This window comes from Euphorbia lathyris, chromosome 5, assembly GCF_963576675.1.
Source record: "Euphorbia lathyris chromosome 5, ddEupLath1.1, whole genome shotgun sequence".
Lineage (NCBI taxonomy): Eukaryota > Viridiplantae > Streptophyta > Magnoliopsida > Malpighiales > Euphorbiaceae > Euphorbia > Euphorbia lathyris.
Window position 1 is genome coordinate 42884332 of NC_088914.1, and position 72089 is coordinate 42956420.

At 37.6% G+C, this 72089-nt stretch overlaps 1 protein-coding gene across 1 annotated transcript; it reads right to left on the bottom strand.

Moving 5' to 3' along the window:
* Nucleotides 1-20426: 20426 nt before the first annotated feature.
* LOC136231336 (uncharacterized) lies at nt 20427-45255 on the bottom strand. The gene is made up of 8 exons (XM_066020684.1): nt 44883-45255; nt 44339-44474; nt 44111-44180; nt 43876-43969; nt 27189-27402; nt 23830-23971; nt 21216-21386; nt 20427-20957 (listed from the first exon to the last, which is right to left on the bottom strand). The coding sequence occupies exons 1-8, from the start codon at nt 45199-45201 to the stop codon at nt 20766-20768; spliced, it is 1338 nt and encodes a 445-aa protein (XP_065876756.1). The 5' UTR covers nt 45202-45255; the 3' UTR covers nt 20427-20765.
* Between the last annotated feature and the right edge of the window lie 26834 nt (nt 45256-72089).

Sequence of the window (72089 nt, forward strand, 5' to 3'; positions counted from 1 at the left end):
AATAGGTTAAAAATTTTATATTTCCGCTGCTATACCTTAGCCTAATTTCCAACAGTGGTATCAGAGCCATCGTTAAATCCGTTATTTCATATATGAAAATTTAGAAGTTTTTCAATAGGATTGAATAAATATTTATAGTTAGAATTAATTAACAAATTGTTTTGATTAATTGATTCTAAAGATAAATAAGTTTTAATTAATTGTTAATTAAAATAGATTATGCGTATGTTCCTAATTATTTTGGTTGGTAATCATGATAACGAAATCTATTAGTTTTATAGTTAGATTGATAAAATCAGTTTTATTAATTCTAAAGATAAAACGAAAATCTATAGTAGTTTTTCCTATTTTCTGAAAATCGTTTTAAAACCGTTTTAGAACTGATATATATATATTTAAAATCGTTTTTATATTTAAATATATATGTTTCAGAAATTGATAGTTTTCTATTTTGATTATCGAATGAAAATTTGTTTAAAAGTTTGGTTTACCAATTTGTAAATCAAAATGTTAAATGAATTAAAATCAAAATAATTGGGACGTGCATAATTAAAGTTTTGTATAGTTATATTAATCTAAAAATTAATATAAAAGATACGAAACTATTAGAAGTAAAATTGGATGAAAGTTAATTTGATATGTTAATGTGATTAACATAAATATTACATAAGATAGTTATGTAATCAACCAATTAAATTTATTTAATTGAGTCTATGCATGTTTGGAGTTATGGACATATTTGGACCCTCTTTAGTCTTTTGGTATTTTTGAAATAGGGCATGCGAGTCCTGCCTTTCTACTATCTATTGTAATTTCTCATCTCATCTGATTCCCTTCAATTCAATCGAAGTTTTCTTTAGTAGTATAGATATTAATATGTAATTTCAAGGCGCCGTGGAGAAGACGGAGGACCTAAAGAGAAATATGTAATAGTTAGTATTTCCTTAGGTTTGCCCTTTTATTCCGTCTCTGGCTCGACGGAATAATTTAGATGATATGTCCATAACGCCAATGTATGTGAATGTATGTGTCTGATGTATGCTAAAGCAAATCAAGACTAAGTTAGATTATGAGACCTAAAATAAAATCCCTCATTAAAAAGTTAAGTAAATAACCAAGTTATTAAAATCGGTTGCCCCTCCCTAATATTATAATTCAGCCGGCAGTGCTGAGGGCCTTTGGGTTGTTGAGTAAAGTCAAGCTCGGGGTCCTTTCGGTAACACCTGAATTATCGAAAATCATTTTTCATGAATATGGGGTAATACTTAAATTAGATTATGATAATTGGATTAGTAAACTCATGTTGTCATAAACTAATGGGCAAGACGGTTGGGATTAATATGAATAGCATATTAGTTACTAATGTGGTTAGTAACCCAATAACCTAGGAATCACATTAAAGATGTGATTGATTACATGAATCTACCTAATGAATGAGACTAGCTTGTTGAGTAAACTCAAGGCGAAATCTCAGGAGTTAGGATCCTAGCTCACTAAAGGATTTGTGAAATTCTTCGAATTAATATGGAGGGCTATTAATTTGGCAAAATAGTGGAAGCAATCTAAAATAAACTAAAAGGCCTATAATTTTAGATTGATATACTTTAAGCAAATGAATGACATACGTTTACTCTTTCTCACTCTCAGGTTTAATTAAACCCACTCTTATAATCATGACTGACACCGATCTGCGAAACATTATTACCGATAACAAATTGAATGGTTCAAACTTCACCGACTGGTATCGCAACCTCAAAATTGTTTTGAAGTTCGAGAGGAAAGGGTATGTACTTGATACACTGATACCCCTTACCCAACGGATGATGCTCCCTACCAAGAATTTTATGCTTACTTGAAACATAAATCTGATGACGATCAAACGGGAGACATCATATTTGCATCTTTGACACCGGAAGTAAAAAGGCAACTACATTCAGATATGGATGCCTATTCCATGGTCAAGCACCTAAAAGAGTTATTTATGAATGAAACTGGGTGCGAGCGCTTCGAAATAACCAAGGAGTTATATAAAAGCAAGATGCAGGTGGGCACATCTGTAATGGCACATTGTGCAAAGATGATCAGCCATATCACCAAGTTTTCTAGTATTGGAGATGCGATGGACCATGAACTAAGTGAAAACTTACTTCTTCAGTCCCTCCCCGAGAGTTACTCACAGTTCATCATGAACTACCAAATGAGTGGCTTGCAAACCTCTCTTGTAGAGCTTGCGCATATGCTCGAGTCAGTCGAGCCCATTATAAAAGAAAACGAGGAGATACTGGCCCTTGCTATTGAAGGATCGAGAAAAAGGAAAGGGATCTCTCCCAATCCAAACCATCTTGATAAAGGCAAGGGGGCTGAGCTCACCGAAACGAAGGGAAAGGAATTAAAGAGGCCCAAAGGAAAGTGCTACTATTGTGGTGACTTGGGGCATTGGAAAAGAAACTGTTGGTGTACCTAGCCTTCCTCAAAAGGGGAAGAAGCTGGGACTTCAACATCTGGTATGTTTTATATTGAAATTTCACAGTCTGAATCTTTTGGTACTTGATATCAGATGCAGCCTGAGGATATTCCAGGAATATCTAGAAATATTATTTCTATTAGCCGCCTTGATGACGACGGCTTTTCATATTTCAATAAAAGACAAACGTTGCGATTTTTTATAGAGATTCGATCTTCTATTTTTCAGGAATATCACAAAATGGGATTTATGTGACAAAATTTCTGTTTTCGCAATTGATACCAAAAGACATAAGCTAAATAATTCAACTTACTTGTGGCATTGTCGTTTAGGCCATATAAACAAAAGACGCATGCTTAAGCTACATCAAGATGGGCTTATAAATTTAATTGATCCTGAATCATTGGAAACATGTGAATCATGTTTAAAAGGTAAAATGACAAAGACACCATTTAGCAATAAAGGTGAGCGTGTATCAGACACTCTAGGACTCATTCATTCAGATGTATGTGGTCCTATGTCAGTCCAAGCAAGAGGAGGATTCAGATTCTTCATAAGCTTCATAGATGACCATACCCGATATGGTTACATCTACTTGATGAAGAATAAGTCAGAAGCTTTTGAGAAATTCAAATGCTTCAAGAATGAAGTAGAAAATCAATTAGGAAAGAAAATAAAGACGCTTCGATCTGATCGAGGTGGCGAATATCTTTCAAATGATTTTCTGAATTATCTAACTGAATGTGGGATATGCTCACAATGGACACCTCCCTATACACCACAACACAATGGTGTGTCCGAGAGGAGAAACCGTACCCTATTAGATATGGTACGATCCATGATGAGCATGGCCTTACTTCCAAAGATGTTCTGGGGCTATGCCTTAGAAACTGCCCTCTTCACCCTAAATCGAGTACCTAAATCCGCTAGTTCCACACCATATAAATTGTTCGTTGGTAGGAAACCCGTGTTTTCATTTATGAGAGTATGGGGTTGTTCAGCTTTTGTCAAACACATTGTGTCCGACAAATTAGATTCGAAATCTGATAAATGTTTCTTCATTGGATACCCTAAGGAAACTATGGGATATTACTTCTATCATCCAGATGATCAGAAAGTAATCGTATCCAAGCACGCAACCTTCTTAGAGAAAGAGTTTCTCGAAGAAACACAAAAGGGAAGCATGATTGAACTTGACGAAGTTCAAGAAGAAGAAACACCGACTGAAACAACAGAGGCGGTTGAGGTACCCGAAGGAGTCCCATTAGATGAGACTCCAGTGCCACCTATTCGTAGATCACAAAGAGTTCGTGAACTCCCAGTTAGATATGGTTTTCTAGTGGGAGATGATAATGAGGTTCCCGTGTTAGACGACGAACCCGAAAACTACGAAGAGGCTCTTACTAGTCCAGATTCTAAAGCATGGCTTGAGGCCATGGATTCTGAAATGGATTCCATGTATACTAACCAAGTGTGGACTTTGGTTGATCCACCCGAAGGGATAATACCCATCGGGTGCAGGTGGATCTTCAAAAAGAAGACAGACATAGATGGAAAGGTTAGCACCTACAAAGCTAGGTTAGTAGCGAAAGTATATCGTCAGAAGCAAGGAATTGATAATGACGAAACTTTCTCTCTTGTGGCTATGTCCAAATCAATCAGAATCATGCTTGCAATTGCCGCTCATTTCGATTATGAGATTTGGCAAATGGATGTGAAAACAGCTTTCCTAAATGGAAACCTGCTTGAGGATGTATATATGATGCAGCCTGAAGGTTTCATATCGAAGGATGCAAATAAAGTTTGCAAACTTCAGAGATCCATTTATGGACTCAAGCAAGCATCTAGAAGCTGGAATAAGGGTTTTGACGAAACCATAAAACAATTTGGTTTTGAACAAAATTGCGAAGAAGCTTGCATTTACAAGAAAGCAAGTGGGAGCTCTATAGCATTTCTCATACTATATGTGGACGATATATTATTAATGGGAAATGACGTTGCTCTCTTACAGTCAGTGAAAGTATGGTTATCTGGTAACTTCTCAATGAAAGACCTTGGTGAAGCAGCTTATACTTGGTATAAAGATCTATAGAGATAGATCGAGAAGACTGATTGGTCTTTCACATGCTACATACATTGAAAAGGTGCTAGATCGGTTTAGCATGCTTGAATCGAAACGAGGTAACTTACCCATGTTACATGGAGTAAAGTTAAACAATCATCAATGTCCTAAAACCGATGATGATAAACGACGCATGGCTGTAGTCCCGTACGCCAGCGCAATCGGTTCGATTATGTATGCTATGCTATGCACTAGACCTGACGTAGCGTTCGCGTTATCTGTAACGAGTCGTTAATAAGGGAATCCGGGAGACGAGCATTGGATTGTCGTCAAGAACATTCTTAAGTACTTGAGAAGAACTAAAGATATGTTCCTAGTGTACGGAGAAGGTGATCTGAAAATAGAAGGATTTTCAGATGCAAGTCATCTCACAGATGAGAATGATTATAAATCCCAATCAGGATACCTGTTTATCTTGAATGGGGGCGCGGTCAGTTGGAAGAGTTCCAAGCAGGGAAGCGTAGCTTTCTCTGTGACCGAGTCAGAGTATATCGCAGCTGCGGAAGCAGCAAAGGAAGCAGTTTGGATTAGAAAGTTCATTATAGAACTAGGTGTGGTGCCTGACATTGTCAATCTCATTACACTGTACTGTGATAACAATGGAGCCATTGCGCAAGCAAAGGAACCACGGTCTCATAATGCATCCAAGGGTTACCTTAAGCGATACCACATCATTAGAGAGATTGTGGCTAGAGGAGATTTGAGAATAGAAAGAGTACCTACAGAGGACAACGTTGCAGATCCGTTGACAAAGCCTTTAACCCAGAGAATACATGATCGTCATTTAACTTCTACTGGGATAAGTTTTAGAAACAATTGGCTTTAGTCCAAGTGGGAGTATGTTGGGGTTTAGTGTCCTATAGACAATTGTTCTAGGATACAAACTTAATGTAAATGAATTGTTCTTTATATCATTTGTTTAATGAGATATATGTTTTATAACTATATAAAGGCAATCCCTTTTAAGCACTAAATAAAGTCTAATAAAAGGAAATCCGTAAGTTTATTTAAAGTGATTATAAAGTGTTCATACAAGCATGAAGTGAGACAAAACTTTATAGTAAACGGATAAACTTAAAACCACCCCAAGTCAAGTGATATGTTTGGGATTGACATATCACTGTTGAGACTTGTATGTAACAATGTCTTCTGTCCGACAGAAAGCTGATCTCACAAGCTTCATATATACAGATATCTGGACAGTTACATAGATCCGATGAAACGTTGTTCATTAGGATTGGGGATCCGATTTGAGATAACAGGATGGGTAGATTCATCCTTGTCATCCGTTTATCTCATTGGTATTAATAGGTATAACTAATCCTCAGACTCAAAGGAATATTAATTGGTATTCTGGATTACGGAATGTGATGCTTTGACTCTGGTGTAACACGATCCTTAACAGAGATGACTCTAGGGTGTGAACAGTAGACGTTGGGTATCACAGGAAGTAATTACGGAGTCGTTATATATTGGATTGAGCATTTATTACTCCCGATAAATGGGAGATACATCCATGGATCGCTTGTGGAAGACTCGACTCTAAATCCTTGCAAGGTGATAGCTTAAGAGTAAGAAATACAGATTTCACTTAACCTATCTTTTTGAGTTGACTTGGCCTGTACAAGTAAAACAAACGTCTCGCTATATGTGACTTGACATCACCCATAGTCATAAGATTCAGTTCAAGGATGTAGTTGATAAAGGATCGAATTATACTGTAACTAATATGGAAAGGTTAACGACAGAATCAACCTGTCTTCTTATAGCTCTGGGGGAATGATTACGGACTTGCTAATCACATACTCTGTACATCATTCCGTTATGCAAAGATTAAATATAATTCTTTGAAAATTAATTTAATAACCTTGCATACGGCTAGAAGCAATAAGAACCTAATGGATCACACATAAGACTTGGAACCTAAAAGAGAGATAGATGTTAATTAATTGATAGAAGCCCAATTGAGCCCAATAAGGCCCATGGACATAAGGGGGTCGAAATTCATGTAGTAATATACATGAATAATTAATTTGATTTTGTTAATCCTAATCAGATTAGGAATATGAATTAAATTAATTAAGAGATTATTAAGTTAGGAGTTTTAATTAGATTAATATACTCCTATTATTATCCAATAAGGTTATTATTATTATTATCCTTAATATATTAGATATATAGTGAGATAATAATTAGGAATTCTATTCTGAATGGAATTCCTATTCAGTAACCTAATTCTATCTAACTAGGGATTAGATACAAGAGATTATAAATACCCCTTCCCTTGAGATTTTCGAAATCCAAGAAAGCCATACCCTACTTGTGATTTTCGAAATTCACCTAGTCCAAGAGAGAGAAAATTCGACACCCCTAGTTCGAGGACGAGATTTCTCTACGGCTTCGTTTGATCAATTGATTTTCATCTATTTCTTTTATCCTTGATCTTGGGTTGATTAGTTAGAGGCAATCTACTTTGGTTGCTATTCAACGGTTGATTCCAAATTAATCCTTCCCGTGTTTTATTTCGTGTTTGGGAACTCGAAGAAGAAAAACAAACAAAAGGGAGAAATTCGTTTTACTACTCCTACATCAGGTCAGTTGACGATTTCGCGGATTCTCGGAGATTGAACCGTCGGATCGTCGCGATTTTTGGACAGGAGCTTCTAGACATATTCTTCCACGTTTCCACCGAAGGGATTGTCGTTCGGAGGTCTGGAAGGTCTGTTTAGGATAGGGGAAGATTGGTAGACAGTTTCTATCTCTTTTGAAGTTGTGGGCACTTCGTTTGCAACGGTAGATAGAACTTCTAAAAGGTATTTCTTCTTATCCTTCTTCATATGAAATAACGGTTAACGGATCTTGTGGTTAAATGGAAATAGGTTAAAAATTTTATATTTTCGCTGCTATACCTTAGCCTAATTTCCAACAGTAAGAACATGCATAAACTTGTTAACACACATAAATCAGTTCATATCTTTGTAAATACACTCATGATATTACTATTGTTCACAAGTCATATTCAGGACCAAAACTTACCATCCTAATATCGGTCCCTTGGGGCATGTTTCTATGCCCCAGCTACTTGATCGCCATGCCCATAGTATTGCCACGGTAAGATGTAAATCTATGTATTTTTTACCCGTAAATTTATCTATTCATGTTTGGGGTCTAGTTTATCTACTCATGTTTGGGGTCTAATTTAATTTATCTATGCATTTTATAGATGCTGTGGAATATTTATGGACTGCTGGTAGAGCCCTTCATTGAGGGGCCATTTCCTGGCCGAGAGCGAATTGCTGAACGATACATCAGCAACAGGGTAGGTTACGTAGCAACTGCCAGGATATGGACTGAAGAGCATGTAGTGGATATATGATGTGCAAATAGCAAGCAATGGGGGCATTATGATGTGATGTTCGAATAGCATACAAGGGGGGGGGGAGTGATGTGTGAATAGCAAGGAAATTTGGATGCTGGGCAACCATTGAGTTAGATGGTGTGGACTACTGGATGGGCATAAAGCCAATCTTGAAGAACAGAATGATTACTGATTACTAATTGATGAACGTCCGGTAGAGCTCTAAATATATATTATGATAAGGACGTTACGACTATGGATGTGATCTTCCTAAATGCTCTATCTCTACTAGACGCTACTACTTAGGGGCAAGTGTACCCCGTCGTATCAAGTAATAATCCGGTTAAGACCGGGTATCAAATCCACGGGATTTATAACCACAAGTATTAAACGACTCAGTTTTATATGTTATCTAAGCGGTGAATACTTTGGGTTGATTTGGGAAACAACTACAAGCTACTCCTAACTATGGGTGAGACAGATTTATATAACGAAAACTCTACGAAGTGATATGGATAGCGATAAGTTATAAGTATGATAAACAATGACTCTGAATATATACGGTTAATGATTTACTCTTGCAATGACGACTACGTGTAGTTTGACCGACCCGTGAAGTACTTAGACTACGTGGTTCCTAGTCAAGGCGTGTCCAATGCTGGGGATTAGAAACTAGGGCCCGTAAGTTCCGTGGCTTGTCAATTCCTACGGTTTTCAGTGCATCACTTCCGGTAAGGCAACACCTATATGAATCCCTAAAGATAGCCCGAATGGCGTCGGAAATCGTGCTCCCCTACACAATAATCAATTACAAATATCAAAACAAGTAGCAAGCATCAACACGTATAGAGAAATAGAGATTGTAAATCATAAATTATAAATAAGGAAAGCGTAAATACGGAATACAACCAAGCCTGGTACATAGGAAGAGTACAAGCTGATTAGCAAGTGAAAAGTGAAGAATCAGCCCTCGGAACTAGCTAACCGGACTCAAGGCCGTCTCTTAGGTCTTGGAGGTGGAACTCTCGAGTTTGGTGAACGAGGATGGAACGGAACTTTCACCGAGTAACGGAATACACGAACAAGTTCTCAAGGTAATAAAGTTTTGCTATGTAAAATTTGAATATCTAAATGAGTGCTAATCACTCTTATTTATACACATCAAGCTAGGGGTAAAATTGTAAATTTACAAGATACAAGCATGGAGATACATTCTTTCTGCAGTTGCACCATGATACGCCACGCGTAGGGTTGAGGACACCCCACGTATTGACCCATTCCGTTAATAATCTCTTGCATGTGGGCCAAATTCGGATTTTGTTGTCTCAACCACGCCCCACGTAGACTGGGGTACGCACTGCGTGATTGAGCTCCTGAGATTTAATAGCTTGAATCATGTCTTTTACGCCACGCGTAGCCTAGAGAATGCCCCACGTATATGAGTCCCTGGATCTTTAGATTGAAGAATTTCCATACACGCCCCGCATGTAAGGTGGGACGCCCCGCGTAGAACCTGTTGACTTGGAAGACCATGCAGTCTGACCTTCATGATTGAGACTATTATTGCTTCTACGCTCCGCGTGGTGGTTCATACGCCTCGCGTATCAGTGGGTAAGCCCTACGTGGTGCCTATGGACTGAGTAATCAGTTCTGACTAGATATCACGCCCCGCGTGGAGGTTTATACGCCCCGCGTATGTCGGTGGGATTTTGCTCCTTACTTGTACCTGAAATACAATTCTCGAGAGCCGAGTTAGCTTGACGTTTTAGTTTCTAAATTTAATAAAAAATGAAGTCAATTAACTGAAAGTACGAATTTTATTTTTATTTCGTTATTTTATTAAAAACTCCTTATTTTTGTAACTAAACTTGTTTATTTAGTCTTAAATTAAACCGTAAACCACGCTAAAAGATAGGGACGAAACGCCCCTATCACTAATGTACTTGGTAATCAATCTGATCTTCAATGTTGGCTCCATGTCCCTCCAGTATTCGACACCATTTATTCTAATGGTTCCCCATCATCCCGATATCCTTGTTTACCATCTGCACATTCTTGAAGAAAGGAGATTTGGATGCTAAAGAAACACTGAGCTGGATGGTGTGGACTACTGGATGGGCATAAAGCCATTCTTGAAGAACATAATGATTACTGATTACAAATGTACTTGGTAATCAATCTGATCTTCAATGTTGGCTCCATGCCCCTCTAGTACTCCACTCCATCCATCCAGCTCCAGTGTTTCTTTAGCATCAAAATCGTCTTTCTAATCGCGCACCACACCCCCCCTTGTACGCTATTCGCACGTCACATCATAATGCCCCCCTTGCACGCTATCCTTTTTTGATAGGCAATACAAAGTAGACAACTTATTCAAGTAGACATATATATGTATATTCAAGTGGATCATAACATGCTATAACAAAGTAGTCAACTTATTCATTTATTCTATTAAATTGAATCAGTTCTACTTCCTAACACATAACATGCTAAATTGATATGAAACATATGTGTTGGTCCCGTGTGATTAGTTCCAAGGGGGGGTTAGGAACTAATATAACTTTTTCCTTTTTAATTAAGCTGACTTAATATATTTTCTTGAGTTTGTTAACTCAGCTTTGGTCGGCACGGCCAATTGTAGCGCAAGATAGCTTTCGATGTTGACTAGAACTATTTTACATATGAGTTGGGAATTAACACTTTTATGGTTAGCTTCCAACTCAGCACTCTTATTTACTCAGTGTCAATTTAAACAATTTATATGCCGAGTAAATATAACAAGCAACACATACAGATATATATATATATATATATTGAGAGAGTTAGAGATTACTCAGTACGACTTATCCTGGTTCGGCCTCTCCACCTACGTCCAGTCCCCAGGATCCCTCCGGGCTTTTTAAATCCAATATTGAGCTCTTTAAAGGTAGAGCACAAACCGTTTACAAGGCAGTTGAATATGCAAGAGTACCGTCCTCTATTTGTCTACTCAACTCCTACTAAGTGCTATAACCAAACACCTAGATTTCTCTACCACTAAGCACTTAACATCAAGTACTCAGCACAACACTCTCAATTTTACAATTGATATAAATTGCTCTTTTCGGATGAAGAACACTTTAGATGATTACAGAAAATCAATCTAGCTTTTACACAAGAATAGAAATTTGGTGTAAGATCTCTTTTGGTTTTTTTTGTGCTTTGTATATATGCTATTTTTCTCTTGTTGTATTCGGCTGATGATCCAAGAATGATCATGTCCTTTTATAGTTGAGGTCTGAAGCATAAATGATTTGAATCTTGGATTTGTCCGTTGATCCAAACGGCTCCTTTTTGAGACAAAGCCCTGGTCAGCTTCAGGTTTGCAGGCCAATCATGTCGTCTGAATTTCCACAGTCGCCAGGCTTGTCTTCTTCTTGCAGGTTTCGTCTTCTTGTGCCAGTTTGTCTTTTAGCTAACGAACAGTTGACCCATGCATCTCGAAATTGGCTTTTGCATAATTCCAAGGTTCTGGATTGGTGCAGACAATTATCGGATCTTGTCTTTTAGCAAACGGGTCATTCATGTTGTCCTGAAGATCACTCAGCTTGATTTTGATAGTCGTTGTCTCTGATTGTTGTCAATTCATATACTGAGTTCTCTTTTACCCAGCTTCCATGGCCAGCTTCGTTCTGCAAGACATAGTTCTCAAGAAGACTTTTCTACTTTTGATACTGAGTTTCGTTCCACTCAGCTTCGTTGATTAGCTTGATCTTTAAGCTTCTGTTCTAAAGATAACTTATCTTCTTTCATGCTGAGTTCCACTCTACTCAGCTTGTGCTGTGATCTTATGTTGACTTCGTCCCGTCCTATCTTACTTTTTATTTCTATTTGTATTTATATTTATACTCAACATTGAACAAACATATTAGTACAATTAAATCAAAGCACTTAAATTTAATTGTCCCTTAATCATGGATTAACTTAAATAATTTTGTCAAATCAAAAGCATGTGAAAAGGTGTTTCAACAAACTCCCCCATTTTGATGTTGGCAAAATATTTAATTGATGGAACTCATCATTGAGATTCCCCATGATTGAAATTCTTTTTAAGCTTCTGAAATCACTCCCCCGTAAGGGTTGCATCTATTGACTTAACTTAACTCTAAACCTTCTAAGATTCAATTGAGTAAAATTAAGGCATGCTTATACTGACTTAGTTCATTTCAAGATCTAATTCAGATGAGCCCAGTTCAGCTTTTCAGAAGAGGTCAATGTGTGTAATATGTTTTCACTCGGTTTTGATACATGGTTAGTTTGATATCAGAGTTATGGGAAACCTTTTTCAGAGCAAATTTATCAAGTCTAATGTGTACTGAGTATATTCCTTTTTCTTTTGTTTGTTTGTTCAATTAAGACAGATCAACATAAAGCATAATATGTAAGTAAGCATCACATAAGATTAATCAATTTTGAATGCATAATTTTATAGATAGTCAGCAAGAAAAAATACGCCAGATAAGGAAAACAATAAAAATACAAGTCAAGAATAAAAACTAGCAATTCTAGCTAGACTATTTCTTCCTATTGACTTGGGCAGAATTGACTTTGCCTTTTCCCTTTTACTGCTGACTACCAGATGCTTCTCCTATGTGCTGAGTTCTATCAACTTGTTCTTTCTCCCCCGTTTTTCCAGCATCGGGCGGAGGAGGAACGAAGGTGTCGTTGAGAGCAGCACGAGTTAATCTTACGAAATAAGCCTTAAGCCGTTTCATGCTTTCCCTTAGACCATCAAAAACCGGAACACCATCGTCCAAGGTAGCACCAGGAATTCGGATAGAGGCACTAAGCATACTCAATATATATTCTTGAGATTTTCCCACCCATGTGATAGTGTCAGTCAGCATAGCATAAGCTTGATGGTACATCTTAAGCAAAGCCGAATCATAGAACTGACGTTGAGGATTCGTGTGGCGCACATGTTTGTAGGTGGCTCGGGAGTATTGCAATAGTTCGTTCATCTTGAGTTGGTCAGTTTCCATTTCTTCCTTACTCAAGTTGAGTAGGCGGACAACTTCACTAATTTGTTCGACTGAACATTGAGAAGTTGAGGAGATTAGCTCGCGAGTGCCGGTCAGCTCAGAGTTCAACTTGGTAAAGTTTTGATTCAACTCAGCAGAGATAGCATAGCCCGTGTTGACTGCAGAAAGAGCATTAATTTGGCCTTGAAGGGAATCCATATGATTCACCATCATTAACTGCAGTTCGGCCAGCTTGACGATGGATTCTTGCTTGGGTTGTTGTGTTTAGACCGTTGTCATGACACTTACTAGATCTTTGACACCCTTGATCTCATTTAGGAGCTGAGTGGCAGACGATATTTGTGGTGACTCAATATTTGCAGACCCAGCAGCATCGGCATGAGTAGTGTTTAAATCCTGGAGAATAGTTTGAGCGGAGTCAATAATTCGACGCCCAGACTCAGTAGCATGAAGATAAGCATATTGTGCCTCAGGATTTTGCTCAGTTGCCGGAATTCGAGTGGAACTAGAGGGGCCAGCTTGGTCAACAGCTGGGCTTTTATTTAGATCAGCTGCAGGAACTGACTTCTCAACATTCTGCGATATCAGAGTGGAAGGAGGTGGATCAGCAGAGATATTGACCTACTCAATGTTGGTTTGAGTTGGTGCAGGAGGAGTCAACTTAGTTTGAGTAGGATTTTCCATTGCATGCTTTTCACTTTGAGCAGCTTGGACTTCGAGCTCTTGCTCGGTAGGGATTGGATTTTCTAGAGTCTTGGCTTGTTCCTCAGGATGAATAACAGAGGCTTGCTTTTTCTGAAGTTCCTTTGGAGAAGGCTCAGTGGGATTGGAGAAGAATTTGAACTGCATGTCCGAGAGATCAGTGATGGGATCCCGTAGAGGAGAATCACCCAAAAGGTCAATAACTGGAGATCTATGAGCCTTTTTCTTGAGTCTCCTTAATTTCTTAGCCTTTGGAGGAGAGGGGCCAGCTTGAATAGAATCAAGAGATTCATAAGGTGAATTTACCCTTAGGTCAGTATTGAGTTCTTCCCCAGCTATGTCTTGCTCTGTGAACTCAACATCAACTGTCTTTCTTGGCATAGTTGGATTCTCAACCTGCCCAATATCCGCTGTTTGTTCTTGCACAGCATTGTCTTCCTAACATGGCTCAACATCATCACGCTGACCTTCATCGTTTCTTAGTTCTTCTGCTTCTTGATCAGCAGTGATTTTCTCAAGGTCAATTTCTTGACTTCTGGCGAAATGCGAATCATCGAAGATTACGAAATCAAGAGGAGCAGCATTAATAGGACTTAACTCCGAAGATTTCTTTTTCTTTTTCTGCAATGGTTGCTCTGGAGTTTCCTCACTCTCTTCTTCAGGCTCAACTTGCCTTTTTCGTTTCTCTGCTGACTTAGGTGTGTCCTGAGTTTGTTCAGCATCAACTTTCTTTCCCTTTGATACAAACCGGATTTTCTTTGGGGCAGCATTAACATCTTTAGAAGAAGTTTGGATAGCTTTCCTCTTCTTTTCTTTCTTGGTTTGCACCTCCTGTGCAACATCAGCTTATTCCTCAAGTTCCTCAATGACCCCTTTTCCTTTCTTAGACTTGAGGGGTTGGTTGTATACTAACCCAAACACCAGAGCCGCTGTGATTTCAGTTCCCCAAGTCTCAGTTTCATTAATTATGTCTATTTGATGATCTTCAAGGATTCTTGTAATGAGGGACCCCATCCTGAGTTTCCCAGTACTTCGTTGAAGTGCACCGATAAGGAACACCGACATGTTAAGTGGTTGATAGGTCAGCATGTGCCAGATGAAGCACTGCTCGAAGTTTGAAGCTGATGATGCTGAGTTGATTTTAGGGAAGATAAAGTTAGTCAGGATGTAGTGAGCCATCTTTTGATTCTGACCCATACATGTACTAGCTATTTCCCCTTTGTGGTCCTCCGGCTTACAGAACGTCACGGTGTGGTCAAGTTTCTCCTTTGTAGTCCTGAATTCTTTCCCTTTGGCTGGTAGTTTTAGCAAGGTTGCTAGATAAGATGGGGTAATCATTATTTTTTTGGCTTTTGACATGGGTTACCAGATGGTCAGCATCTTCTTCGTCAACACAGAGGTTGGAGTAGAATTCCCTTACCAACCTAGGGTAGGCTTTACCAGGAAGGGAGAAGAGTCCAGCCCATCCATTTTTCGAGATCCACTCACAAAATGGTTGCTCAGCCGTTACGAAGCTCGGAGAGAACCACCGACAGCGAAGTACCTCATGGTTCTTAACACTTTTATAGACTTTAAGGAAAAACTTTTCTTTGGGCTGATTGTCCTTCTTTTTCTTCTTCTTTTTCGAAGAGGTTGCGAGGTCAGCTTGAGGGCTCTTGCTTGGAGTTTGGTCATGCTGACCTTCTCCTTGAGACTTGGTGGGAGTCTCGACGTACTCCTGTTGAGCAGGAGATGGAGGATTTTCATCGGAGTGATTTCTATCGTAATCACCACCGGAGAGATTTTGGGAATTCGACATGATTAGAGGTTTTGAGATTTAGAGAGAGAGAGCGATGAAAATCAATTTGCCAAGGATTTCGAGTGTAAAGAGGGATAAGTGGGATTTCTTCCACTATTTATAGAGGTTCGAATTGATCCTATACGTTGAACTAGCTGTTTTACCTCGAGATGATCAATCGACAAAGATCCTGGCATTTATGACGTGTTCGGCGCATTTGTTTTCTTAATTATTGTGATTACGTTACCCTAGGTGGCTATTTATGGCACGTGTGCAAGCTTTTAATGTTCAAGTGAATTTTTACTCAGCATTAAGAATATCAAACGTTTAAGATTTTAGGTGCTCAGCTTTTATGTAGAGAAAGTTTTATAAGTAAAGTAACTTAACCCAATAGTAATCACTCAGTGTGTATGTCTGGTCAGCATAAAGTGATTTTTTGCGTTATTCATCTTAGCTCAGTTTGGGTAAGTCACTTAGCATACAATAGCTACACAGCATATAGTATAATCACTCAATATTCAATTAAGCACATGGTATTATTGGAGAGGATTAGACATACCGATAGCTTCCCTTAATATGCTGAATTCCTCACGAGCCAAAGGCTTAGTGAAGATATCCGCAAGCTGGTCATCTGTAGGTACGTAGGTCAGCTTGATCTCACCCTTGAGTACATGATCTCTAATAAAGTGATGCCTTATGCTGACATGCCTCATCCTGTTGTGTTGGATTGGATTTTTGGATAGGTCAATAGCGCTTTTGTTATCGCATTTGACTTCAATTGCGTCTGTTTTGACTCCGTAATCCTCAAGTTGTTGCTTAATCCATAGGACTTAAGCCACACAGCTTCCAGCAACAATGTACTTAGCTTCAGTTGTAGACAGGGCAACTGATGACTGCTTCTTGTTGAACCAAGATACTAGACAACTTCCAAGGAAGTGACATCCTCCTGAAGTACTCTTACGCTCTAGCTTATCTCGTCCATAGTCAGCATTAGTGTATCCAATGAGTGTGAAGTCATTTGAATTTGGATACCATAAACCTGCATTAACTGAGCTCTGCAAATATCTAAAAATTCATTTTACAGCTACAAGGTGAGATTCCTTGGGGTCAGCTTGATATCTAGCGCAATAGCATACTGAGTACTGAATATCAGGTCTACTAGCAGTAAGATAGAGTAAAGAGCCAATCGTACCTCGATATAGCTTACTATCTACTGACTTACCTTTCTCATCCGTGCATAGGACAATGGCAGTACCCATTGGGGTTGATATGGGTTTACAATCTTCCATATCGAACTTTTTGAGCATTTCCTTGGCGTACTTGGACTGACTAATAAAGATGCCATTCTTACCTTGCTTGATTTGTAGTCCAAGGAAGAAGTTGAGTTCGCCCATCATAGACATCTCGAACTCAGTTTGCATCTGTTTACTAAATTCTTTGCACATAGATTCGTCAGTAGCACCAAAGATTATATCATATACGTAAATTTGTGGTAGTAAGGTATTTTTACCCTTTTTCTTAATGAACAAGGTTATGTCAGCTTTGCCTCTCACATAATTCCTGGTCAGCAGGAAATTGGTCAACCTCTCATACCAAGCACGTGGTGCTTGCTTTAGGCCATACAGGGCCTTCTTGAGTTTATAAATGTGGTTTGGAAATTTTGGATCTTCAAACCCTGGAGGCTGACTAACATATACCTCTTCGTTTATAAAGCCATTAAGAAAAACACTTTTAACATCCATTTGATATAGTTTAAAGTTCATATAGCTAGTATATGCACACAATATACATATAGCCTCTAACCTAGCAACAGGAGCAAAGGTCTCACCATAGTCAATGCCCTCTTGCTGACTATACCCTTGGGCTACAAGTCGGGCTTTGTTTCTGACTACGTTGCCTTGCTCATCTAGTTTATTTCTAAAGACCCACTTAGTTCCTATGGTCTTTTGATTCCTAGGTTTTGGTACTAAATCCCATACCTCATTTCTTGTGAATTGATCAAGCTCTTCTTGCATAGCATTGATCCAATATTCATCGTGCTCTGCATCGGCGAAGTTCTTTGGCTCATTTACTGAGACGAATGCAACATTCCCGAGATACTTTCTAAGCTGATCTCTTGTCATCAGCTTGTTGTCAGCGGCATCAAGAATGGACTTCTCCAAATGTCCTCTTGGAATTTTTATTTCTTTAGGTAATGTTGAGTTGTCTGGAATAGGTGTTTCTACAATATCTGCAGGAATAGATTGGTCAACAAAGGTAATTTCGGGTTCGTGTTTACCTTTGGTCAGCCCTTGTACTTATGACTCAGTAGCTCCTGTTTGGTCAGCGGGAGCTGAGCTCGGTTCATCTTCGGCGGACTGAGTTGTCTTTCCTGCAGGGTCAGTTTCATCGAACTCTATATGGACAGACTCTTCAACAACTTGAGTTCGATTCGTCAGCTTTAGCATCAAATTTTGCAAGGTTATCTTTTGTATTGAGTATAAAACATTTACACCCAAAGGCACGAAAGTAGACAATGTTGGGCTTTCGTCCTTTCCAAAGTTCGTATGGGGTTTTCTTAAGAATAGGTCTAACTAAAGCCCTATTGAGTATGTAGCATGTTGTGTGGACAGCTTCACCCCAGAAATACTTTGGAAGCCTATTTTCGCTCAGCATTGTCCTAGCAATTTCGACAATTGTTTTGTTCTTCCTTTCAACCACCCCATTTTTTTCAGGCGTTCTAGGAGCAGAGAAATTATGGTCAATACCACCAGCTTCACAGAATTCATCAAACTGTTGGTTTTTGAATTCTCCGCCATTGTCACTTCTAATATGAGCTACTTTTAGGTTTTTGTCATTTTCAAGCTTTTTAATCAATGTTGTGAACATATCAAAAGTTTCATCCTTGCTACTCAGCAAGATGATCCAAGTATATCGAGAGAAATTGTCTACAATGACTAAGGAGAATTTCTTACCGCCCAAGCTGAGTGGCTGGACAGGTCCAAAAAGGTCCAAATGTAGTAATTCCAATGGTCTCTTGGTTGACAAGCATTGCATAATTGATCTTTGGTTTGTTTACCTTGCTGACAAGCATTGCATAATTGATCTTTTTCAAATTTTAATTTGGGCAATCCCTCAACTAGTTGCTTTCTAGCTAATTTGGCTAGGAGGTCCATGCTTACATGACCAAGTCTCTTATGCCATAGCCAGGAGTTATCCTCTTTAGACACTAAGTATATATTTTTGGAAAACTGTTTTTCTAAACTCAACATATATACATTGTCAATACGAGGGGCAGTTAAAATCAATTTGTTTGTTTTTCCCTCGAGTATTTGACACTGAGTAGCATCAAATACAACCTGTCTGCCGCTGTCACACAGTCGAGCTACGCTTAATAGATTGTATTTGAGACCCTTAACTAAGGAGACTGACTCAATAGTGTGATTACCTCCGATAGTACCTGATCCTACTATCTTTCCCTTTTTATTGTCTTCAAAGCTTACGTTTCCACCTCGTTTAAGCTCAAGTGTGATGAACTGAGTTTCATCACCAGTCATATGCCTCGAGCATACGCTGTCAATATACCAAAGCTTTGACTTCTCCACACACCTCAGGCTCACCTGCATTTTGAATCATTCATCTTTAGGTACCCAATTCTTTTTGGGTCCTCGTTTGTTAGCATAAACAGGTGCAAAGTCATGTTTGTAGCGTTTGCAATGAGTGCAAAACTTGTCTTGTCTTCTCTTGAATTAGGAAAATGCTTTTTCTTGCGATAATCTGGCTTTGGATGAATTCTGTTTGAAATGTCCATGTGCCACATCATTAACAAAATCAACCTGATTATTTGCGACATAACCTCTCTAGGTTTCTACTCTTTGCACCATAGAATAAGCATTATTGATATGTGGAATTGGATCGATCAATAATATTTGATTACTGACATGTTCGTACTAAGGATTCAAACCTGATAATAATTGCATCACCTGATCAGTTCCGCATTGAGTCTGAAACAGAGATCTCGGTCCTCCACAATCGCAATTCTTAAAAGGTTGTAATATTGAAATTTCATCCCATAAGCGCTTCAATTTCATGAAGTAGGAAGATATCGAATGACTGTTTTAAATGACCTTGCTAAGCTCTTGTTTCAGATGGAATTATGTTCTCCAAATCGTTGTTGTTATTCAAGCCAAAGTGCTCGAGCTGAAACTGCATGCAGAAAAGCATCAGCGATTTCTTTGGATATCGAGTTAAACAACCAGGAGAAGCCTAGACTGTCTATCTCTGCCCAACGCTCATAGTCAGGTGCATCAATCTTGGGCAATGTATCACGTAAGATGAAATTTAATCTACACTTTGAACACAGAGCATGAGTCATAGAATGACTCCAAAGTATGTAGTTAGTATTACCTGTAAGAACAGTGTTTACAAGAATGAGACTAGGATTATCAGTGACACATAATGATCCAAAAGAATCAACCTGATTGGAAAAATTTGACAATCGTATTTTTGACCTATCTTGATTTTCTAGTAGATCTTGTGCAAGATGAGATTTCAAATCATTGTCGCATCGCGTTTTGACAGGAGTCTTCTTTGGTGAATCATGAGTTTGATTCGATTTTGCAATAGTTGATTTCTGCAGAGAAATCGATTTTGCCTTAGCCTCCTTTTCCGATGAAGCAATTACATCAGTTTCATGACCATCATCTTGCGTTTGCAGAACACGAAGGTAGTTTCGATTTTTCTTCATCATTTGCGAGGAATAATGGTGAAATCAGATCCACATCAGCAAACTAAATATCACAATACAACATAGATTTTATGCTATTTAACCTACAAGGCGTCTTCTATACTTTTGGTGGCTGGAACTTAAAACAGAACAGTGTTATGATGTCACTAGTAGAAAACATATTTTAAAAGAACCACAACGAGCATTTACGTTAGTATGGATGACAGTTGGAGGAGCATATAACACATCCCTCCTTACTACTTTGGAGAAAAGGAAAAATTATAATTTATGTATTTATTAAGATGTAGTTGTCAAATTTCATCATTCAGACTTGATTAGTCAAATCCTACCAAATTAAAGACACAACGTCAAAACCCGAAAACTCCGGAAACAATTGATGACACGTATATACATTTATTCCTTGACACCAATAATCTCTCATGCTTCATTTGACTGTCAAGAGATGTAAAGGTTTATAGAATAAAAGTATAGATCAGTTAAATATGCTTTGACACTCCAACTATTAAAATCTATAAGTCAGAGGATGATCTCTATCTGCTTATTCTATTTCCCCCAAGCAGATAACTTTATTGAAACTCAAAACCTGCTCAGAAAACTACATTATCTCAACCACCGCTCGACTAATGATGTTTCCATGATTTAGATCCTCGAACGCCTTGGCTGCCTCCTCAAATTTGTATTTTCTTGAAACAGCATCGGTTAGATTGAAAATCCCAGTTTCTGCAAGTTTAACCAACTTGGGAAGATCTTGCCTTGCCCTTCCTCCATATGACCCGATAACTTGAATCTGCCACACGAGTTAAAAGAGCTCAGAAATTTACAATAATAAACATTAGTTTCTTTAATTATAGAAAAGGATCCAACTAATTATGTTTCAACTTTATATGAACATCCACTAATGTTCAAAGTACTCTATAATAATGACCATCCAAGAGATGAAATTTCTTTCCAGTCAACCATAGAATTATGATTCAACACCCCAGTTCTCCCATATTTTCAGGCTAAATAGCTGTCAAACATAATTTTGCCAGTTTTACATATGCACCTTCCGACGAACAAGACGGTTTATATCTATCTCCCCAACAAGACCAGCTTGTGAAAGTCCAATCATGACAGCTTTCCCTCCATCTCTTACACTTTGTGTACACTGTGAGAATGTTAGTGGTTTGCCCAAGGCTTCCACAGCAATATCTACACCTCTGCCACCTGTTATTTCCTGTCCAAAACAAGTTAATAGTGTTAATAACATTACATATAAAAAAGTAAAGGACGCGTAAAGTATGTCTGTAATGATTTATACATGTATGGCTCATTATGGTAACAGTACTAAAAGATTAAGGATGGTACTTAAAATATCAACAGAAATTGCTCTAATTCTATAAATTATCACATCAGCAGGTTGAGCATATATTAAGTTACAATACAAACATATATGACCAACCAAATGGTATGATATTATAAAATTGATAGCTATCCTTTGAGAAACTAGTATAGTTGACTCCAATAAACATTAGTTCAAATCCTTACTGTAACATTCCAGATCTGCTGCAAAATTTAATTAAAAAGAATAAACAAGTGGCGGAAAGGAACAAATGTTATCATATTTCCTACTATACACCACCAAATGCAAGTGTGAATCTAGGTTTCCGCCAACTATTGTAACTCATGACAAACTATTGCAACTCTAACACATCTAGGTTTCCCCTAAACTATTGCAACTTTAACCAATCTCCTACTCATGACAAACTATTGCAACTCTAACACATGTAGTTGATTGTGATTGTTCTCCTTATGTAAGAACAAGTGACAATACATGATTTCTCTATTTCATTCTCTCTACTTCAAGGCAAATGTTACTGAATAAGTCTTAATAAAATAATTTATGGTATCAGACTTTAAGAGATAAATAGAAAATGACATTGACAATCCATTTCGCCTTAAGCTATTATGTTATATATCTGAAGAAATCCTATTCTCAAAATAAAAGGTTATAAAATTATAGAGAAAAAACAAATATAGGAAAACGAAAGAAAAGGAACTGCAATGCTAAAGTGGGACAGAGGTCCAAATGGTAAACGGAAAATGCGATATTGGCAATCCAATCATCAAGGAAGAACAAAATCATGTCATGAAACAATAGAAAAACATAAAGCCAAAGACTGACCTCTGTCGAGTCTTTAACAACTCCATTTCTTCACCAATGGACAAAATCATTACACAAAAACATGGTATATGCATCGACCAGCTGAGAAAATTTCAAGATAAATATATGGGATAAGGTACCAAAATAGGCCTAACGTTTTTTGGGAAGTACCAATTTAGGCCCCACATTCAAAATAGCACCACGTTTACAACATAACATCAATTTAGGTTTAACATTTACAACATAGCATCAATTTAGGAATTACTAACAGAACGTGACACGTCATCCGTTAAGTTTGCCAACCCAGCGCCACGTCACATAAGGTACCAAAATAGGCCTAAAGTTTGTAGAAAGTATCAATTTAGGCCTCACGTACAAAATAGCACCAATATAGGCTTAACGTTTACAAAATAATACGAATTTAAGCTTAACGTTTACAAAATATATCCAATTTAAGTTGTGTCAAAAAGATAATTTTATTTTTCTAGCATAGTACAAATTAAGAAACTGATATTAGGCACCTTGGATTTTGTGTGGCATTATGGTAACATTTTGGATACATTTTGGAGGAGTTGTAAGTTGACAATTGATATTTTGTGTGCCAATATGGTCATATATCAATATCATTTTAACTAGTGTTCGAAATTTTGTGGATATTCAATTACTTTTAGTTTGCATATATTACATGAGCCAATGGAATTTAGGAGTCATGGGATCATTAACGAAAAACAAATATAAGGTCTTAATGGACAAGAATAATAATTAATTGTATTATAATAAATAAGAAAATAAAACTAAATAAAAAAGATAACATATAAATAATAGGGAAAGAATATAATATGATTAATTGTGACGTTTAGCAGACTTAACGGATGACGTGTCACGTTCTGTTAGTAATTCCTAAATTGATGCTATGTTGTAAACGTTAAGCCTAAATTGATGTTATGTTGTAAGTGTTAAGCTTATATTGATGCTATTTTGAACGTGGAGTCTAAATTGGTACTTCCCCAAAAACCTTAGGCCTATTTTGGTACCTTATCCCTAAATATATTTGGATTTACTTTTATTTCTCAAAAGTAGGGTTGTTTTATTTAGATTTTCACATATATTTATTTCTAAGGGAATTTAAGTCTCAATACTATTCTGTATTATTTCAGAATCCTTTCCACATGCTATTTACCATTGGTTTAGAATTTTTTCTAATTTGGGATTCCTAATCCTAGTTGTAGTAGGGTTTGCTATTAGTAAGTAACTTAGAACTTGTGTTATTCTCTTTGAACATTTGAGATTTCAATGCAAGTTTGGAGAGCTTATATCTTTTTTGTATTTATTTATTTTTTTCCTTTTTCTCTCTGTAACAAGAAGAGATCATGTAGAAGAACTCCCTATATAAACTAATTAATGCAGCTTTTTGTACATCTACAAGAATTGACACTACAAACAAACTTTACAATCAGATAAAAGTCATACATTTGATTATGGATTATATCTCGTGAATTCAGGATAAAGTACGCACTCTAATCTTTTCAATAGGATCTTCTTTTTGTGCATTTATAGTGTGAGTTGCACCAAAAATATTAGCTTTCTGTAGTTTTTCGTCCTGAATGTCCACAGCAATAATATCAGAAGCACCAAATGCCCTTGCAATCTGCAAACAACTGGAGATTTCTCTTGTCATGATTTGACCAAAGTCCCAATAAAAATATATAAGCACATCACAAATACATGAGAGTAAGTTTTGATAGCAGACTATCATAAATCATGGATTCATAGTACCAACACTCCAAATCTCAAGTTGATCTGTAGCCTTTACATGGTCCACATAATGCTGCTCAGTTGGTCCAGTTATACAGATTTTAAAAATCATTTACTAAACCAAATATCAACTAAAACTTCTTAACAGATTCACTCTCCAATATTTTATCTCAACTGGATCTGACAACATTACACTTTTACTAACAAAAAAAAACGTGCTATAAAACAGTCACTTCACTCTTCTTTAAAAATTAAATATAAAAGCACAAAAAAAAATCTCAATTTTGGACTTAAGGTGACATGCCAACACCTACACCTAATAAACAGGAACAAGCAATTGATCGTTATACCTAAAAGAATTAAAGTCACACATATGTACAAGGTTCCAAATTTGCAGTCATGCAACTTGTCAGTCCAAAATCTAATTGATGGTTACCATAATATAACAAGGGCGGGTTGCTCATGATTATCATCTTACAGATTGCATCTATTAAAATTCAAAGTTAACATCTTACATAAATTTAACATCATATTGTTGAACCAGATCATCAGGAATGCATTTTCTTAATGGCCCACTAAAGTTTGAATCTCCTACAAAAATTACCCTCATTCTCAAACAAGGATGGGTCAAGGATTTGAAATTCTAATCACTATTGTATTGCAGACATGATCATCAAGCTTTCAACTGCATTATTCGTTCATGTTAAGTTATAGTGTTAATACATTAGTCAATAGTCAATAGGTAGGTGTGAATACATTAGTATAGTAATAGTCAATAGCTAGCTTAAATTTAGGAATTAGCTTCAATCATTTTCCTAGTTTAGCTTCTCACACATGTATAAATACATGTATATCCTCTAATACAATTCATTGAGATTTTATTCGACTTTTTTATCTCAAAAAGAAGTTTATATGGAGCAACCACTAGGGTTTGTTGCTCAGGGCGAGTATGGTAAAATTTGTCATTTCCGCAAATCTCTGTATGGCTTGAAATAAAGTCCTCAAGCATGGTTTGGGAAGTTTAGCCAAGCGGTTGAAAAGTTTGGAATGAAGAAGTGCAAGTGTGCTCACATTGTTTTCCCCCAACTTTTCCCTCTAGATCAGCAGGATGGAATAAAAACCATTTAATTCTATCCCTTACCCATCAGGGTTCACATCTTTCTAATATCCTAATATAACTATGAGAAACATTTGTTCCATAAAGAAGACTTGAAGACTTGGAAGCACGAGCAACGCACATTCCCATTGTTCCAAATTACAGAATTGAAAGAAAAAAGAGAAAAGTACAAATATATACCTTGTGATTTGACAGATTTGCAAAAATAGTCTCGTGATTTAAGAGTTTGCAAACAAGAGTTTTGTGTTTTGTCGAATTTGCAGTTAAAGGATATGTGAGTCAATTTTTCGGTCAAACAACACTTGTGCTTTAGATATTCGCAAAGTGAGACATTGTATTTTGGGTAATTTGCAAAGTCGGTCTTTTTAACTACTCTAAATCACTACCGTTTGGATTAATCACGACAACAATTTTTTATGGAATTACTGAGTTTGTAAACTGCACAAAGCACATAACCCCGTTTGCAAACTTTTAAACCATAGGGACTGTCTTTGTAAATCGATCAAACCACATGGTTTATTTTTGTACTTTTCTCAAGAAAAGAAATAGGAGACAGTAATCTTAACTAGGGGGATATAAAAAAACTAGTTGTAGATTGATATATTTAGCTCACAGAATAGTAGATATTGTTATGCCTTGAGTTTGGTTGAATGGTGAAACAACTACAAGGTGTACAAAATTTTTGCTTTATTTAAGCCAAGCCTAGGAAGAGGAATCCTTTTCATAATCTAGGAAGTATTGAAGATATTCTGCTATATAGTCTAGATGTAAAATATTATAAGAACTTTTCATGCAGAGACAAGAACGCTAGCTTTAACTTTTCCTTGGCGATTAATATTTCCTACTTCGTAAGGATTTGATCACTATATAAAGGATCATAATAGATATATGAGAGAACTTGTACTCCAAAAGTATACAAAAGATTGTCATGCAAAATGTAAATCAGTGATTACAACAACAACAAAGCCTTAGTCCAGAAATGATTCGGGGTCGGCTAACATGAACCATCATATAAAACCGTGAAATCAAGTATTCTCTCCCTCCACTCTTTACTATCCACTATCATATTTTCCTCAATCCCCAATAAACTCATATCACTCTCGATCACCCTCCTCCAAGTTTGCTTAGGTCTTCCCCTACCCCTCACCACTACATCCCTTTGCCACTCTTCAGTCCTTCCTCCTAACCGGCGCATCAAGCGCTCTTCGTCTTACATGGCCAAACCACCTTAGTCGGTTTTCCCTCATTTTATTCTCAATAGATGTAACCCCTACTTTTGTCCTAATTATTTCATTACTCGCCCGATCCTTTCTCGTATGACCACACATCCATCTCAACATACGCATCTCCGCCACCGAAATCTTATGAGTGTGACAGTGTTTCACTGCCCAACACTCCGTACCATATAACAGTGCTGGTCTGATTGCCGTGCGGTAGAATTTTCCCTTCAATCTATTTGGCATGCCGGGGTCACAAAGGAAACCCGTAGCACTCTTCCACTTCGCCCAACCAGATTTAATCCTATGAGCAACATCTCCATCTACTTCTCCATCTGTTTGGATAATAAATCCTAAATACCGAAAGCAATCTGATGCCCGAACAGTTCTCCCATCAGTGATTAATGAATATTAATTAATACCATATTGTTGAGGGTTTCACAAACAATTTTGTAGGGAATATTTCTTTTTTCTACAAAAACACAAGGACTTAGTATACTCCTGCATATAGATATGATGACATAACATGATCTCAAGAATTTTCCAAAAGAAAATGCATTATAAATTCCACCCATATAAGAAATATCACTAAATTTTCAACCGACTAGTAAGATGGGGTGTATGTGATCTCAAGAACTACATAGAGTATACACAAAAGGGACTGCATGAACTATAAACATCCAAACTGCAAATAAGAAACAAACTAGTTATGTTGAAAATATGTGTACGATATAATGAAATGACTAGTTATATTGAATATATGTAGAATATATACATCTTCCATACCTTGAGCCAACACCACCAACTCCAATAACTGCAACAGAATCCCCAGGACGAACCTTCGCTGCATGCGCCATAGCGCCATAGGCCGTAAATACAGCACATCCTAAAATTGCAGACTCGGTATATGGCAATGAGTTTGGCAAAGGAGTCAATCCATGTGCTGGAACAACACAATACTCAGCAAGGCCTCCCATGCTATACATGTAGACTGGGTGTCCTACAATGTTATAACACAATTTTGATAAACCAATGTCATACATATTGCGGGTAAATTACACCAATAGTACCTGAACTTTACCTATTTTACACTTTGGTACCTAGATTACATTTTGTCCCAAAAATATACCCGAAGTAACGATGACCGGACAATTTAGTAAATTTTACCGGTAAATGACCGGTCAATGCAAGTTTGTTTGAGTAAATTACATCAATGGTACCTGAACTTTTCCTAATTCACACTTTGGTACCTGAATTTTTTTGTCCTAAAAATATAACTCAAGTGAAGGTGACCGAATAATTTAGTACATCTGATCGGTTAGTGACCAATCAACGAGAGTTTGACCATTTTGAATTAAAAATTAGGACCTACAATACACTTAATTAACATAAAATTATAATACTACCATTTAATATATATGTAGAGCTAAAGAGTAGTATTGCATATGTTAATTGAATATATGGTGGGTCTAAATTTCTAATTTAAAATGGTTAAACTCACGTTGATTGATCAAATATACTAAATTATTGATTCATCTTTACTTGAAGTGTATTTTTTGGATAAAATGAAATTTAGGTACCAAAGTGTGAATTAAGGTAAAGTTTAGGTACCATTAGTGTAATTTACTTATCAAATCCGCATTGACCGGTTATTGACCGGTAAAATGTACTAAATTGTCCGGTCATCGTTAGTTCAGGTATATTTTCGGGACAAAATGTAATCTAGGTACCAAAGTGTGAATTAGGGTAAAGTTCAGGTACTATTGATGTAATTTACTCTACATATTGCAATAGCACAATAAGTATCAATTTTTCTCAAGAAAAACTTATGAACAAAACTTCAAGAGGCGGAAAAATGAAATTCAGCAATAGTAAGGAAAGAATATCAACAAATGCAAGTAGGCTACCAGAAAAGTTTATATACAATCAAATAATTGCTCAACCAAAAAGCCTTAGTTAATTCTAATTTCTTTTTGTTATAGAATAAGTCAATGTCACTGAGAGGTCACGGGTTCGAGTCTTAGGAGCGGCCTCTTGCCAAAATCTTGGTAGGGGAAGGCTTGCCCACAGTACACCCTTGTGGTGGGACCCCTCCTCGGACCCTCGCTTAAGCGGCGATGCGTAATGCACCGGGCCGCCCTTATAGAATAAGTCAATGTAATAAATGTAAGCATGCCTAAGTCAACTAAATCATTGTTATAGGATGTTGTGAGCCTACAATGTCTTCTTGATTGCAGGAGAAACTTGTATATATATGTGTATTGCTCTTAAGTAAAATATATCAATGTAGTTTGTTAATCTACATGGTATCCCATGTATTCCTAGTGTATTACATAGTTTGTTAAACTTTTTAAAGAAAATTTGGGGCACAACTCAAGTTTTTGAACTACTTGAATATTGGGATCCTTGTAAAAGCTCTAGCTTGTAGTTGACGGTTCAAATCGTTTGCTATATCTCTAACACATAAAGAAAAAGAGAGAAGCATTTTGCATATACAAATTGATACTAGAAACCCTTAAAGAAGCTAAATAATGAGGATAGCTAGTAGTGCCTAGCCTAAAATTGCCATTTAAGAAGCAACTTATGTCCCTATTCAATTTATGATCACATAGAGTTTAGCAAACATGCAAGAAAGCAATTCCATCCTTTTGAAAATATGCCCCACAATTTTCATTCCTATCAACCATTAAAAGCTTTATGGACATTTTGATCTCACCATAGACAAAATCTGGACTATACTCTTGCTAGAGGACTAAATCTGATTCAAAATCTAATTATGCTTCAAGGGAGAACCTTTATTAAGATTTTTATCAGTTTTATAGACGTTGCTACATATAGAACCAGAGCATAAGAGTTCCATATGCAGATATTAGACAAGAAATTCGTCACATGAGTTGTATAATTAACCTAAAAGGAAAGGGAGCTTGGATCTGAAAGCAACACCAAGCAAATCTTGAAAACACTGAACTTTAATCTTATTAGACCAACATTATAATACAAATGAATTATTTGAGATTGAATATAAGGTTTGAGAATGATATGAAACAACAAGCCTGTACTTGTTCTTTGCATTTAAAAAAAAAAAAAAAAACATGAAATCAAAACATAACCTTATGCTATGATAACAATAAAAAGTTCAAGGAAAAAAAAAAGAATTTTAGATTAAAAAATGTGTTATTTATTTAATTAGATAGAAAATGGATGAACATCATTCACTTTTAGAACGTCAGCCAATTCTTTCTACATTAAAAACCATAAAATAACCACCTTTATGCTCATTCAGGCATTCATTTCCTTGTTTATTCAGTGACCACAGTGACATTTAGAAACAAAAACGAAAGAAAAATACTAACTCTTATTGTAACTCCCATCCATAGTAAGAATTTTACTACTAGGAGCAATACTTTTTTTCCTGCATGCCGAAAAATGGGCAAGTGTTTCTATTTCACATATTCTAGAATTGTATATGCAATATAGCATAAGGAAACTGTGATCCGAACAGTTTTGGACTCAAGAATAATAAAACATGTTATTTTAATCAATTATCAGCTAGTTGTATTCTAGTTTAAGGGGTACTTTGTTATGGACCCGCAAATAGAATCTTGTCACAAGAAAATCATTGGTTTCTCTTGCTTTTCTGGTTCCCCAAGTTTCCTATCTCTTCCATTCTTTTTATTCCTTTGTTTTACTCTCTTTTTTTCTCATAAAGGGGAGAATTTGTAGTATTTTTTACAAGCCTTTATTACTGGAAATTCTAGTTATCAACCTCTATCTATCGGCCCGGTTCTGGTTCTGTTGACTAGTTTCGTTAGGATTGTCAGCTGCACTTTGAAGTAAAAAAAAGATGACAAAAGAGAAGAGCACTGAATATGTTACTGTGGCTTCACCAAATGAAGGAATTAGGAATCAATTCTTATTGGAACCAATGTTGTTAGAATCTTACGATTCATGATTCGATTCAGCTCTATTTCGAGCTGAATCTATAGGGTGAATCTAAATTGTAACAGAATCTTATGATTCGAATCATACGATTCCATTGAGTCGGATCTTCATCACTGTTCATCAAAAACTTCAAAAACACTAACTACTAAATCCACTATCCTCTAGTCCAATTGTTATTTATCAACTTATCAACTCAAAAAGAGTAAGAAGCTCAAACTCTCCATCTCCACTAAGTTGTTAAACAGAGTCCAATTTGTGAATTAGTTTTATTAGGATTGCATTTGCATTAGATTTGAATTGTAAGTACTTGGTTGATATGATTTCTTTTTTGACATTAAAATTGCATTTCTAGACTAATATTTGATAATAGTTTGAGTTCAACATGGTAAATATTTTATTTCTTTATAATATTATGAATTTGAACGGAATCAATTCGATTCACAAGTCACGATTCATAAAATGTGGATTTCGATTCACGAGTCGAATCTCGATTTGACAATTATGATTGGAACTACTAAACATCAAGTTGCCTATAAATTGGATAGAAACATTATCTCAAGTGGTCTCACCTTGTTCGTACTATACTGAAAGGCAAGGGGAAGATCGGTCCTTTGCTGGGAATATGACCAAAGGAAAGAGATCCAAGTTTTAAAGTGTGGGATGAAGAGGAATCAATGATAATGACATGTGTTTGGAATTCAATGATCGTTGAAATAACTGATCCAATGTTGTCCATGGCTACAGCCAAAGATGACTAGGATGCAGTTCAGCAAACATACGCAAACATATACAAAGGGTACGGATGCATCGCTAGTTTATGAAGTGAAGGTCAAAACCATTACGACAAAACAAGGAAGAGCATATGTGACCGAGTAGGCCAACCAACTAAAGTCTCTATGGCAGGAACTTGATCAACAACAACAAAAACAACAAAGCCTTAGTCCCGAAATGATTCGGGATCAGCTAACATGGACCATAATACGAAACCGTGAAATCAAGTCGTGTCAGCAACATAAATTCTCTCCCTCCACTCCGTCCTATCCACTACCATATTTTCCTCAATCCCCAATAAACTCATATCACTCTCAATCACCCTCTTCCAAGTTTGCTTAGTTCTTCCCGTACCCCTCATCATTGCATCCCTTTGCCACTCTTCAGTCCTCCTAACTGGCGCATCAAGCGCTCTTCGTCTTAAATAGGCACCCACCATAGTCGGTTTTCCCTCATTTTATTCTCAATAGATGTAACCCCTACTTTTGTCCTAATTATTTCATTACCCACCCGATCCTTTCTCGTATCACCACACATCCATCTCAACATACGTATTTCCGCCACCGACATCTTATGAATGTGACAGTATTTCACTATCCAACACTCCATACCATATAACAATGCAGGTCTAATTATCGTGCGGTAGAATTTTCCCTTCAATCTATTAGGCATGTCGGGGTCACAAAGGAAACCCGTAGCACTCTTCCACTTCGACCAACTAGATTTAATCCTATGAGCAACATCTGCATCCACTTCTTCATCCGTTTGAATAATAGACCCTAAATAGCGGAAGCAATCCGAGCCCCGGACAACACTCCCATCCAGGGTAATTGTCCCTACCTCCCTACTACCTCCCTACTCATATCGCTGCTAAACTTACACTCCAAATATTCCGTCTTACTTCGGCTCAACTTAAATCCTCCAGATTCCATAGTTCCAACTTCCTCTCCACGCCTTCTTTTGTCTCCACATCATCTGCAAACAACATGCACCATGGTATACCATCTTGAAGTGAACTCGTTAATTCAACCATAATGATGGCAAAAAGAAATGGGCTAAGTGCGGATCCTTGATGCACTCCGATCGTAATAGGGAACTCTTCAGTCTTCCCAACACTCGTACATACACTCGTGCACCATAGTTATTAAAGGCGCGCCTCGGCTAAGGCTCCAGCCTTAGCGCCTCTGGAGCCCAAAGGCGGGCGCGGTGAGTCAGGCGCGCGCCTTAGTGCGCCTTAAGCCAGGCGCAAGGCGCGCGCCATGACGCGCCTCAGCTACCTTAGGGTAATTTAGGGTTGAGGGTATTTAGGGTTTTGAGGGTATTTTAGGGTTAGGCTATTTTAGGGTTTTTTAAGTTCAGAAAATAAAAGAAAAGCAGGGATAGACAAAGATCGACAGTTTTTACTCCACATATCGCAACAGTTAACTCATGCCTTAGTAGTTAACTAGAACTTAACTCATACATTTTATGGTTTTATTGTTGTTATTTGACTATTTGTGATTATTTGTGACTAGTATTATGAATTTATGATATTTTTTTTGTGTGCGCCTCAAATCGCTCGGGTGCACGCCTTAAGTTGCGCCTTGCGCCAAGGCTCCAGGACCCCTTGCGCCATAGTGCGCCTTGCGCCTTTAATAACTATGCCATGCACGCTCCCCCATACATGTCCTTTATGATGTTAATATATTTCTGCGAAATGTCTTTCCTTATTAGGGCCCACCAAAGTACTTTCCTTGGTACCTTATCATATGCCTTCTCCAAGTCAATGAAAACCATATGCAAGTCTTTTTTCTTATTCTGATTAGATGGATGGCCTCCATAGTTGATCTTCCCAGCATAAAGCCAAACTAGTTTTTTGAGATCTTCACCGTCCTCCTTAGCCTTTGTTCGATCACTCGCTCCCAAAGTTTCATAGTGTGACTCATTAATTTGATTCCTCGATAGTTGGCACAATCTTGGAAATCGCCTTTGTTCTTATACAAAGAGATTAGGATACTTTTCCTTCATTCTGATGGCATCTTATTGTTTCTCCAAATCTTATTGAAGAACGTCGTCAACCATTTGATTCCTCTCTCTCCCAAACATCTCCAAATCTCAATAGGTATGTCATCCGGCCCTACTGCTTTCTTCAATCTCATCTTACTTAATGTCATTTTGACTTCACCCTTTTGAATTCTCCGCATGCAATCACGATTTATCATATCTTGAGGGATACTTATATCTCCAACCTCTTGTCCGCATGGCATGAACTTGATCATTATAAGTAATTCAAATCAAGTGTTTTGATGATGCAACTGTACTAAAAGTGTTCATTGAACAGGACAGAGTCTATGACTTTCTTATGGGATTAAACCTCGAGTTTGATCAAGAAAGAATCCAATTGCTTCAAAAATGAAAGTTCCATGCATTAATGCAGTGGGCGGTACCCGAAGTGAATAAAGTAGGAGGATCGTGATGCTTGATTCTCAACGAGTAGATGGTTCAACTATGGTCGCAGAAGGTGCAAAATGTAGTTTGGCTGGCATTATATATATGAGATTGGAAGAAGTATCCCACCCATGTCTCAAAATCATGATGATTTGTGGGGTAGGTAGAACAAAAAGGCACGCCAAAAAAGTAGAAGTGTTGGAAATTGCACAGGAAGCCTCAAAGTCCTGAGTAGGAGTAGAAAGGATAACGGAAAAGGGCAATGGACATGCACATGTTGCAACTAACGCATCAAGATGAAGTAGAAAGGGTGAGAGCACTCTTGAACAACCTGGAGAAACCAACAGGTACATTTACTTTGGTGTATTCAGGTAAGCACTCTTTCTTATTTGGATTAAAGGCCAAAGAAAACTCATTGCAACTATCTTGGATTGTGGATTCAGGAGCCACCAACCACATGACTTATTCATCCAAACATTTCATAATATACTTGGATTAAATGCCAAAGAAAACCCATTGTTGCAATCTTGGATTGTGGATTCATGAGCCACCAACCACATGACTTATTCATCCAAACATTTCACCATATACGACATGCCCAAGCAATAAGAAAATAGCCACAACTGATGGATCCTTAGCAAGAATAGCTGGCATAGAACATGTTATAACATACCCATGCATAACCTTTCAAAATGTCCTTCATGTCTCTAAGCTATCCACTAATCTAGTATCTATACAAAAGCTCGCACAAGATTTACTTTGTAATGTTATATTTCAAACAAGTCACTATGTATTTCAAAAGAAAGATTCGTGAAAGACGATTGGAAGTGCTGTATAATGGAATGGTTGTTTACGATATTGAGGAATCGAACAAGTCGAACATATTCGAGAACAGATCTCCATACTCATTCATGTTTGGGTCTATGATATCAAATAGAAAAACAGAACTTTCTATATTATTGTTAGTTAGGTCATCCATCAATTAGAATCATTTAATCTCTATTTCCTTCATTGTTTACAAACCACACATTGAGACTTTTCACTACGAGGCGTGTGAACTTGCTAAACACAAGCGTGTACCTTTCTCAATTAGTAATAAAAAAAAAAAAAGCATTTGTCCATTTTACCTTGTTCATATTGATATTTAGGTCCCTAGACTATTCCAAATGTATAGGGGTCTTACCTTGTTCATATTGATATTTAGGTCCCTCAACTGTTTCAAATGTATAGGGGCAATCGTAGCAATCTTCCACTTCGACCAACCAGATTTAATCCTATGAGCAACATCTCCATCCATTTGAATAACAGACTCTAAATAACGGAAGCAATCCGAGCCCTGAACAACCCTCCCATCCAAGGTGATTGTCCCTGCCTCCCTACTTCTGTCACCGCTAAACTTACACTCCAAATATTCCGTCTTACTTCGGCTCAACTTAAAGCCTCTAGATTCCAAAGTTTATCTCCACAATTCCAACTTACTCTCCACACCTTCTTCTGCAAACAACATGCACCATGGTATACCGTCTTGAAGTGAACTCGTTAATTCATCCATAACGACGGCAAAAAGAAATGGGCTAAGTGTGAACTTTGATGCACTCCAATCATAATAGGGAACTCTTCAGTCTTCCCAACACTGGTACGTACACTCGTGCACGCTCCCTTATACATGTCCTTTATCATATCAATATATTTCCGCGAAATGTCTTTCCTTATTAAGGTCTACCAAAGTACTTCCATTGGTACCTTATCATATACCTTCTCCAAGTCAATGAAAACTATATGTAAATCTGTCTTCTTATTCTGATTGTCATGGAACCGCTTTAGCTAAAAACTCAAGCTGATAGTTAAAGGCCCACTTCATATTAATAGTGGACATACCCCCACACGCGAAAGCACACTTGGGCTTGAAGCGTGACAACACAGGCCCATATACCATGTCATGGAACCGTTTTAGCGAAAAACTCAAGCTGATAGTTAAAGGTCCACTTCATATTAACAGCTGACACTGATAATACTACATTAATTGTCTCATTAGATGAATGGCCTCCATAGTTGATCTTCACGGCATAAAGCCAAATTGGTTTTCCGAAATCTTCACCCTCCTCTTTAGCCTTTGTTCGATCACTCGCTCCCAAAGTTTCATAGTATGACTCATTAGTTTGATTCCTCGATAGTTGGTACAATCTTGGATATCGCCTTTGTTGTTATACAAAGGGATTAGGGTACTTTTCCTCCATTCCGATGGCATCTTATTGCTTCTCCAAATCTTGTTGAAGAAAGTCATCAACCATTCGATTCCTCTCTCCAAACATCTCCATATCTCAATAGGGATGTCATCAGGTCCTACTGCTTTCTTCAATCTCATCTTTTTTAATGTCATTTTGACTTCACCCTTTTGAATTCTCCACATGTAGTCACTATTTAATATATCGTGAGGGATACTTATATCTCCAATATCTTGTCCGCGATCTCTATTAAATAAGTTATCAAAATAGGACCTCCATCGTTTCTTGATATCCTTATCTCCAACCATGACTCTTTGGTCCACATCCTTCACACATTTAAATTTTCCGAGATCTCGTGTCTTCTCTCTTTCCCCTTCCTTGTATCCAATCTTGCATACAGATCTCGATTCACCTTTGCTCTGGCATCTCGTATGACCTTCTTTACTTCCCTTTTAGCCTCTTTATACTTTTCATAGTTCTCATCTCCTACATTTTCCCAATATTTTATAGTATTCTCGCTTACGCTTTATTGCTTGTCGCACTTCTTCGGTCCACCAAAATGTGTCGTTACCCGGTGGCATGCTACCTTTAGATTCCCCTAGAACTTCCTTCACTACTATGCTCCACACTAAATCTATATCTAAATCCATGTTACAAGACCAAATATCTTTTGTGGCCATCTTATCCACAAAATTTTATTGGTTCTCCCCTTGCAGTTTCCACCACTTAATCATAGTCTCCACTTGTAGTGTTCGTTTTCTTATACATCTACTACAAAAATCAAGCACCTACTCTACGTTGCACGTAAAACTTTAAGTTAAAGTGTTTGTTAAACATTATTAACTAATATTTTTAAATTCAATACTTATTTTTAATATTTATCAAACAATTACACTTTTTAATACTTTCAGCACTTAAAATTCAGTACTTATTTTTTTTAGGCCTAATACATCACCAACTCCCTGAACTTGTCCATAATAGTAGATTGACTCTTTAAACTTTACACATGTCTCACCAACTCCTTGAACTTGATTATTCTGTATCACCACCTCCCTGAACTTCATAAATGTCTCACCAACTCCCTAAACTTGCTTATTTCGTAACAACTAAATACAAAAATCTATTAAACCTAAATTCTAAAAAATACATCATGTATTGGTCCTACTTTTCAACCTATGGTTTTTGTATTTAGTTGTTACCGAATAAGCAAGTTTAGGGAGTTGGTGAGACATTTATAAAGTTCACGGAGCTAATCCACTTTTATGGACAAGTTCAGAGAGTTGTTGATACGAAATAATTAAGTTCAAGGAGCTGATGAGACACTTGCAAAGTTTAGGGAGTCAATCTACTATTATGGACAAGTTTATCAAACACCACCTTAGTTTTTCAGCACTTAATTTCCAGTTTTAAGTTTTATCAAACAACACGTACTTAGTTAATTTATACATAATCCTAGAGTAGTCCACTTGCAAGCAGCATACATAATTTTCCAATACCTTAAGGAAACACCTAAAAGAGAGCCCTTGTTCAAGAGAAATGAAAATATGACAATTGAAGCTCACCTTGATGCTAAGTATGTAAGATCAATTGTTGATAAAAGGTCTACATCAGGCTATTGTTTGTACCTTCCTTAGGGGGAACCTTGTGACATGGAAAAGCAAGAAACAGAGGGTAGTAGCACATTCAAGTCTGAAGCAAAATTTCGAACAATGGTACAAGGTATATGTGGATTGCTTTGGCTGAATATTATTCTTGAAGACTTAAAGATTAAGTGGGATGTCACTATGAAACTTTAATGCGATAACAAGTCAGTAATAATCATAGCACAATGTAATAAACAAATGGAGAGAAGTAAACTCTATATTCTTGTATATTATAAGTAAAGGAAGAAGATTTACAACCTATTTATATGCAAAGGTATAGGCTATACAAGATAAAACACACTGTAATAAACAAATGGAGAGAAGTAAACTCTATTCTTGTATATTACATGTAACGGAAGAAGATTTACAACCTATTTATACGCAAAGGTATAGGCTATACAAGGTAAGTAATAACTAGCTATCATGGTGATTGATAACCAATTATGGTTGACTAACTATTGACTATACAATAAGTCTAATGTTGGCTGTTGACCATTCGACTGTTACACTGATCATGCCCATCTTGGTACACATGTAATTGATCTGGGTTCCTAGTAAAGCTTTGGTGAGGCCATAGAAATTCACCCATAACAGAACAACACATCTGCAAATTGGCTTCCTATACGGACACGTGGAGTGGTGATTGTACCGTCTTCTAGCTTTTCTCACGTAAAATGACAGCCAGCCTCTATATGTGCTTGGTTCTTTCATTAAGCATGGGGTTATTAGCAATATAGATGGCCGTTTCATTGTCACTCATACCATAATTTCATCGGTTTTGTCAAGACAAATCTGATTCCACCAAGGAGATGACGAAGCCATACAAGTTTACATGTAGCTTGTGTCATAGCCATATAATCAGATTTTGCACTGGATCTAGAAATCACACTTTGTTTATTGCTTTTCCAAGAAACAAGATTGCCACCACCATAATTTGCATTTGTGAAACCTCCAACAATGTTATAACCAGGACGAGTGATTGTTAGATAATTCAGCTTCCCAACAATTCCTTTGTATTTTTCAAGCTTCTCGAGTAAATCACCATCATGAGCCTTTACTTCACATTTGGTATCATAGAAGCATCACAAGTCTTTGCTTCGATCAATCTGCATAATTTAGCAAATCTAAATAATATTTCCTCTTATTCAGACATATTCCTTTCTCTAAGAAGCAATTCAATGGTCCAAGGTCCTTCATTTGAAAACAAGTACCAAGGAACGCTTTTAACTTCGTAATCCAAACAACATAATTTCCAGTGATCACAACGTCGTCAACATACACAACCAGTGAAATACAAAGGGATTGCTTCAAACCATATAATGATTTTCTCACATACCTCCATCCTGAGCAACACATCCACGTAGATGCTCCATATAAACCTCTTCACATAAATCACCATTCAAGAAAGCATTTTTAACACCAAGCTCATGAAGCTCCCAATTATAAGTAGCAACCAAGGAAATGAACGGACGAACTAATAGGAGAGACTGTGTCGAAATAGTTAAGAGTATAACCTTTTGCAACCAATCAAGCTTTCAATCGAGCAATAGAACCATCAAGATTCATTTAACAGTAAACACCCACTTACAACCAATAGCTGGTTTTCCATGCGGAAGAGTCACAAGATCCCAAATATGATTATGTTCAAGTGCTTTTATTTATTCATTTATTGCCTATTGCCAACCAGGATGAGATAATGTTTCGATAAGAGAGGAGGGAACGACAACAAAGTCTAAAGAGGCTACAAAAGACTTGGAGGAGTGTGACAAGGCATTATAAGATACAAAGCTATGAAGCACGGACACGGGTGCGGACGCGGGTTCGGACGCGGGTGCGGACACGGGTGCGGACACGGCAAACGGCATTTTTAGAAAATATGAGACACAGGTGCGGCGGGGACACGGCAAATTTTATATAATTAGTTATATATATATTAGATATAAAAATATATAAAAAACATGCTAAATCACAAATCGGAATCGTGATGTTAGGAGAAGAACCAAGGAGAAGAATGGCAGCGCATGAGAAGGAAGAACCGGGAGAGAAGAAATTGTTTTTGATTATTCCCAAACAAAAACGAAATCGTGATGTTAGGAGAACTACGATGTACGCAGCACAGGGGTTGAAATCGCGATTTGTGCAGGAAGGAGAGAAGACCTAATTCTAATTCGTGCGATAGAGATTATAATTTAGGATTTTTGACAAATTGCATAATTGATCCTTAAATTTTATAAAAAAATAAAAAATAAACCCTAATTTTTAACTTTTTTTTACCCCAGCCGTGTCCCCCTGTGTCCCACTGTGTCCCCCCCGTGTCCTGCCGTGTCCCCATCTGTGTCCCATTTTCCGGCCGTGTCCCCGCCGTGTCCCCCTGTGTCCCACTGTGTCCCCCCCGTGTCCTGCCGTGTCCCCATCCGTGTCCCATTTTCCGGCCGTGTCCCGCCGAGTCCCCGAGTCCGGCGAGTCCGACTCGGCCACGGCGACCCCGGGGAAGAGTCCGTGCTTCATAGATACAAAGGAAGAAACGAGATAAGCACAAGTATGAGTACCTTTACGGAGAGCTATGGGAAGGTCAAGGTTAGGATCTGCCGAAGAGGAAGAACATTAGTATCTATGGTGATAGGAGGTGCATCAATCGCACGATGCACACGTCAAGAGTAAACTTGACGAACAACAAGGTAGGAAGGAACAAATCCATCTATTGTTTTATAGTTTAAACAAAATAATCATCCGCGTACTAGATGGAGAAGGAGAAGTGGAAGATAAAGCAGAACTACAGAACTACAGAAAGGAGTATCCTATAAAAAAGGTAACATCAATGGACACCAAATAACGACCTAAAGAAGGAGAATAACAATGATAACCTTTTCGTTGATAAGAATAACCCACAAAGACACACTTAAGAGCTTCAGTATCGAGTTTGGATACTTAAGGTCTCACGTCCTTAACAAAACAAGTACACCCAAACACTCTAAAAGGAAGCGAGAACAATGTTTGCGAAACAAAAAGCAACGAATGAGGTATTTGTCCTTTAAGAAGACTATTAATCAAGGAATTAGCATATAAAACATAAAGGCTCTGGCAACATCTAGTAAGTGACGATTTTTTCGCTCAGCCACCCCATTCTGTTGTGGGGTGGCAACACAAGAAGACTGATGAATGATACCATTTTGTGAAAGATATGTATTAAAGGAAGATGAAAAATACTCTTTAGCATTGTCACTTCGTAAGATACACAAGTTTATTAAATTGAGTCCTAATTTCAGCATTAAAAGCACAGAAGATGGAAAATAATTCTAATCGATTTTTCATAGGATATAACCATGTAACCCTAGAATATTCTAACTTTTTCCATGTTTAAGACCGGGACACAAGTGTTGTAATATTTTAAGAGGAGGGTGACCAAACTGACAATGAACTTTAAGAAGAGAGGAAGAGGTACTAGCACATACCATTGTCTTGGAAACAGGCACACAACTAGAATCGAGAAGATACAATCCATCCTTTATTGTTCCCCTACTAAGAACCTGTTTCGTCTCAAGATCCTGAAAAACGCAATGGTTGGGAAAGAAAGAAACACGACAGTTTAAGTTTTTGATAAGTTTAGTAACTAAAAAGGAAGTGAGACATGTATAAAACAAAGGACAACTTAATGGACTTGTGGGATAAGCTGTTCCACACCCAATTACTGAAACACTGGACCCATTAGCCAAAGTAACACATCGCAAGGAGGACAAAGATTTAAATTCTGATAAAATATCTCAGTGGCGCCAGAATCAATCACCCTACAATGAGAGGACATAGATAAAGAAGCAACATAATTTCCCGTATTAGCTAATGTACTTGTTGAATAAGATACATCAACCTCATATGTGCTAAATTTCGCCATTTGAAAATCACAATAGGAGATAGCCGAGAGAACAAGTAACACAGCGTTAAAAAAAAAAAAGGGCGACCCGGTCGCACTACGCGTCCCCGCTGAGCGAGGGTCCGGGGAGGGGTCCCACCACAAGGGTGTACTGGGGCAAGCCTTCCCCTGCCAATTTATTTGGCAAGAGGCCACTCCTAAGACTCGAAAAGTAACACAGCGTTCACGCGTGAAAAATAAATCAACCCGGAATCAACACCACACTTAATAAACTCAGTCAATAAAAAAGGGCGGCCCGGTCGCATTACGCGTCCCCGCTGAGCGAGGGTCCGGGGAGGGGTCCCACCACAAGGGTGTATTGGGGGCAAGCCTTCCCTTGCCAATTTAATTGGCAAGAGGCCGCTCCTAAGACTCGAACCCGTGACCTCAGGTCACACGGCAACAACGTTTTACCGTTGCGCCAAGGCTCGCCCTCAATAAAATAAACTCAGTCAATAGAAAAGAAAAATGCCAAAAAGCAAACTGTGACGGGCGTCGAAATTCAGTAGAGGTCCAAACCTAAAACTAACTGGTGGTATCAGAAAATTTTACCAAACATTGTTCTTCAGAACAGAACATGGTCTGAGAAACGCAACTTAGGAAAAAAAATTCTAAAAGCCAAATACTAGGCTGCGATACCATGTAATAAACAAATAGAGAGGAATAAACTCTAAATTCTTGTATATTATATGTAAAGGAAGAAGATTTACAACCTATTTATACACAAATGTATAAGCTATAGAAGGTCTACTAATAATGGTGATTGATTAGCTAATTATGGTTGATTGTTGATTGTTGACCATTCTGTAACACACAATCCAGTTCAACAAGGAGAAATTAAACAGTAGTTAGATATGCTCCAGGGACGACTTGTTGACACTATCACTAAGGGGCTAAGTAGCTCAATATTTGAGAATATTATTAGTCTCCTAATATGCACATGGCTAGCTGTAGACTATATGTGCACATACTACACTGCAAATAGGAGAAAATAAAGGAGCAATCACAACAACAAATTAAGGAGCCCTTGCAACAGCAAATTAAGGAGAATGCATGTTAGAAATTAGTCATATGCTACAATAAAAAATACTTGTAACTCTTTTGAATCAAAATATACAATTTACAAAATTGACATAAACCAACCACTATTAACTTTAGAATTCCAAACAAATTTAATAGTCAAATGGGGATATAGTGTCTACCTTGTAATTTTAAAAAGGGGTTGAAAGAAGTATTGATTTGCTCTAATTCCGTGCCAATCAAAGATGCTAGAAAGTTAGGAGTTTTTTCTTTTTTCCAAATTCAAGGTCAAGGTTTCTCCACAACAACGAACTCAAGAAATATCAATCATTTTCCACAAAGGAGAATTGATTCCATTGGCCAAGCATGAAGATAGATATTGTTTAGGTGATTGCTAAATAACATATCTGTCAAATAAACCAGGGTAGAAGGCAAAATACAGGTGTATATACTCGTTGCGGATCACTCTATGTATAAACATTTGAGAATAGATTTTGTGCTTAAATGCCAAAAAACTTAAGCGGTCATAATTTCATGTTTATGGTAGTTGATTCTTATTCTAAGATTATGTAATTTATCCTTGTTCTAAAATTGCTGAAGCGCTTCATATTGCCAAAAGCTTTTAATAGGAACGTGTTCAACTTAACAAATTGTCAACAACAATTGCATTGGAGTTCTGCTCGGAAGCAAGGTGCTGCCATTCCCAACATAAACAGCAGGAATGAGAAATATCCAAATAATGAACTGTTTCTTTTGAAGTTCGTGGAGAATGCTGAATACTAATCTTAAATTTTCTCCATCATCTCACCCACAAACTTACAAGGAAGCAGAAGACAATAATAGAAGTTGAGGAGTAATATTTAGAACCATTATCTATTTCTTTAATTGTGCCAGAAACCAGTCCCTAGACTTCTTTTCAAGCATTCACCTAATGCTTGACATTTTAGCCACTGTATAAACCTATGAAATACAGATGTGAAACACTGCCACCTACCGTCTCTAGTTAACATTCACCATATTTGTTAGGATAGTCGACAGACATAGCTCTACAATGTCAGATGTCAAACTATAATCTTAAAGAGAAGAAGAGGAGACAGCATGCCCTTTGAGTTCGAAAAACAATTCATGCAAAATGCTGTCCCTGAGTTTCCTAAGGCAATTCTGCTTCTTGTCCAGTTCGATTTCAGAAGATAAGTTCAGAATCCAGTAAATACTGATTTGAACTTGCAACCACTAAGTTCTGGTTCAACATTATAACCGTCAAAACCATGCAGTCCTTGATAATATCATAAAGCATCCAAATTCTTGCTTGCTGTGATTGACAAACAAGTGATCGATTTTTTAAATATATATAGTACAAAAGTAAACTGTAGCCATTTGGATCAGTTCTAATGTCCAACCGTCAATCAACCATAATTACAAGATACTGGCACTTTACTTAGGATAAGGAAAATAAAAGTTACCAGTTGAAGCAGCAGATAATAAATAGACAACTAATATAAATATGAATATAATATCTTAAGCAAATAGGTTCTCACCACCGTCACGGAGGAATAACCGAGTTTCACCGTCATAAAGAGTTCCTTTTGCACGGTTATATGCAAAGAAATCCTCACATAAATCATCATGACCCTGTTTCCAAACACAAAAAGGTTACCTGGTGATCTGACATTTCTTCTTAAGCTAATGATCACCATTGGTTGTATACCAAAAGTATGGAAACCCATGAAAATTAGACAAATAAGAAGACCTAGCATCTCAAAGCTGTGTCACCTTAGAACAGTACAAGCAGTTTCCACAAGGCATGATAAAAGCCCCAACAACATGAGATCCAATTGGAAATCTGAAAAATAAGAGACCATCATTCACAACTGCTTTATTGATATCTACAAAGTAATGCATAATTAGTTTCTTGTATCTACTTTTCCTGCTTTTAAATAACAGCTTTAAGATCAAAATATATGATCTTAAATATTGTACAAATATGTAAGATCTATTTACTTTTCAATAATTTTACGGTCTGTCATTGGCCCATGTTCAACAACTTCACCAGTTATCTCATGCCCAATAGCGCAAGGACTAGAAAATGGAATTTCTCCTTTTATAACATGGAGATCCGAATGGCAAACTCCACAAGCTGCACTAAGGAGAGAAACCATCAAAAGCTGTTTTCGAAACATAAAACATAAATTTCTTAAAAATGCAACAACCGCAGAAATTTAGAATGTGCCCAATAAGAAAGCGAAAGCAAAAATATAGTTTCACACCAGCAATGAGTGCTCAAGAATTGTAGAAACCTGTCTTGAATTGAACAAGGATGCATAAAGTTTAAATCATTGATTGGATAATTTGAAAAAATTAAAATAATTTTTAATCTCCCAATTCGATAAAGCCATGATCCTGATTGGTTGTGATCAAACTATATCAACTACTTCTGTTACAGATATATCTATGGAAAGTTCAAGTACTGGAAATCTTATTCACTGCTTCAATATAGAATGAGATGGTTAAATTGACAAGAATTTCTTAGGTTAGATACAAATACCTTTGGTCTTAATGAGAAGCTCGGATGCCTTGGGATGAGGCATATGAAATTCTTCAATGGTAAGTGGTTTGTTGGATTCCCAAAATACAAATCCACGCATGAAATCACTTGAAGTTACATGATAGGAGCTTTTTGAGATCTTCGTATCATTATCGAAATCATCCTTAGTGTTACTGCAATTGCCCCTAACATGGTGCAAAGATGCAGTAATAGTTGTCGAGAGAGAAGAAGTAGAAAGAAGCATGGGGGAGGAGTTAAGTCTTTTGGTAATGGCAGAGCGGAGAAGAGAAGAAAACCCCATTTTTTGCAGATAGCACATTAAAATGGCAGTTTTTGAGCGTATGAATATTGTTTCTCACTGCTGACCGATTCTTGATCATCTTCATTTTTATGCCTAGTAGCTATTATTTTATTAATAATGTTTTTTTTGGACTAATTACAAATGTCAACCCATTTGAACCCCATTTATATCAGAAGAATTACTAAACTAACACTTTTAAGCGGTTAGTTTATATTTCTAGCTCATTTTAAATAAATGACCAAAACTAACATATTTCAACATATAACTTTTAAATTTGTCATTGTCTTCCTCATAAACATAACTTTGTGTCTTTTCCCCGCTTTCTCTTTCTCGCTCGCGCTCTCTTTCTCTAAAAAACAAAACAATCTACAGAACGACTACAAATACTACAACAATCAATCCAACTCACAGTTCATACAACAAGATTTTATACAATCATGTAAATTTTTCATTGGTTTTTAGTTCCATTGAAAAGATTTAAAGCTTAGTCCATTCATCGTTAAGATCTAGCATTTTGTTTCTCTACAACCCAATGTATATTGTTTCTCTTCCTTTTACATGCTTTTTCTGGTCGTGCGAACCCCAAAAACAGTGGCATTGTTATCTGAAAATGCATTTTGGTTGGAACATCAGTTTCAGATTTTCCCCGACAGTGTCGATATCTGTCGATTTATGATCAATATCGACAGATATGATGATATTGCATCGTATCGATATTGGTCGATATATGTCGATATTGTATTTGATAACATTGGTCGATAAACGTCGATATCAAATACAATATCGACCGAAGTTATATTCTTCAATGTCGATATATGCCGATATTTGTCGATAACATTTACAATATCAACATATATCGACTGAAGTTCCAAATAATATATGTTGTGTTCCTGTAAGATTCAAATTGATAACTGTAGTTTATATATATATATATATATATATTAATAAAAACAAAACAACACATAAGAACAAAAAACATAAACACATAAGAACAAAAAACAAAATACATAAACTAAAAAAAAAACTAGAAATATTCAGGACCCATAAGAACATCAGCATAGTCCTTTTTGGCTTTCTCCAACTACCTTTTCAGCTTCTTCACCTCCTTCTTTAGTCGTCTCTTTTCATCCTCGACTGACTCCAGATAGTCAGTCATGCACTCACAGACAAAAGACATGGTTTTTACCATGCCTCTCATTAACCTGATGATTTCTTCCGTGTCACCATCACGGAAGGAATCTTGGAAGTTAGAAATGAGTTTTTGAAACTCGGGAATATCAGCATGTGGTGGAGGTGGTGAAGAAGGTGGTGCAGAAGATGATCCTCTTTCCATCTTAAACTCTAGAGGGTAAAATGAAAGTTACTAGAATGAAGAATTATGAACAGACACATCGTATATTTATAGGAGAAATCACTGAATGGGGAATCTCAACAGCCAACACTCAACTTTAATGATAGATTGATATTCAAAAAAGACTATTGAACTTCTATACAGAGTGATCATTAAATAACTGAACTTAAAAAACGTCTCTTGGTCTTTTGTCGATATCTGTCGATTTCTAATCAATATCGACAGATATGATGAGATTGCATCGTAGCGATATTGGTCGATATATGTCGATATTGCATATGATATCGACATATATCGACCGAAGTTATATGTCGATATTGTATTTGATATCGATATATATCGACCGAGGTTATAGTCTTCAATGTCGAGGGGCGAGGAGGTAATTCAAACAAGATGTACCAGGTGCGAGAATACTGGTCATAATCAAGCAAATTGTACTAGTATGTTACGAATTCCTACACGGCTTCCACCTACAATCTCAAGTTCTGCAAGCTGCTCTAAGACCTCAGTTGGAAAATAATGGTATTTTATGTTTTTTATATATGTGTTGTACTAATGTGTAAGAAGATTGTGGAATGGGAAGTTAATGTATTTTATGTTTTTGTGCTGTACTAATGTGTAAGCAGACTCTAGGATCTGGAATTTTGTGTATTTTATGTTATTTTACATATGTGTTGTACTAATTTGTCGATACGTGCCGATATCGCATGTATATCGACATCAGTTGTCGATATCCTTTCATATTTACATAATACAATAGTCGATATCACAAGTATATTTGTCGATATCCCCCATAGTTACATAATGCAATTGTCGATATCCTTCCATATTTACAAAATACAATAGTCGATTTCTGCCGATATATACACACATTTACAATTTACGAACATTTTGTATTATTTACAAACATTTACAATTTACAAATATCCAACATACATTTACAAGATTTAAGACTGCACATCAACACATCCAAACAAATTAGCCCCGACAACTAGATCGTCCTTATCGAACAAGCGTTGTTTGAAGATTTCCAAGCACACACACAACCTATAGTAACGCCCATCATACCTAGAGAACCCATAGTCAGTACTAAATGGACCTTTTTCAACATAATGTTGTGCAAAAATACAATAGAAGACACCACAATCATTGGATTTGCGAAGCTGTTGTGAGCACCCGCGAGCTCTCACCCACTTTATATCTCGAATCCCATTATCATAACACCCACTGTTCTTCCAATAATCGGCCATCTCCATTGCTCTCGTCATTATATGAAACCGGGGTTGCAGCCATTTGTCAATTGATTCGTTAGAGGCATTTGACTCCAGGCTATCATACAACTCTAGCCTCATTTCTTCCACATAGAACACCCTGAGCATCCAGTGTTCTGACTTATAGTTGATAGGTACGAGTACATGTTTTACCTCATGCCATGGGAGATTCTCAAATTGTTTGTCTCCATTGATTCGATGTATGAACATGCGAGCGGGTTCCCATTCTCCAGATGTGTTGTAATTTTCGATCAAATTTGTCATTTCCATGAGTCCAAAGAAATTTGTGTCGATGGCAGTCCAATCCACCCTCTGTGTAGTATATATATGGTTCAATAACCAAAAAAATGCATTTACGAGCTACAACAAAGACAAAATAAGTAGAAACACATATTAGTAAGGACCAATTGACCTTTTGTATTGTCGATATCAATGGGATATCGACACATCACAATCGATAATGTGTCGATATACAAATTCCATCGATAATCACACACAATATTGTGTCGATATCATATGGATATCGACACATCACAATCGACAAATGTGTCGATATACAAATGCCATCGACAATCACAAACGATATTGTGTCGATATCATATGGATATCGACACATCACAATCGATAATATGTCCCAAAACAGACAAAGTGAGTAGTATCTCACTTGGCTGTTTATGTACTTTCCAGTTATCTCTGCATCTTCAAACCACTCTACAATCTGTCCCCATTCACATCCACCTATCTTCCTCAGATCATCACGGGGTGTATTCTTCTTCCATTCATCATAGTCATATAGGAGGTGTGATCTTATACGATTTCGCCCATCCGGTTGTGGAATCGGAAACTGATCATCATCATCAGAAAAATGAAAATCGCTTTGAGGATCAGTCCACGGTGACTTGCAGAGTTTCCCAGCTTTTTTTTCTCGTTTGGGTCTCCCTTTCTCGACAACTTCCCCTTTCCTTTTTCCATCCCCACCTCCTCTTCCTCCTCTGCCTCCTCTTTTACCCTTCCCTTCCCATCTTCACCTGCTTTTTGTATCCCTCTTCCTTCCCTTTCTCCTCTTCCTTCCCCACCTCCTCTTCCTCCTCTTCCCCTGCCTCCTCTTCCTCTGCCTCCTCTTTTACCCTTCCCTTCCTCCTCCTTTCTCTCATCAAGAGTCAAATCTTCTATTTCTCCTTTGTCTTGACGCATATGTAAAGACGATTGGATGGCCTGATTGACCACAACACTAAGCTGTCCTTAGTCCATTTCAGCTTCATGGCTCTCATCCTATTAAAACAGCAAACCAAGTAGAAACACATATTAATAGAGGGATAAAATGCCGATATCGACATTTTGAGTTGTCGATATACAAATTAAAACATAAAAACAAACTTACATCAATCTCAATAACAGCAGGTGTAGTCCTAAATTTCTCCTCCTCCTTATGATCCCTCTCCCTCTGCATTTCCATCTCACTCTCCTTCTCCTTCTACTCCTTCACCCTCTCCATTTCCATCTTCTTCTCCTTCCTCTCCTTCTCCTCCTTCTCCCTCCCCTTCTCTTTCTCCTCCCTCTCCTTCTCCTTCCTCTCTTTCTCCATCCTTTCCTTCTCCTCTCTCGCCTTCTCCTTCTTCTCTTTCTCCTCCCTCTCCCTCTCCCTTTCTTTCTCCTCCCTCTCCTTCTCCTCTCTTTCTCCTCCCTCTCCTTCTCCATCCTTTCCTTCTCCTCCTTATTTTTCTCCTCCCTCTCCCTCTCTTTCTCCTTCTTCTCCTTCCTCTCCTTTTCCATCCTTTCCTTCTCCTCCCTCGCCTTCTCCTCCTTCTCTTTCTCCTCTCTTTCCCTCTCTTTCTCCTCCCTCTCCCTTTGACTCTAAATCCTTGCAATGTGATAGCTTAAGACTTGGAATGAAGATTTCACTTAACCTATCTAACTGGAGTTAACTCGGCTTGTACAAGTAAAATGAACGTCTCGCTATATGTGACTTGACATAATCCATAGTCATAAGATGCTGTTCAAGGATGTAGTTAATAAAGGATCGAATTATACTGTAACTAATACGGAAAGGTCAACGACGGAATCAACCTGTCTTCTTATAGATCTGGGGGAATATTTCGGATCTGCCAATCACAGTTCGCGTACTCATTCCGTTATACAAAGATTGAATGTAATTTTGAAAAATTTATTTAATGGTTGTATACGGCTAGAAGCAATAAGAACCTAATGGGTCACATATAAGACAACCCAAAAGAGAAATAGATATTAATTAATTGACGGAAGCCCAACTAAGTCCACTAAGGCCTAATAATAAGAGGGGGCGATTTTATGTGTAGGGACATATAAGGAATTAATTTAAATTCGGACAATTATAATTAGATTATGATTATGAATTAAATTAATTATAGGATAAATAAGTTAGGAGGTTTATTGAGATTAAAGTGCTCCTAATTATTATCATATCAATAAGGTTTTATTATCTTTATATTTAGATATAATTGTAGATAATAATAACAAGAGTATTATTCCAAATATAACTCTTATTCAATAACCTAATTCTATCTAACTAGGGTTTAGATACGAGAGGCTATAAATACCCCTGCTACTGAGAATTTCGGCCAACCCTAGTCCTTCCGAAGAGAGAGAAATTTCGACCCCCACTGTTGAGGGACGAGATTTCCGCTGCTTTCTTCTGCTCAATTGATTTTATCTCTTTCTCTTTATCCTTGATCTTGTGTTGATTAATTAGAGGCAATCTATTTTGGTTGCTATACTTTGGTTGAATTCTAATTAATTTGATCTTGTGTTTTGTCTTGTGCTCGTGAACTCAGATCTAGAGTTGAGGGCACTTTGCTAGCAACAGTAGATAGTTCTTCAGAAAGGTATTTCATTTTATCCATCTTTATATGAAATAACGATTAACAAATCTTGGTTAAAGGAAATAGGTTAAAAAATTTATATTTCCGCTGCCAAACGTTTGTCTATTTTCCTTCAGTGGTATCAGAGCTTGTGTTAAATCCGTTATTTCATATATGAAAATTAAAAGGTTTTTCAATCAGATTGAATATATATTTATTGTTAGATTAATTAATAAAATTGTTTTGATTAATTGATCTAAAGATAAATAAGTTTTAATTAATTGTTAATTAAGATTGATTATGCAAAAGGTCCTAATTAATTTGGTTGATAATCATTGTAACAAAAACTTAAGGTTTTATATTGGGTTAAGGTGCAAAAATACCCCTAACGTTATGGGCCAGTAGCAATTTTACCCTTAACGTCTAAAATGGTGCAATTTTACCCCTAACGTTGGAAGTCAAGAATAATTTTACCCCTAACATTGATAAATTGGATCAATTTTAGACACTATTATAAAACACATATATTTTTGTTCATTATTCTGCACCAATTGCATAATAATTCGTTCTAAAAAAAAGATTTCATGTTTTTTATAATTTAATAATAGAATTTGAGATTAATATTTATAAATTCGGTGGATTTTTTGTATTTTTTTCTCTAATCCGTACAAAAAGACAGTATATTTTTTTATTTTTTTTATTTTTTTCACATCCCAACGAATGTTTGTGATTTGTTAACACATGTATGAAGTGTAGATAACAAGATTCATGACCGAGAAGACAGTTTGATAAATTATTTCTCAAATTGATCCAATTTATTAATGTTAGGGGTAAAATTGCTTTTGGCTTCCAACGTTAGGGGTAAAATTGCACCATTTTAGACGTTAGGGGTAAAATTGCTCCTGGTCCAAAACGTTAGGGGTATTTTTGCACCTTAACCCTTTTATATTTAGAGTAATAAAAGTTGTTTTATTGATTCTAAAGATAAAACAGAAAATTTTGAAAGTTTCTGATGTTCTGAAGACTGTTTTAAAATCATTTTAAAACAAAAGTATAAATATATGTTTTAAAAAAATATATAGCAGCACGGGTTTTCTCCCGCGAGGTAGAAACCCTTGCTGCCTATAACGCTGGGTTGCTGCCTTGCGGCAGCAACACAGGCGCAGCGGGAGGCTGCTGCCGCAAGGGCAGTAGCGCGTGGTGGGTCGGGTCGTCTATCGGCCCGACCCGACAGCTGTTGATTTTTAAAATTATTTTAAATATAGTCATATTTATACGTTTTCAGAAATAAAATAGTTTTCTGTTTTTTATTATCAAACAAAAGAATTTATTTAAAAGTTTATTTTACTTATTATTTGATATTTGTAAATCAAAGGTGTTAAATGAATTAAAACAAATTAATTGGGATATGCATAATAAAAGGATTTGTATAGTTATATTATTTTAATATGTAATTATTACATTTTGATTAGATTAGATATAAGAGATACAAAGTTATGGAATTAAAATTGGATGAAAGTTAATTTGACAAGTTAATGTGATTAACCTAAATATTACATAAATAATTTATGTAATCAACCAATTAAATTTATTTAATTGAGTCTATGCATGGTTGGAGTTATGGACATATTTGGACCCTCTATTTAGTCTTTTGGTATTTTGGAAATAGGACCTGCGTGTCCTGCCTATCTACTATCTATTGTAATTTCTCCTCTCATCTAATTCCCTTCAAATTAATTGAAGTTTTCTTTAGTAGTATAGAAACTAATAGTGATGTCATTTCGAGACGCCATGGAGAAGATGGAGGACCTAAATAGAAATATGTAATAGTTAGTATTTTCCTAGGTTTGACCTTTTATTCCGTTTCTGGCTCAACGGAATAATTTAGATAATATGTCCATAACGCCAATGTAAATTGTATGTGTCTGATGTATGCTAAAGCAAATCAAGACTAGGTTAGATTATGAGACTTAAAATAAAAATCCCTCACTAATTAAAAGTTAAGTAAATAAACAAGTTATTAAAATCGGTCACCCCTCCCTAATATTATAATTCAGCCGACAGTACTGGGGGCCTTTGGGTTGTTGAGTAAACTCAAGCTCGGGATCTTATGGTAACACATGAATTATCGAAAATTATTTTCATGAATATGGGGTAATACTTAAATTAGATTATGATAATTGGATGGGTAAACTCATGTTGTCATAAACTAATGGGCAATATGGTTGGGATTAATATGAATACATATTAGTTACTAATATGGTTAGTAACCCAATAGCCTAGGAATCGCATTGTTGATGTGATTGATTACACAAATCTACCTAACAAATGGGACTAGCTTGTTGAGTAAACTCAAGGTGAAATTTCAGGAGTTAGGATCGTAGCTCACTAAAGGATTTGTGAAGTTCTTTGAATTAATATGGAGGGCTATTAATTTGGCAAAATAGTGGGAGCAATTTAAAATACAATTAAAAGACCTATAAATTTTAGATTGATATACTTTAAAGCAAATGAATAACATACATTTACTCTTTATCACTCTCAGGTTAAATTAAAACACTCGTAAAATCATGACTAAAACCAATCTGCAAAATATACTTACCGATAACAAGTTGAACGGTTCAAACTTCACCGACTGGTATCGTAACCTCAAAATAGTTTTGAAGTTCGATAAGATAGGCTATGTACTTGATACATCGATACCTCCTACCCCGACTGATGATGCTCCCATCAAAGAGATCGATGCTTACCAGAAGCATAAGGCTGATGACGATCACACGGGATGCATCATACTTGCATCGATGACACCGGAATTGCAAAGGCAACATGAGGAGATGGATGCATATTCCATCATCGTGCACCTAAAAGAGTTGTTTGGGAAACAAACTCAGTGCGAACGCTACGAGATATCGAAGCTGTTATATCGATGCAGGATGCAAGAGGGCACATCTGTGATGACACATTGTGTCAAGATGATAGGCTTTATTACCAAGCTTTCTAGTATTGGATTCGCGATGGATCATGAACTAAGTGTGGACTTACTTATTCAATCCCTCCCAGAGAGTTATTCACAGTTCATCATGAACTTCCAGATGAATGACTTGCAAACCTCTCTTAAAGAGCTTGCAAACAAGCTCAAGACAGTTGAGCCCAATATGAAGAAAGACAAGGCAATACTGGCTCTTGTCATTGAGGGATCAAAGAAGAGGAAAGGGAACTTTCCCAATCCTAAACATCTCAAGAAGGGCAAGACGGCCATGCCCACTAAAGCAAAGGGGAAGCAAGTGAAGAAGCCCAAAGGAGAGTGCCACTTCTGTGGTAAAGACGGGCATTGGAGAAGGAACTACAAGGAGTATCTAGCCTCCCTCAAGAAGGGAAAAGACGGTGCTTCAACATCTGGTACGTTCTATATTGAAATAAATACAATTTCATTGTCTGAATCTTGGGTATTAGATACCGGATGTGGATCTCATATTTGCATGAATATGCAGGAACTAAGTCGGACTAAGGAATTGAAGAAGGGAAGCATAAACTTGCGAGTAGGAAATGGAGCAAGAGTTGTCGCGCTCGAAGTTGGAGATTATGCTTTAAGTTTGCCCTTTGGGATTGTAATAGAATTAAGGAACTGTTTGTATGTTCCAAAGATGTCCAGAAACATTATTTCTATTAGCTGTCTTGTTGATGACGGCTTTCATATTTCAATAAAGAACAAGTATTGTGAGTTTTATAGAAATGGGATTTTCTACTTTTCACGAATATCATTAAATGGGATTTATGTGTTAGATGATAAAATTTATGTATTCGCAATTGATACCAAAAGACATAAGCTAGATAATTCGACTTACTTGTGGCATTGTCGTTTAGGCCATATAAACAAAAGACGCATGCTTAAGCTACATCAAGATGGGCTTATAGATGCAATTGATTGTGAATCATTGGAAACATGCGAAGCTTGTTTAAAAGGAAAAAATGACAAAGACACCCTTTAGCAATAAAGGTGAGCGTGTATCAGACACTCTAGGATTAATACATTCGGATGTATGTGGTCCTATGTCAGTCCAAGCAAGGGGAGGATTCAGATACTTCATTAGCTTCATAGATGACCATACCAGATATGGTTATGTTTATTTGATGAAGCACAATTCAGAAGCTTTTGAGAAATTCAAATGCTTCAAGAATGAAGTAGAAAATCAAACAGGAAAGAAAATTAAGATACTTCAATCTGATCGAGGTGGTGAATATCTTTCAGATGATTTTCTGAGTTATCTAACTGAATGTGGGATATGCTCACAATGGACGCCTCCTTATACACCACAACACAATGGTGTATCCGAAAGGAGAAACCGTACCTTACTAGATATGGTACGATCCATGATGAGCATAGCATTACTTTCAAAGACGTTCTGGGGCTATGCCTTAGAAACTTCCCTCTTCACCCTAAATCGAGTACCAACTAAATCTGCCAGTTCCACACCATATGAATTGTTCATTGGTAGGAAACCTACTTTCTCATTCATGAGAATATGGGGTTGTTCAGCATTTGTCAAACGCATAGCATCGGATAAATTGGATGCTAAATCTGATAAATGTTTCTTCATAGGATACCCTAAGGAAACTATGGGGTATTACTTCTATCATCCAGATGATCAGAAAGTAATAGTATCCAAGCATGCAACATTCTTAGAGAAAGAGTTTCTCGAAGAAACACAAACGGGAAGCATGATTGAACTTGATGAAGTTCAAGAAGAAGAAACACCAGCTGAAACAACAGAGGCGATAGAGGAACCCGAAGCAGTCCCATTAGATGAGACTCAAGTGCCACCACCTACTCGTAGATCACAAAGAGTTCGTGAACTCCCAGTTAGATTCGATTTTCTAGTGGGAGATGATGAAGAGGTTCCCGTGTTAGACGACGAACCCGAGAACTACGAAGAGGCTCTCACCAGTCCATATTCTAAAGCATGGCTTGAGGCCATGGATTCTGAAATGGACTCCATATACACTAACCAAGTGTAGACATTGGTTGATCCACCCGAAGGGATAAAACCCATTGAGTGCAGGTGGATCTTCAAGAAGAAGACCGACATGGATGGAAAGGTTAGCACCTACAAAGCTAGGTTAGTAGCTGAAGGATACCGTTAGAAACAAGGAGTTGATTATGACGAAACTTTCTCTCCAGTAGCCATATCCAAATCAATCAGAATAATGCTCGCTATTTCCACTCAATATGATTACGAGATTTGGCAAATGGATGTGGAAATAGCTTTCCTAAATGGAAACCTGCTTGAGGATGTATATATGATGCAACCTGAAGGTTTCACATCAAAGGATGAAACCAAGGTTTGCAAACTTCAAAGATCCATTTATGGACTCAAGCAAGCATCAAGAAGCTGGAACAAGCGTTTTGACGAAACCATAAAACAGTTTAGTTTCGAACAAAATTGCGAGGAGGCTTGTATTTACAAGAAAGTTAGTGGGAGCTGAGTAGCATTTCTCATATTATATGTGGACGATATATTACTGATGGGAAATGATATAGCTCTACTACAGTCGGTGAAAGTATGGTTATCAGGTAACTTCTCCATGAAAGACCTTGGTGAAGCAGCTTATATACTAGGGATAAATATCTATAGAGATAGATCAAGAAGACTGCTTGGTCTTTCACAGGCTACATACATTGAAAATGTGCTAAAGCGGTTTAGCATGCTTGAATCGAAAAGAGGTAACTTACCCATGGTACATGGGGTAAAGTTAAGCAATCATCAGTGTCCTAAAACGGTAGATGATAAGAAACGCATGGTTGTAATTTCATACACCAGCGCGATTGGTTCGATTATGTATGCTATGCTTTGCACTAGACCTGACGTAGCGTTCGCGTTAAGTATAACGAGTCGCTATCAAGGAAATCCGGGTGATGAGCATTGGAATGCTATCAAGAACATTCTTAAGTACTTGAGAAGGACTAAAGACATGTTCCTAGTGTACGGAGAAGGGGATCTGAAAATAGAAAGATTTCCAAATGCCAGTCATCTCACAGATGAGAACGATTTTAGATCCCAATCAGGATACCTGTTTATCTTGAATGGGGGCGCGGTCAGTTGGAAGAGTTCCAAGCAGGGAAGCGTGGCTTTCTCTATGACCGAGTCTGAGTACATCGCTGCTGCGGAGGCAGCAAAGGAAGCAGTTTGGATTAAGAAGTTCATTACCGAACTTGGTGTGGTGCCTGACATTGTGAATCCGATTACTCTGTACTATGATAACAATGGAGCCATTGCACAAGCAAAGGAACCACGGTCTCATAATGCATCCAAGCATTACCATAAGCGATACCACCTTGTAAGAGAGATTGTTGCAAGAGGAGATGTGAGAATAGAAAGAGTACCTACAGAGGACAACGTAGCAGATCCGTTGACAAATCCTTTAAACCAAAAAGTACATGATCGTCATTTGAGTTCAATTGGGATAAGTTGTAGAAACAATTGGCTTTAGTCCAAGTGGGAGTATATTGGGGTTTAGTGTCCTATAGACAATTGTTCCAGGATATAAACCTACTGTAAATGAATTGTTCTTTATGTCATTTGTTTTAATAAGATATGGTTTCATAACTGTATAAAGGCAACCACTTTTAAATAACTAAATAAGTCTAAATAAAAGGAAATCCTTAAGTTTATTTAAATTGATTATAAAGTGTTCATACAAGCATGAAGTGAGATAAAACACTATAATAAACTAATAAACTTAAAACCACCCCAAGTCAAGTGATATGTTTTGAATAGGGATTGACGTAACACTGTTAAGCCTTGCATGTAACAATGTTTTCTGTCGAGACAGAGAGCTGATCTCACAAGCTTCAGATATGTAGATATCTGGACAGTTACATGGATCCAATGAAAGGGTTCATTAGGATTGGGGGCCCGACTTGAGATAACAGGATGGGTAGATTTATCTTTGTCACATGTTCATCTTATTGGTATTAATAGGTATAAGTAATTCTAAGACTCAAAGGAATGTTAATTAGTGATTCTGGATTATGGAATGTGATGCTTTGATCCTGTTGTAACACGATCCATAACAGGGATGACTCTGGGGTGTGTACGACAGACGTTGGGTATCACAGGAAGTAATTGTAGGATAGTTAACATTGGATTGAGCATTTGTCACTCCTGATAAATGGGAGATACGTCCAAGGATCGCTTGTGGAAGACTTGACTCTAAATTCTTGCAAGGTGATAGCTTAAGACTTGAAATGAAGATTTCACTTAACCTATCTAATTGGAGTTAACTCGGCCTGTACAAGTAAAATGAACGTCTTGCTATATGTGACTTGACATAATCCATAGTCATAAGATTCTGTTCAAGGATGTAGTTGATAAAGGATCGAATTATACTGTAACTAATACGGATAGGTCAACGACGGAATCAACCTATCTTCTTATAGCTCTGGGGGAATGTTTCGGATCTGCCAATCACAGTTCGCGTACTCATTCCGTTATACAAAGATTGAATGTAATTTTGAGAAATTAATTTAATGGTTGTATACGGCTAGAAGCAATAAGAACCTAATGGGTCACACATAAGACTTGGAGCCCAAAAGAGAAACAGATATTAATTAATTGACGAAAGCCCAACTAAGTCCACTAAGGCCCAATAATAAGAGGCGGGCGATTTTATGTGTAGGGACACATAAGGAATTAATTTAAATTCGGACAATTATAATTAGATTATGAATATGAATTAAATTAATTATAGGATAAATAAGTTATGAGGTTTATTGAGATTAAATTGCTCCTAATTATTATCCTATCAATAAGTTATTATTATATTAATATTTAGATATAATTGTAGATAATAATAACAAGAGTATTATTCCGAATATAACTCTTATTCAATAACCTAATTCTATCTAACTAGGGTTTAGATATGAGAGGCTATAAATACCCCTGCTACTGAGAATTTCGGCCAACCCTAGTCCTTCCGAAGAGAGAGAAATTTCGACCCCCACTGTTAAGAACGAGATTTCCACCGCTTGCTTCCGTTCAATTGATTTTATCTCTTTTTCTTTATCCTTGATCTTGTGTTGATTAATTAGAGGCAATCTATTTTGGTTGTTGTACTTTGGTTGAATTCTAATTAATTTGATCTTGTGTTTTGTCTTGTGCTCGTGAACTCGGATCTAGAGTTGAGGGCACTTCGCTAGCAACAGTAGATAGTTCTTCAGAAAGGTATTTCCTTCTATCCCTCTTTATATGAAATAATGATTAACGGATCTTGGTTAAAGGAAATAGGTTAAAATTTTTATATTTCCTCTGCCAAACGTTTGCCTATTTTCCTTCATTTTATAACTCAGCATATAAGATCACTCAACATGCAAGAATACTCAGTATATAAAATTTACTCGGCATGCAAAATCACTCAGCACAGCTTGTACTTAGAATTTATTGAAGAGGATTGAACATACCTATGGCTTCTCTCAGTATGCTGAACTGCTCACGAGCAGTGGCTTCGTGAAGATATCAGCAAGCTGCTCATCCGTTGGGACATAGGTCAGCTTGATCTCACCCTTGAGTATATGATCTCTGATGAAGTGATACCTTATGCTGACATGCTTCATCCTGCTGTGCTGGATTGGATTCTTTGATAAGTCAATGGCACTTTTATTGTCACATTTGACTTTAATCATTTTCGTCTTAACTCCATAATCATCCAGCTATTGCTTGATCTAGAGGACTTGGGCAACACAGCTTCCAGCAGCAATATACTCAGCTTCAGTGGTTGACAGGGCTACTGACGACTGCTTTTTGCTGAACCAAGACACAAGACGGCTCCCCCGAAAATGACATCCTCCTGAGGTGCTTTTTTGTTCCAGTTTCTCATCTATATTCAGCATCAGTGTATCCAAGGAGTGTGAACTCATCGGTATTGGATACCATAGACCTGCATTTACTGAGCCTCGCAAATATCTAAGGATTCTTTTTACAGCTATGTAATGAGATTCCTTAGGGTTAGATTGATATCTTACATAGTAACATACTGAGAACTGAATATCCGTCCTACTTGCCGTTATATAGAGTAGAGAGCCAATCATACCTCCGTACAATTTTCTATCTACTGACTTACCGTTTTCGTCAGCACAAAGGACAATATCAGTGCCCATTGGGGTGGATATTGACTTACAGTTGTCCATTTCATACTTCTTCAATATCTCCTTTGCATACTTAGTCTGACTGATGAATATGCCATTCTTGCCTTGCTTGATTTGAAGTCCAAGGAAGAAGTTGAGTTCTCCCACCATGGAAATTTCAAACTCACTCATTTATAACTCCATTTAGAAATGCACTTTTGACATCCATTTGAAATAGTTTAAAGTTCATAAAGCTAGCATAAGCACACGGTATTCTAATAGCTTCTAGTCTTGCCACTAGGGCAAAGGTCTCACCGTAGTCAATACCTTCATACTGACTATAGCCTTGAGCTACAAGTCTTGCTTTGTTCCTGACTACGTTCCCTTGTTCATCCAGCTTGTTACGGAAGACCCATCGTATTCCTATAGTCTTCTGGCTTTTTGGATTTGGCACTAAGTCCCATACTTTATTCTTTCTGAATTGGTCAAGCTCCTCTTGCATTGCACCCATCCAGAACTCATCGTTCTCAGCTTCTGAAAAGTTCTTCGGTTCCAGAACTGAGATGAGGGCTACGTTGCTGAGGTACCTCCTGAGTTGGTTTCTTGTCATGAGGTGATTCTCAGCAGAATCAAGAATGTTGCTTTTAGAATGTCCTCTTGGGATTCTGACTTCTCTTGGCAGTGTGATGTCTTCAACAGTTTGTGTTTCAACAATCTCTGCAGGTTTAGATTGGTCAGTGAAAATGATTTGAGTTTCGTTTTTATCTTTAGTCAGCCCTTGAGGAAGTGACTCAATAGTTGCACTCAGGTCAGCAGGTGTTGAGCTGGAATCATCTTCAGTCGTCTGATTGACCTTCTCTGCATGGTTAGTTTCATCGAACTCAATATGAACAGACTCTTCTAAAACCTGAGTTCGTTTATTGAAAATTCTATATGCTTTGTTGTTTGTTGAGTAGCCTAAAAAGATGGCTTCATCAGCCTTTGAATCAAACTTAGCAAGGTTGTCCTTAGTATTTAGAATAAAACATTTACAGCCAAAGGCACGAAAATAACTTATGTTAGGTTTTCGTCCTTTCCAAAGTTCATAGGGGTTTTTCCTCAGTATAGGTCTGACTAGAGCCCTATTGAGTATATAGCACGCTGTGTTAACAACTTCTCCCTAAAAGTACTTTGGAAGCCTATTCTCACTCAGCATTGTCTTGGCCATTTCAACCAGAGTTCTGTTCTTCCTTTCAACTACCCCATTCTATTGAGGAGTTCTATGAGTAGAGAAGTTATGGTCAATGTCGCTGGCTTCACAGAATTCGTCAAACAATTGATTTTTGAATTCTCCACCATTATGACTTCGGATGTGAGCTATTTTTAGGTCTTTATCATTTTCAAGTTTTCTACACAGTGTTGAAAACATCTCAAATGTTTCATCCTTGCTACTGAGCAAGATGACCCAAGTGTACCGAGAAAAGTCATCTACAATGACCAAGGAAAATCTCCTACCACCCAAGCTCAGCGGCTGGACTGGTCCGAAGAGATCCAAGTGTAGTAACTCTAATGGATGCTTGGTTGAGACTATGTTTTTACTTTGAAAAGATTTTCTAGTTTGTTTTCCATACTGGCAAGCATTGCATAATTGATCATTTTCAAACTTAAGTTTGGGCAGTCCCTCAACTAATTGCTTTCTTGCTAACTTGGCCAGGAGGTCCATGCTTATATGACCAAGTCTCATGTGCCATAGCCAGGAATTTTCTTCCTTTGACACTAAGCATATATTTTTTGAAAACTTCTTTTCCAAATTCAGCATAAAGACATTGTCAACACGAGGGGCAGTTAAAATCAATTCATTTGTTTTGCCCTCGAGTATTTTACATCCAAAGGCATCAAATATAACTTTCCTACCGCTGTCACACAGCTGAGCTACGCTCTGTAGGTTATATTCAAGTCCTCTAACTAGGGAGACTGACTCAATAGTAGGATTGCCACCAACGGTTCCTGAACCTACTATCTTACCCTTTTTGTTGTCTCCAAAACTTACGCTTCCTCTATGTTTATGCATGAGTGTGATGAACAGAGTTTCATCACTAGTCATATTCCTCGAGCATGCGCTGTCAATGTACCATAACTTTGACTTCTCAACACACCCCACGCCAATCTGCAATACACTAGTTACTTTTAGTTACCCAAAGCTTTTTGGGTCCTCATTTGTTAGGCTCAGCAGGTGATACATTATATTTTACTCGATGGTGACACACTTTTGTAGTGTGGCCATTCTTTCCACTAAAGTCACAATTGATCTTTTGTTGGCGAATCCATTTCCGCTGACCATCACCTGAGAGCTGAGCATGGCGACACACATTTGTTGTGTGTCCTTTCTTCCCACAAAAATCACATTGGACGTTTTGCTGGGGATTCCATCTCCGCTGACCAGTACCTGAGTACTGAGCGTGCTGATGGAAGTTTCTTTTATTCGGAACCCCGAGTTAGTTCTGAATAGATGTGATGTCCTTTTTCAGTTTCTTTGAATCTGATTGGACCTCAGTGACAAACCTATGCATGATCTTTAGATTCTCATCCTGCCTGGTATTGTCTTGGAGAAGATGTCGATGGTCACTGAGCTTGACCTCCTCTATCTCATCGCATCGCATACTGAGTGCTCGTACTTTCTTGTTACATTTTTTAACAAGTGTGTATAGGTCACTCAGGGCATTTATCATTTCATTCCTTAGCAAGGGAAGAGACATTACCTCAGTAGGGTTCAGCTTGCTCAGAAGCACAAGGCTCAGCAAACTCATCAGCCATGAAGCAAATGTTTACTGACTCAGTGGCACCACCTGTTGAAACACCTTTCCACATGATTTTGATTTGACAAAATTATTTAAGTAATGATAAAAATATTCTAACACATTAAATTTAAATGCTTTGATTTATTACACTAATGTGTTTGTTCAATGTTGAGTTTAATTGTGTATAAGCCATTGAGATTAAAAGGCCCAAAGGCCCATAAAGTGGAAGTCAAGCCCAAGTCAACACATCAAGACCATTCGGCCCAAGAGTTAAAAATGAGGCCGTATCAACTAAAATGACGACTTAGCAAGAGAAGGATCGAGAAGCCTTCGTGGCAAAAGCTTCAAGTAGAAGCTGCTGAGTTGGACGACAAAGCAGTCTGGACAACGGCAGGTAATGTTCAACTTCTAGACAAAGTATTTCTACTTTGGGAAAAGTTCAGAAGGCGCAGAAAGCTGTCTCGTGGACTTTTCCTTAAATGTCGAAACATTCTGCCGAAGACTGACGAAGATAGAAGATGCGTGAATCCTATTGGCCAACGACGTTGAGCACGCCCAGAGTGACAACGACAGGAAGCCGTTTCCCTCCAACGGTTATTTCGAAATTCGAAATGACCAGGTGCCTCAAGTGTCACTATATAAAGGCCATCCATTTGCTTCAATCGATGCAGAACTTCAAGTAGTCGAAATGCTGACCAAATTCATACTCGAAGATTCTGTCAGAAAAGCAAAGCAAATACCTTACACCAATTTCCATATTATTGTGTAAAAGTCTAGAGTGATTTCCAATCGTCTAAAGTGTCTTAGCAATCGTTGTTTAGGACAAACACTTTATCAATTCTAGAAGAATAGAAAGGAGAGGCTGAGTACTCGGTTATAGTACTCAGCACTAGATATAGGAGTGAGTAGAGGTATAGAGGAAGGTACTCTTGTTATACTCAGCTTCTATTTGTAAAAGGTTTCGTGCTCTACCTTTAAAGAGCTCAGTAGAGAATTCAAAAAGCTTGGAACGAGTTCCGGGGACTGGACGTAGGCGGAGAGGCCGAACCAGGATAAGTCTGCTGAGTAATATCTTTCTAACCCTTAAACTCCTTTATGTTGGAAATTAGGCTAAGGTATAGCAGCAGAAATATAAATTTTTTAACCTATTTCCATTAACCTTAGGATCCGTTAATCGTTATTTCATATAAAGAGGGATAAGAAGAATTACCTTTTGATGATCAATCTACCGTTGTTAATGAAGTGCCCACAACTCTTCTCCGAGTTCCCAAGCACAAAATAAAACACAGGAAGATTAAGTTAGAATCAACCGTTGAGTAGCAACCAAAATAGATTGCCTCTAATTAATCAACACAAGATCAATGATAAAAGAAATAGATGAAATCAATTGATCGGAAGGAAGCCGTGGAAAATCTCGTCCTCAAACTGGGGGTCGACATTCTCTCTCTTGCTCTTAGGGATGGATTTCAAAAATCACTTAGGGTTAGCCTTTAGTGTGTTGGCCGAAATTCCTATATAGGGGGGTATTTATAATCTCTTGTATCTAATCCCTAGTTAGATAGAATTAGGTTACTGAATAGGAATTTAATTCGGAATAGAATTCCTAATTATTATCTCATTATATATCTAATATATTAAGGATAATAATAATAACCTTATTGGATAATAATAGGAGTATTATAATCTAATTAAAACTCCTAACTTATTTATCTTTTAATTAATTTAATTCATAATCCTAATCTAATTAGGATTGATTAAAATCAAATTAATCATTCATGTATTATTCATGAATTTCGACCCCCCCCCCTTATGGTCCATGGGCCTTATTGGGCTCAATTGGGCTTCCATCAATTAATTAACATCTATCTCTCTTTTAGGTTCCAAGTCTTATGTGTGATCCATTAGGTTCCTATTACTTCTGGCCGTATGCAACTATTAAATTAATTTTCAAAGAATTATATTTAATCTTTGCATAACGGAATTATGTACAGAGTATGTGATTAGCAAGTCCATAATCATTCCCCCAGAGCCATAAGAAGACAGGTTGATTTTGTCGTTAACCTTTCCGTATTAGTTACAGTATAATTCGATCTTTTATCAACTACATCCTTGAACTGAATCTTATGACTATGGATGATGTCAAGTCACATATAGCGAGACGTTCGTTTTAATTGTACAGGCCGAGTCAACTCAAATAGATAGGTTAAGTGAAATCTGTATTTCAAGTCTTAAGCTATCACCTTGCAAGGATTTAGAGTCGAGTCTTCCACAAGCGATCCTTGGATGTATCTCCCATTTATCGGGAGTGATAAATGCTCAATCCAATGTATAACTATCCTGAAATTACCTCCTGTGACACCCAACCTTTGCTGTTCACACCCCAGAGTCATCTCTGTTAAGGATCGTGTTATAACAGGATCAAAGTCTCACATTCAGTAATTCAGAATGACCAATTAACATTCCTTTGAGTCTGAGGATTAGTTATACCTATTAATACCAATGAGATGAACATGTGACAAGGATGAATCTACCCATCCTGTTATCTCAAATCGGATGCCCAATCCTAATGAACTCCCTTTCATTGGATCCACGTAACTGTCCAGATATCTATATATATGAAGCTTGTGAGATCAGCTTTCTGTCGGACAGAAGACATTGTTACATGTAAGTCTCAACAGTGATATGTCAATCCTGGGCATATCACTTGACTTGGGGTGGTTTTAAGTTTATTAGTTTATCATAAAGTTTAGTCTCACTTCATGCTTGTATGAACACTTTATGATCACTTTAAACAAACTTACGGATTTCCTTTTATTAGACTTTATTTAGTGCTTAAAAGGGATTGCCTTTATACAGTTATAAAACATATATCTCATTAAAACAAATGATATAAAGAACACTTCATTTACATTAAGTTTGTATCCTAGAACAATTGTCTATAGGACACTAAACCCCAACATACTCCCACTTGGACTAAAGCCAATTGTTTCTAAAACTTATCCCAGTAGAATTTAGATGACGATCATGTACTCTCTGGGTTAAGGGCTTTGTCAACGGATCTGCAACGTTGTCCTCTGTAGGTACTCTTTCTATTCTCACATCTCCTCTAGCCACAATCTCTCTTATGATGTGGTATCGCTTTAGGTAATGCTTGGATGCATTATGAGACCGTGGTTCCTTTGCTTGCGCAATGGCTCCATTGTTATCACAATACAGTGTAATGGGATTTACAATGTCAGGCACCACACCAAGTTCTGTAATGAACTTTCTAATCTAAACCGCTTCCTTTGCTGCTTCCGCAGCTGCGATATACTCTGACTCGGTCGTAGAGAAAGCTACGCTTCCCTGCTTGGAACTCTTCCAACTGACCGCGCCCCCATTCAAGATAAACAGGTATCCTGATTGGGATTTAAAATCATTCTCATCTGTGAGATGACTTGCGTCTGAAAATCCTTCTATTTTCAGATCACCTTCTCCGTACACTAGGAACATATCTTTAGTTCTTCTCAAGTACTTAAGAATGCTCTTGACGGCAATCTAATGCTTGTCTCCCGGATTTCCTTGGTAACGACTCGTTATACTTAACGCGAACGCTACGTCAGGTCTAGTGCATAGCATAGCATACATAATCGAACCGATTACGCTGGCATACGGGACTACAGCCATGCGCTTCTTATCATCATCGGTTTTAGGACATTGATGATTATTTAACTTTACTCCATGTAGCATGGGTAAGTTACCTCGTTTCGATTCAAGCATGCTAAACCGCTTTAGCACCTTTTCGATGTATGTAGCCTGTGAAAGACCGAGCAGTCTTCTTAATCTATCTCTGTAGATCTTTATACCAAGTATATAAGCTGCTTCACCAAGGTCTTTCATTGAGAAGTTACCAGATAACCATACTTTTACCGACTGTAGCAGAGCTATGTCATTTCCCATTAGTAATATATCATCCACATATAATATTAGAAATGCTACAGAGCTCCCACTTGCTTTCTTGTAAATGCAAGCTTCTTCGCAATTTTGTTCGAAACCAAATTGTTTTATGGTTTCGTCAAAACGCTTGTTCCAGCTTCTAGATGCTTGCTTGAGTCCATAAATGGATCTCTGAAGTTTGCAAACCTTGTTTGCATCCTTTGATATGAAACCTTCAGGTTGCATCATATATACATCCTCAAGCAGGTTTCCGTTTAGGAAAGCTGTTTTCACATCCATTTGCCAAATCTCGTAATCGTAGTGAGCGGCAATAGTAAGCATGATTTTGATTGATTTGGACATAGCCACAAGAGAGAAAGTTTCGTCATAATCAATTCCTTGCTTGTGACGATATCCTTTCGCTACTAACCTAGCTTTGTAGGTGTTAACCTTTCCATCCACGTCAGTCTTCTTTTTGAAGATCCACCTGCACCCAATGGGTTTTATCCCTTCGGGTGGATCAACCAAAGTCCACACTTGGTTAGTATACATGGAATCTATTTCAGAATCCATGGCCTCAAGCCATGCTTTAGAATCTGGACTAGTAAGAGCCTCTTCGTAGTTTTTGGGTTCGTCGTCTAACACGAGAACCTCATTATCATCTCCCACTAGAAAACCATATCTAACTGGGAGTTCACAAACTCTTTGTGATCTACGAATAGGTGGCACTGGAGTCTCATCTAATGGGACTACTTCGGGTACCTCAACCGTCTCTGTTGTTTCAGTCGGTGTTTCTTCTTCTTGAACTTCGTCAAGTTCAATCATGCTTCCCTTTTGTGTTTCTTCAAGAAACTCTTTCTCTAAGAAGGTTGAGTGCTTGGATACTATTACTTTCTTATCATTTGGATGATAGAAGTAATATCCCATAGTTTCCTTAGGGTATCCAATGAAGAAACATTTATCAGATTTCGAATCTAGTTTGTCAGACGCAATGCGTTTGACAAATGCTGAACAACCCCATACTCTCATAAATGAAAACACGGGTTTCCTACCAATGAACAATTCATATGGTGTGGAACTAACGGATTTAGTTGGTACTCGGTTTAGGGTGAAGAGGGAAGTTTCTAAGGCATAGCCCCAGAACGTCTTTGGAAGTAAGGCCATGCTCATCATGGATCATACCATATCTAGTAGGGTACGGTTTCTCCTCTCGGATACACCATTGTGTTGTGGTGTATAAGGAGGTGTCCATTGTGAGCATATCCCACATTCAGTTAGATAATTCAGAAAATCATCTGAAAGATATTCGCCACCTCGATCTGATCGAAGTGTCTTTATTTTCTTTCCTAATTGATTTTCTACTTCATTCTTGAAGCATTTGAATTTCTCAAAAGCTTCTGATTTGTGCTTCATCAAGTAGATGTAACCATATCGGGTATGGTCATCTATGAAGCTTATGAAGAATCTGAATCCTCCTCTTGCTTGGACTGACATAGGACCGCATACAGCACTCGGTTTCTCCCAGGAAATCTGACAACTCAGATTTTACCGGAGGGTCTGTCCATAACTCGGCCTCCTCTATTCTTCGGGTCTAACTATACCTTTTGGAAGAATAGAATAAAAAATTTCATTCAGGCAACAAACATGAGCGCATGGCTATCTATAGTCCAAGGCCCATTTATTCCTGTTGAAACTATTGATGGCCAAACGGTTGTCAAAGCTGAGACTAGATGGACAGAGGATGATCTCAAGAAGCTACAAAATCATTCTTTGGCTATAAACATGCTTCACTGTGCGTTAGATGCTGCAGAATACAACAAGATTTCAGGTTGTGAGTCAGCGCAGGAGATTTGGAAGAAGTTGGAGGTCACCTATGAAGGAACCAACAAGGTGAAGGAATCCAAGGTCAACCAGCACATGAGGTTGTACGAGCTGTTTGAAATGAATGATGATGAAGGAATCTCTGACATAAACGCAAGGTTCACAAACATCATCAACGAGCTCAAGAGACTTGGAAAGATCTTCACTGAGGAAGAGCAAGTCAAGAAGATTCTTAGAAGTCTTCCTAAAAGCTGGCAAGCAAAGAAAACTGCTGTTGAAGAAGCTCAAGACTTAACCACCTACAAGTATGATGAACTCATTGGCTCGCTGCTGACCCACGAGATATCAATGAAGAATTTCGAGGTGAAGGAAAATTCTGAAGATAAGAACCAAAAGTCTCTTGTCATGAAAGCTGACTCCACTGATGGGAGCTCAACAGACGATGAAGAAATGGCTATGTTCACTATAAAGATGAAAAGGCTGTTCAAAAAGAATGACAAATATTCTAAGAAGCCTTACAAGAAGTTTGATAAGTACAAAGCTGACTCCAGCGACAGCAAGTACAAGAAGGACATCTCAAAGCCCATTACATGCTTTGAATGTCATCAAACTGGCCATATCAAGTCAAGCTGTCCTACGCTGAGGAAAAAAGAAAGAACGGCAAGAAGGCAATGGTGGCAACCTGGAGTGATAGTGATGATTCATCATCATCTGAAGCTGATGCCACTGAGTCAGCAAAGATCTGCTTCATGGCAGATGAGCTTGCTGAGCCGTGTGTTTCTGAGCATGCTGACCCCTCCATTGCATATGACAACGAGGAACACTCAACTGAGGTAATATCACTACCCTTGCTCAGAAATGAGATGGTTAATGCCTTGAGTGACCTCTACACATTAGTCAAAAAGTGTAATAAAAAGGTTAGAGCACTCAGCAGGCGATGTGACGGGGTTGAGGAGGTCAAACTGAGTGACCTTCGATATATTCTCCAGGAAACTTCGATTTTGCATAGTAATGTAGAAATTATGCAAAAGTTTATCACTGAGGTCCAATCAGATTCTAAGAAACTGAGAAAGGACGTCACATCAATTCAGAACCAACTTAAGGTTCCGAATAAGAGAAATATTCCTCTGAACATTGAGTACAGAAGTACTAGTCAGTAGGGATGGAATCCTCAGCGGAATGTCCAGTGTGACTTCTATGGGAAGAAAGGACACACCACAAAGGTGTGCTGGCACGCTCAGCACTAGGGTGCTGACCAGTCAGTGAGACATCCTAAACGGAAGGTCAGCTGTGACTTCTGTGGAAAGAATGGACATACTGTCCAAATATGTCATCATAAAATGAAATATGATGCTTTACCTGTTGAACCTAACAAGCAAGGACCCAAAAAGAATTGGGTACCTAAAAGCAACTAGCTATATTGCAGGTAAGCCTGAGGTGTGCTGAGAAGTCAAAGATGTGGTACATTGACAGCGCATGCTCGAGGCATATGACTGGTGATGAAACTCAGTTCATCACGTTTGTGCGTAAACGAGGAGGAAGTGTAAGTTTTGGAGACAACAAGAAGGGTAAGATAGTAGGGTCAGGAACCATTGGTGGTAATCCTACTATTGAGTCAGTCTCCCTAGTCAGCGGACTCAAATATAACTTACTCAGTGTAGCTCAGCTATGTGACAATGGGAGAAAAGTTATATTTCATGACACTGGATGTAAAATATTCGAGGGTAAAACAAATGAGTTAATTTTAACTGCCCCTCGTATTGATAATGTCTTTATGCTGAATTTAGAAAAGAAGTTTTCAAAAACTGTATGCTTAGTGTCAAAGGAAGAAAATTCCTAGCTATGGAACAGGAGACTTGGTCATGTAAGCATGGATCTCCTGGCCAAATTAGCAAGAAAGCAATTGGTTGAGGGACTGCCAGAACTCAAATTTGAAAAAGATCAATTATACCACGTTTTCCAAGCTGGAAAACAAACCAAACAATCTTTTCATAGTAAAAACATTGTCTCAACTAAGCGTCCATTAGAGTTACTACACTTGGATCTCTTCGGTCCAGTCCAGCCGCTGAGCTTGGGTGGAAGAAGATTTTCCTTGGTCATTGTAGATGACTTTTCTCGGTACACTTGGATCATCATGCTGAGTAAGCAAGGATGAAACCTTTGAGACATTTTCAAATTTGGTAAGAAAACTTGAAAATGATAAAGACCTTAAGTTAGCTCACATCCGAAGTGATAATGGTGGAGAATTCAAGAACCAACAGTTTGTTGAATTCTGTGAAACCAACGGCATTGACCATAATTTCTCTGCTCCTAGAATGCCTCAACAAAATGGGGTTGTTGAAAGGAAAAACAGAACCTTGGTTGAAATAGCCAGGACAATGCTGCGTGAGCATAAGCTTCCAAAGTACTTTTAGGGAGAAGCTGTCAAGACAGCGTGCTATATTCTTAATAGGGCTCTAGTTAGACCTATACTAAAGAAAACCCCCTACGAACTTTGGAAAGGACGAAAGCCCAACATTGGATACGTTCGTGCCTTTGGCTATAAATGTTTTATCTTAAATACCAAAGATAGCCTAGCTAAGTTCGACTCAAAAGCTGATGAAGCTATCTTTTTAGGCTACTCAACAAACAGCAAAGCATACAGAGTTTTCAATAAACGAACTCAAGTCTTAGAAGAGTCAGTACATATTGAGTTTGATGAAACTAACCCTGCAGGTAGATACCAGCCGCTGACCGAGGATGACCCACACTCAGCACCCGCTGACCAAGAAACATCCACTGAGTCATTTCCCCAAGGGCTGACCAAAGGTAAAAGTGAAACTCAAATTACTTTCACTGACCAATCTACACCTGCAGAGATTGTTGAAACACAACTAGCGCAAGACATCAATCTACCAAAGGAGATTAGGATACCAAGAGGTCACTCAGAGAGTGCCATTCTTGATGCCGCTGAGAATACCCTGATGACGAGGAATCAACTCAGGAGATACCTCAGCAACGTAGCATTCGTCTCTATCCATGAGCCAAAGAATTTCGCTGAAGCTGAGTATGATGAATTCTGGATGAATGCAATGCAAGAAGAACTTGATCAGTTCAGACGAAATGAAGTATGGGATCTAGTGCCAAAACCAAGAAGCCAGAAGACCATATGAACAAGATGGGTCTTCCGCAACAAGCTGGATGAACAAGGGAACGTGGTCAGAAACAAGGCAAGACTCGTAGCTCAGGGCTACAGTCAGCAAGAAGGTATTGACTACGGTGAGACCTTTGCCCCAGTGGCAAGGCTAGAGGCTATAAGAATCTTATGTGCATATGCATCTTATATGAACTTTAAATTGTTTCAAATGGATGTTAAAAGTGCATTCCTTAATGGAGTTATAAGCGAGGAAGTTTATGTTAATCAACCTCCTGGGTTTGAGGACCCCAAGTTCCCAAACCATGTTTATAAACTCAAAAAGGCTATGTATGGCCTCAAGCAAGCACCACGTGCTTGGTATGAGAGGCTGACCAGTTTCCTGCTGACTAGAAATTATGTCAGAGGTAAAGCTGATACAACCTTATTCATTAAGAGAAAGGGTAAGATACCCTGATGGCTCAAATATATGTTGATGACATTATTTTTGGTGCCACTAACGAGTCAATGTGCAAGGAATTTAGCAAGCAGATGCAAACTGAGTTTGAAATGTCAATGATGGGAGAACTCAATTTCTTCCTTGGACTTCAAATCAAACTAGGGAAAAATGGCATCTTCATCAGTCAAACTAAGTATGCCAATGAGATATTGAAGAAGTATGAACTTGAGAATTGTAAGTC

Excerpts from the sequence above, each read along its gene's own strand:
- LOC136231336 (XM_066020684.1), bottom strand. The coding sequence starts at position 45,201 with ATGTGCTATCTGCAAAAAATGGGGTTTTCTTCTCTTCTCCGCTCTGCC. Across the intron at positions 44,475-44,882 it reads GCTTCTCATTAAGACCAAAG|CTTGTGGAGTTTGCCATTCG; the intron begins GTATTTGTATCT and ends TCCTTAGTGCAG. Across the intron at positions 23,972-27,188 it reads GTTGGTGGTGTTGGCTCAAG|TTGTTTGCAGATTGCAAGGG; the intron begins GTATGGAAGATG and ends AGAAATCTCCAG.